This window comes from Lepisma saccharinum, chromosome 16 (genome assembly GCF_977018435.1).
Source record: "Lepisma saccharinum chromosome 16, izLepSacc3.1, whole genome shotgun sequence".
Lineage (NCBI taxonomy): Eukaryota > Metazoa > Arthropoda > Insecta > Zygentoma > Lepismatidae > Lepisma > Lepisma saccharinum.
In genome coordinates this window covers 67855417-67927505 of record NC_139244.1, presented here as the reverse complement: position 1 = coordinate 67927505, position 72089 = coordinate 67855417, and positions in this window count along the sequence as shown.

Sequence of the window (72089 nt, the reverse complement as noted above, 5' to 3'; positions counted from 1 at the left end):
TCTCCGGGACGCGGGACTTGCACACGGTTCCTTTGTGGCGAAATTGTTCTCCGAGGTCGACCGCGACGAAGAATAATTGCGACGATATGGCGTACTTGCACCTCCTCAGTACTTCGGGCGTTCCTCTTGTCACTAGCGTCGGGTGTACGTGGTCACGCGCCGGTCCGGAATATCACTAGTGTCGGGTATCAATTGGGCGTCGATCTGCAATCATCTCTCTCTGGTAACGGGTTTCGATTGGGCGTCGACCTGGAGTCGTCCTTCTCTCTGTCTCTCTCTCTCTCTCGTAACGGGCTTCACTTGGAACGTCGATCTGGAAACGTCCTTCGGGCTTTGGTTGGAACGTCGATCTGGAAACGTCCTTCTCTCTCTCTCTCTGGTAACGGGCTTTGGGCAGTGTTTGGTTTTGGCGTCGTCTGGCTGGCTTCTGCGTCGTTGCAGGCGTCAGGGTAGTCGACGGTTTCCCTTCTCTATCTTCTTTAGCCGCCCATAATTATGTAGTCCACGCTTGGCAAAAACAAATCACCGCGTAATCTTCACCAAAATAAAGCGCACACTGGTAACTCTCTATCTGCGATTCGCTCACGGTACGTAAGAAAACGAAGTTCACGGACACAAAACAATAATCACGCGAGAGTGTAGCGCGGAGATGCTCTCTCTATGAAATCCGGGTAAAAACTGTCTCTGGAATCGTAGTACCGTATATTTATAAGCGATTCAAATTCGTCCGTTGAAAGGCACGCTCAAGTAGCGTGGCTTCTCTTTCTGAGGGGGTGAAAATGACCTTTCTCCATTGTCTTGAAACGCGGTCACCGAGGCGTCTTCGATCCTTGCAGGCTTGGGCTCCAGCTGGTTTTCCTGGTTATCCGTGAAACATTGGATCGACCGCCCGCTGCGACTCAAGCCCGGTATCGACGAAAATAATCTTTCCAATTCTCCGTGTTGGTGCAAATATGTCATGTTCTAAGGCGAAATGACAGTTCGGCTGTCACGCAAGAAAAATCCCGTCCCCCAACTCCGACGTCAGGCTCGGATACAAATTTACGCACAAAATAAAGAACCTCACACTTTTATATTTGAACATAACCTGAATCAATAAACAAAAATATAATTTATATCGTACTGAGTTTCACATGTCACTAGATACCGTGACAGCAAGGCTAATTATATAATTGGAAAGCAACATTTAAACCAAGGATCGCAAGCACACACTTAAATATTTTTCAGAGGTGATGTATGTGTGACTAAAATTTACCTGCTATCAGACAAAATGTTTTTGAACGACCACGCACATTATTCAATAATCTTCAAAATAGTTCAATAGTAACAGAGTGGACAAAACAATTTATTGTGAAAAAAATATTTTCAAGAATTTAATTTATCCTCCAGTGTTCACACATTTTGTGTTCTCGTGTGTAACAATCAAGTGAAAAAAATATAAAATTGGTACTTCTTCAAGATTCGTCTAAGTAACTAACTTTCTTACCATATGGCTGCTGAAACCCAAGCCCTCAATCTGTCCCTAGCATGGTCAAGATCAATTTAATCTTTTCCATCTTTACCGATATCCTTTAGGTCCCATCGTTGCCTTGTAATCAAGGGGTCCAGGGTTCGATACCCGGTGGAGGCACATAGTAGTTCAGATCCCACTTCAAACTGTAGGTCCAGTCCCGATTAGCCTTACTGTACATAAAGTGGACTCAAAACACCAATTCATTCAATCAATCAATCAATGAATCCATCAATTCTTTAGGTTCATCTTAATATTATCCCTCCATCTTTGTCTTGGACATCCTACAGGTCTCTTACCATCAGGTTTCCCAAAAAGAATCCTGTAAAATTTTCTTTCCTCTCCCATTCGTGCCACATGGACTTCCCACCTACGTCTTCTTGATTTAATCAGTCTAATAATATCTGGAAAGGAATAGAAATTGTGCAGTTCTAAGTTACAAGGGTCGTTCTAGGTTGACCGGGACTTTTATTTCTGCAGAGGAAATAGGTAGCAGAAGAAACACCAAACTTTGTCAGTTTTTCAAAGTATTCTCCGTGCGCGCCGAGGCACCGTTGCCTTATTCTGGCAGCTCCCGAATTCCTTTGGCGTAGAAAGAACTTGGTTGTTGTCGTAGCCACTGGAGGACATCGCTCCGCAGTGCTTCGTCTGTCGTGAAATTCTTCCCTCCCAGATGGTCTTTAAGGGGTGCAAACAAACGATAATCACTGGGGGCTAAATCCGGACTGTAGGGGGGTGGGGCAAAACTTCCCAGCGCATGTCGGCCAGAGTTGTTGTTGTCACATTGGCCGTGTGAGGGCGGGCATTGTGATGGAGAAGAATGACATTTCCAGACAACATCCCAGGTCTTTTCTTGCGAATGGACTTTCGTACAGCACAACTCAACAATGTGGAGTAATACTGGGCATCAATCGTGCTCCCTTTGTCCAGAAAATCCACATGGATAACGCCCTTCATGTCCCAGAAGACACTTGCCATGATCTTTCCAGCGGACGGTTGCGTTTTGCTTTTCTTGGGGGGCGGGGAACCTTTATGCCGCCACTCCATGCTGCGTCTTTTGGTCTCTGGGGTTGAATTGTGCAACCATGTTTCATCACACGTGATGATGGATTGCAACAATTCATCACCTTCTGCTCGAAACCGATTCAGAAGCTGTTCACAGACCGTCCTGCGTGTCCACTTCTGATCGAATGTCAGCTGGCGGGGAACCCACCTTGCACAGATTTTGCGGAAGCGTAAGTGGTCATGAATGATTGTCTCAACACTCCCGACACTGATATTCACCTCGGCAGCAATATCCCGCACTGTTACTCGCCGGTTCTCAAGAATCATTTGCTCAACACGTGCGATATTCACTGGTGTGACTGCAGTCGGGCGAATGTGTCCATGCGCTTCATTTGTCACCAGCTCCCGTCCTTCGCGAAACTGCTCACACCATTCGTACACTCTTGTCCGCGACATCGTTTGTTCACCATAATGTGCTTGCAATCGTCTGAAAATCTCAGCTGGTTTCACTTTCTCCTTCACGAGAAATTTGATTACATACCGCTGCCCCACAGCTACAGACACACTGCTTGCCGCCATGTTCGCTGCAACTGCTGCGCATGCCCGAAATACGTCATGCCGGGCGCTATTTACTCGCGAAGGAATACATTACGTCACCCGCACGTTTCATCATGATCCGGCTATTCATCGATTTTTTACGTACGAAAATCCCGGTCAACCTTGAACGACCCTGTAACCTTCTCCACTCACCTGTCTTCTCATCCCTTTCAGATCAAAATTTTTTTTCTAAGAATTTTCAAGATTTGTCTGAATTGATATTTTTTTAATAATGCCAGCTTATATTTTCTTACAGCGAACATCAGTCAAACTAGTGCAACGATCTTACACCCCTGTATTAGGACGCAAATTACAAAATGGCGATGTTGCACGAAGTGCCTTGCACTCGTCGGTCAAAACGATCGACAGATTGTCGCAAAGGGAAGAAAGAGGTATAAACGAGTTGTTTTTTTTATCTCATTTCCTGGGCTTCTAAAAATACAGCTTCCGGTTTCACCACTAGGAATTAAATATCACTTATGCTCTTGGGGTATAATTCCAAGTAATTATACCTTTTTTGGCTATTTTTTTCTGCCTTCTCTTACATGATTAAGTGGAAGAAAAGGTAAAATAACCTTATCTTTGACATGTATATATAGCCGAAAAACAAATAACTACATACATTTCTTACCGTCTTGTAATATTATTAAGAATTAAGAATTCTGTAAGAAAGTCGTTTCGATTTGTATAAATTTGTTTAACTTTCTGTGGTGGTGTCCAGAAATAAAAGAATAAACTATCACTTAACTCGGTGTATTTTATTGAATATAAAATTAATATTATGTACAAGTAATGGTTTAAAATTGAGGACTAAAAGTGGTAAACGTTGTAAGTGACAAAGCGAAAGTGTTGGGAAATCGCATGGTTCCGCACATCAGCCCGTAAGAACGTGGACACTAGTGACCTCTTTACACGCCCTTTGAACTACATAGAGGGCTACCAGCCACATTTCACGTTGACCATATTATAAAGCATGGCACATTTCACATTTTAAAGTGGAAAACTGTGTTTGAATTATTGTGGCACTTACAGCGTTTACCAATTTTAGTCTTCATTTGCTCACACAGATATGAGAAAACAATTATAGTGCCAAAAATGACATTGACCATGTGCTCAAACACCCAGAAGTATTGAAATGGTAAATGAGAAAGTATTATATTCTGAATAATCCAAGCTGTTTTTCACCTGTAAAGTTTAATAGTAGGTATACTGGCGTGAAATAATCTTGTTATATTGAAATCATTAATATAATTTAATTGACACTGGGTATAGGAAATTTTCCACTCTACATTTTTTTATAGCCTCCTCAGTCCCGAGGTATCATATTTGAGTCATTCCATTCCAAATCAACACAGATATGTGCAATTTCCAACCTGACCAACTCCGATCACATTTCTGAATGAAGATAAATGCATCTTTGGACATATTTGGCCACCAAAAGTGTGAGGTGAGCATCTCTTTCATTGCATTTACTCCAGGATGATGGTTGTGGAATAGCTGTAATATATTTTTTCTAAGAGAACACGGAATTACTGATTTGCCCATCCACATCACACAATTGGATTCATAGGAAAGAAACTGTCTTCTTTCACAAAAGGGTGCCAATCCATCCTGTGTCAGAACTAACGTTAAGTGTTGAGGTCATCCATTCTGAATAAATGTAATTACTTGGTTGAGTAGAGGATCTTTGCTCGTGTGTTTACACATTGCAATATTTGTTTCTTAAATTTCTGACTTGTACATGTACCTTATATTAATGTAAAACTATGACTGCAATAATTGTAACATGTTAACGATATTACAAGAAACATTATTGTAAATAAAAACATCATCATTTTCATATTTTTTCTTCTTTTTTACATTTCTTCATTGAAACCCAGTAAATCAACATTTTCCTCATTAAGTCCCGAGGTATCATATATGATACCTCTTGTAAAAATTATTGTAAATGTAATGTATAAAAAACATTATGATATTATCTTTATGTAAGTGAATGTAAGTGTAACTCGAATTTCAAATTTTGTTAACTTTGTTTTAAAAATACGGCTTCGGGACTCAAGGGGCTAGATTTAAAATGCACCGGTTGCACCCATTTTTAACCTTGCTATGCAGAAAACGTAATCCAAATTGTATACAACCTGGGTAGTTGCATGTTAAGTAAGCAAAAGTAGGATTAACTCACTCTGGTGTTTCATTTTAATAATACAATTTTTCAGACACTGGAACATGCCAAATTCCCACCCTGCCTTTCAGGATAAACTTTTATTATAATTTCTGGACTTGTTTTGTCCCTTACTATGCAGGAAACGTAATTTTAGTAATTTTCTATCTGAATAGGACAGGCATGTAGTCAGAATTTTATTTCGGGTTGGGGGACTCATTCCTTATCAGTAGCCGTCAAGTACAGGTAAAAAAGTGATCTGATAGAAGCCATGAATATGAATTTAGCACTTGTAAATTCCAGATTCCAATCATGGTAAGTGTGCCTCTTCATAAAAATGTATACAGCTTGAAATGTCTTTCCGAGAGCGTTAATAAGAATACGACATAACTTGCTGATAAACAAGAGTCCTCTATACCCTGTCCCAGATATCTCTGGAGCAAGGCAGAGAAAGGTTTGAGGGGAATAGAGTGGGCAGAGCAAAGCAGTACACGCTGCTGCGAGGGCTGGTAACAGCAGTTGCCGGCCCCCTTCCCCCCAACACACGAAATCCTGTTCGATCACACGTGTTCATTGGTGGAGCCGTCTCACGTCCCTACTTGCGGAAGGACTTACTTTCCTTCTCCCGCTCCAGAGATAGCTCGGATAGAGTGTAATAGTAGGTGCAAAATACGAAATTCTACAATATTGTGCGATTTAAGGCATTATCTACTCAAACGCTCCCAAAAATTAAAAAAAAGGTGTCATAGCTTAGGACTATGCATAACAAATGTGCAATCGAAGTGCATAGATGAAGTCACATACCTTGGATGAAATTGGACACCCGACTGACTCTTTCGACTTGTAATCGAGGGGTCCCGGGTTCGATACACGGTGGAGGCACGTAGTGCTTCGGATATCACTTTAAAATGTAGGAATAATCCCGATTAGCCTTTCTGTGCATAAAGTGGAATTAAAAACTAAATCAACAACAACAACAACAACAACTGGCTCTCGGACTACGTGCTCAATCAGACATTTCCTCTCGCAGTACTGTGAATATTCTTAGCTTATCTTTGTCTCTGTGCTTGTGTTACCTTTTATTGAATGATTTTTATCATTCACTAAAATCTAGAGAGTTTACTGTAATCATTAGCAAGCCTTTACATATTGTCTCGTTGCTAATTTGTACTCACTTGCCTCTACAAGGAAGTGTTTAACAACATAAAGAGTATGAGTTGTCAGGTAATAGGAATACTTCAAAATACAAATAGAAGAAAAGTAAGTATTCGAAATTGCACTCAGGCATCTACCTTCTTCGTGATTAACATCACAGAATAACATAATGGTTTTGAATGATTGAGTTTATTTTACGTTTATGTATCGAGTAATCTGGATGTTGAAGATGAATGATGATAAGATGAAGGGAGAATCAGAAATACATGTGGCCAACGCAGTACTAGTACAAGACTCACACAGAATATTTCTGGCTTATGTTCAAGCGCCTAAACCTCGTCAGCTTACAAAAGATGGAGCCCAGTATGTACTATGTAGAAGAGAAGTTGACATCTGAGAATTACACCCCCTACATTACTATTCATTTACGGCAAAGACTAGATAAAGCTGTATTTTTTTATTTATTCAGGTAGAATGTTTCAAAGCCGGCGAGAGCGTTTAACGCACAGAAAACTGTTCTGATTGATTGATTTATTAATTGTCTTTATTTTACTACGCTTTTTGTGTCACTTTTGGCTAATTTACGATGATGGGGATGAGTGATGACAGAATGAAATTGATTAATAGACACTCACAAACCTCCATGTCCAGGCCAGGATTCGAACCTTGGACCCCTGTCATCGTAGCGCGATGTACTAACCCCTCCACAACGGGGACCGGAAACTGTTCTGAATGTATGATTATGTGGTTTGTAGAGGTGAGATGATGTTTGATCATAATTCCAAATTTAATTCAGTTGAGAAGTGTTAATGCCAAACAGTATCTGTGATTTTAGGCGGCATCATATATCTTTTGTGTCAAGTAAATTAGTGTAATTTACAAGAACAGTTATTATTTGGGCTGGTTGACGTGCAAAGGATTATCCACAGACTGCTTGCACAGTTTTTTCCGGTCGTAGATCATATATCTAATTCCATAATACATATTCTTTGTGGGGCGGGGGGATCTTTATGGAACGTATAAATGATTCAAGGCCTAAAACCCATGGGGAGATCCGGACCCTTAAATCCTAGAGATAAAGGCCTCAAAAGAATAGTCTACTTACAAAGTTACTTTTGATAATATACGATGGGGGGAAACTCATTCATATATTGGAAGTCGAAAAGAGTAGACTACACTGTAAATGCAGATAGTCGATTGCTTTTCTCGTGACTGAAAATAATGGCGATAACAAAATATATTGAAACTATATGGATAGAACGAAGAAAAGGTGTAAAGACGTGATACAGTGTTTTATTACCAATGAAAGGTCTGATACATCCGATAATAGATTTCCCGTCAGGTTTCCTGTAGCATGTGTCTGTGACCGTTCCGATGTCTGTGAATGTTCCATAGTTCTCAGTTTGATTGAATACACTGGTCATCCTCCGTGAGACTCGTGGGGTGCATGTAGAAATGTACCAAGAGTACTAAAAATGTACTAAATGTACTAATTACTGCTTTGCGCACAGAAACGTTATGACTATATATAGGTCTATGCATTGATGTATAATTCATTTTAATACATCAAATACAAGTGGAGTTACAGACAGTTTCCATTAGGGCGCTTTCAATTCGGACAGCCCGTATTTTTAAAAAAACAACGGAGAATCATCGAGTGTTGACTGACGATATGGCTTTAAACAATTCAGTAGTTTTACAGAATACTGAATACCGATTCGTTTGTTTTCTTACAGGTTGCAATATTGACATAAAACAATGGCTGGCTGTTTGCGGAGGCATTATAGTTATCGGAACCCTGGGCATTAGTGTTGGGTTGCCTCTTGCCATGGAGCTGAGGTCATTGAGGCTACTGGAAGCAAAACTCGATGTCATCGAAAGATTACTGGAGGAAGTGTCGCTTTGGAACACAATTTAGATTATATCTTGGAGGAATATTTAGAGTACTCATGTCAAATATGCACATGTTTGAAATCTAAGAAGTAATGTAAAGTAGAAATTAGGAGACGACAAAGATCATTCTGCTATACGTGTACATTTCATTGAAATGTTAGGCCAGGAGGAACAGTTTTTAAATCCCAAGCCAGCACACATCGCTAATCCTCTTGCTTTCACTACATACTGCTCATAAGCTCGCTGCTTACACACCAGCAGTCAGCTGGATATGTTCCGAATATGATCTGACACTAGTGGCAACACTTGGGAAAAAAATAAGCCTTTTCAAATAATACAGATGTGTAATTTCTGATTAAGCTTCAAAGTACAGAATATTACAGCGTTGCGATTTCTGTCCACGAACTGGTCCACCCGACTGTTACTGTCCCCTCAGTTGCTGTGCTGTAAGTCTAGGAACTGGTCCGACTTCGATGAGTTCCGGCTGTTCAGTTCCTCACAGTTTATACGCTGTATTGAAGGTGCGTTTTATCTCGTGAAATGCAGAAAAAAAATGTAATTAGGAAATTGATGCATTAATATCATCCAAAGTAAAATTCTATTTACCTCACATAAAGTTCAACCCATGTGTGGCCGTACAGGCTAGCTCTTTCCCCCCTGGGCCGCTTGGTTGAGGCCGAACAATAGGCGGTTGGGGACCAAGCCGTCCAGGGTTCGATGCCCAGCTGTACCTGCACGGTGAACATAAACAATGGAAAAATACTATTGAGATGGGGTTGCATATGAAATTATAGCGATTTGATTGATGGACTGTGGTATGTGAATATGTATTATGTTAAGAATATCTACATGATATGAGAATTGCAAGTCCACACCTCAATTTCAATTCCGGTCACACTTACTCCGATGTCCTGGCGCTGTGTATTGATGTCTCCATTGTCTGTCGTTAGGGCCCCTGGTTGTCCCAACTGTCCGTAGTGCCAAGCACACTGCCCTCCGGTGACGATTCCTACATATATATCAAGCCGCGCAAGCACACGTCACAGTTCACGTCGGTCTTCTGTACACTGACCAGTTAGTACATATATACTTTTATATGTAAAAAAGATATAGTTTATCTTGTGACGAAAACTATCCAGTTCATCTTAACTCAAATGTTATGTGCAATACTCTGGGCACTGACGGACACTGGCTTCTTAACCCAGACTCTTCATGACACCGACTTTTCTGTACTATTCCTAGACACAGATTTGTTACCGTAAATTCTAAACACAGACTTGTCACCTGAAGTCTTAACAACGACTCTTCTGTCTATCTTATAGACGCACACTGAACCGCCAAAATTCACCGTTGGGTTAGGGTTTTTTGTCCATGTCCACTTTCTATTGGCTGGAGGAGGGGGTTGGTTGCAGGGAAGAGTGGAAATATTTCACGTTGGGGAGACAAAGGGGCTTCTGGGAGAGAAAGCGTAAATACAGCCGTCGCCTTTTGTGAGCAAGGCAAATGACCTTTGCTTGGCTTCTCTGAAACTGACGGGGATTTGGAGACTTGCTGGATGTTCGATAATAATAATAAATGTAGAAGAAAAATGATAATGTAAGTATTGATAATAGTGTGCACGTATGGAAATACGGGTACACCTGTCCATTGTACCGTTTCATGATGCACGTAAGAGATGAAAAACTCAATATCCTGTCGAAGGCAGACATTTATTTTATTATAAAACATAAACTAAACGTAACGTTTCAACCTTCTAGCAAGGTCTTCTTTATATCATGGAAACAAGACTTAATGGTGTTACTGGTATAATGGGTGGTGGTGTAATCATTGCAGTGAAATTTAACGTCAAGAGTGTATTAATAGATTGCAGTGTTTACATCCAAATATAGACTGCATTTTGATTAAACTATGGTTAAATGGATTAGGAACTTTATATAGTTGCGCTGTGTTCATAGCACCTGGTAGTAACAAAGAGACATACACTTTATTCTTTAGGTTCATAGAAAAGCATTGTGAACCTGGTGACGCTAAACTCCTGATAGGTGGGGACTTTTATCTGACAGATATAACTGGTAGCAATTACAATCTAACTAGTTAATCAGCAACAACGTATTTCGATTTAAACAACTTTATTAATGTATATCAACTAAAAAGCTTGAACGACATTAAAAAAGCAATGGGAAAACACTCGATTTGTTTTTGATAAATGTGCAGGGAACAACAGTAACACGAAACACACAGCCACTAGTTCCTGAAGACACACAACATCCCTCGCTGCTAGTAGATATTAATCATGTCAAAGAAACCCGCGACAAAACTTGTCATAAGCTACAGTACAAATTCAGTAAGGCCGACTTTCCATCCATCTATCACAAGCTGCTTAACACGAACTGGGATGTATTGAAAACAAAGAATGACGTTGATCAAGCTACAGACGTGTTTTATGAAATTATATATAAAATATTCGATGAACGTGTCCCCTTAAGGAAAAGCCACAAAAGACAGTACCCGTGTTGGTTTTCAAAATATAAGTAGGAAACATTATCACCACAAGAAGTGAAAAAAAAAACAGGCGGGAGACTTTTCATACCACTACAATAAATTTAGCGAATTTCGAACATTAGTTAGTAAGGAAATTATTGATGCATACAACAGTTATGTTGCCAATTCGGAAATAAATATTGCAAAAGATAGCAACCAGTTTTGGTCGTTTGTTGCAAATAAACGTAAGAAAAGCAACAGAGATCCTGTACTGTTCAAGGATAAAGTGTTGTCAGACCGACGTTCAGTAGTCGAAGCTTTTGCACAGCATTTTCAGTCGGTGTATATAAAAGATCCCCCTAGATATGACATGAAAGTATTGCCTAACCATAAACAATATGAAACTTTGCATAATCTTAATATTACAGAGATAGGAATTGAAGACGTAGAAAAAGCAATTAAAAACTTAAAACCTAAAAAATCAGCCGGACCGGACAAGATACCGCCCTATGTAGTCAAAGGTTGCGGTAATATATTGAAATACCCATTATGTCTAATTTTCAACTTAATTCTTGCAAAACACAAATTTCCTGAAAAATGGAAAGCCACTGCAATTTGTTCGCTTCCCAAAAGCAATAACTCTAATGACGTCCAAAACTACCGACCAATAAGTATATTATCAGCCCCAGCAAACATATTCGAAAAAATCATGCACTGTTACATATTTACCCACTTAAAACCTGTAATATCATCGTTTCAGCATGGTTTTGTACCACTTAGATCGGTGTTGACCAATCTCTCCGATATTCCCAATTTTATTAGTTCAACATTGGACGAAGGAGGTCAGGTTGATGTAATATATACCGACTTTTGCAAAGCGTTCGACTTGGTTAACCACGATATTCTATTAAGTAAATTAGCATGCTTCAATATTTCTGAACCACTGCGTCTACTGTTCGCTTCATATTTGCAGAACCGTAAGCAGTACGTAACGTATAAAGGCCAGACATCCGACGAGATAAGAGTCACCTCAGGAGTACCTCAGGGGTCTAACCTTGTGCCACTTCTTTTCCCATTACTTCTTAATGATTTGCCGGATTCATTTGAAAACTCACACAAATTGCTGTTTGCAGATGACCTGAAATTTTACAGGAAAATAAGCAAACAAGATGACGGTGTGCAACTTCAAAATTATGTTACAAAGTTAGAAACGTGGACGAAAATCAATGATTTAACTCTAAATATCAGTAAGTGCCAATATGTAATATACGTATACTCGAAAGAAAAACCCAGTTGAATTTCAGTATCAAATATATAACAATACTCTATCAAGAAATTTTACAGTCAAGGATTTATAGGTTATTTTTTATTCAAATCATACTTTTAATAAACACGTAGAACAAATAATTAGTGAAGCGTTCAAGAACCTTGGGTTTATTCTTAGAATGGGGAGGGATTTCAAGACTATAGAGACACTAAAAGTTTTGTATTATTCATATGTAATACCAAAACTCCAATATGCATCTGTTATATGGAAAACAGACACAGCAAAGTACAGTGTAGCAATTGAAAGAGTCCAATCGAGATTTCTTAGATTTTTAAAATACAAATTTCAGAAAGTTTACCCCACATGTGAACACTACGACAACCTAATATATGAATGTCGGTTTACAAAGCTGTGTCACAGAAGGAGGTTACATGAAATAGTATTCTTGTGGAAGTTGTTAAATAACGAAGTAGATGCTGAACATCTACTCTGCCAGATTAATTTTCGAATCCCGTCGTCGAAAACTAGACTAAAGAATGAAGTTTTTCTTATAAAGAAGGCTAGATCCGAAATTAAAAAGAAATCTCCATTGTGGAGAATGTGCACCAGTTACAATATCTTACAAATCAAGAATAACACCATTGACATCTTTTCTACGAACCTTAGGGACTTCAGTAAAGCCACTATTAACACAATGGCCTAAGCTTAAACACATCTTTATATTACAGAAATATATGTATTGACTATGTATCCTTCATATGGGCTCTGTAATTAGGTATGTACCTGTTGAGTTCAATAAATAAATAAAATAAAAAGAGCAGAGACTTCGCCAGCACTGAGAAATAACGATGATGTGTGTGTATGTGCATTTTGTAATGTCAGTTATTGCAGTGTTACCTCAGAATCTAAAGTAGACTGGATACGGTGTCAGAGCTGCAATCGTTGGCATCACGAGTTGCGTGTTGGAGCTAAAGGAAAGAAGCAATTCACCTGCGGGAAATGCCTGTAATGGCTGTGGACACAACGGACTTCCTTTCATCATAGTAGCAGCAAATCAAGGAACACACGTTAAATCCTTGTGACTTTTTTCATGTTAGAAATATACCAATCTATAAATATTACGTAAAGATCTTCTTCTGTTTAAAATCTTTCTGCTTTCGTATATTTTTAAACCATAGTATGTTTAAAATATGATAGTTACACAAAATATTGTAATGTAGCAAAAAATAATAAAAGAAATGTCTCCCTAGTATTACGAGTAGTACTTACAAGGTAGCGTAATATTAAGAGAACGAAAAAAATACTTTAGGCATAGCTATACATACTTTTCCTGCTATTTTGAATCATGTAACAATGGGTAGTGTTACACTTGTATAGCTCTTTTCAGTTCTTACATGCGGGCGCTCTAGAAGCTGGCAGGGGAAGTGGGGAGCGGGGAAGCGACCAATCCAGCGCGATAAGAAACGTAGCGGCCAGTAGAATGAGGTTCAAGTAGTACTTGTTAATGCCACGTCGTGTCACTCGGCGCCACTGCTGTTGTCTGGTTGGTCTGTTGCGTAATCCCCGCTCCCCACTACCCCTGCCAGCTTCTTGAGCGCCCGCCGTAAGAACTGAAAAGATCTATAGTATATATTAAGGATACTGATCCTTCACTCAATGTTGATCGAAATAGTACCGCACGGTGATCAGATTTGTACCTATCTAGGTACAATTCTGATCAAATTTTATCCGACGGAAATTTCGTTCTGCTGTCTGCAGCAGCAGAACTGAAAATGTCATGTTATGCCAGGGTCTTTAGTAAAAGGTAAGAATTTCATTGGCACAAAACTGTAATTTTGCTACCTATATTTTTCAAGTTATGTTGATTTTAATTTTTTGTGATCGAAAATATACCACATTGCTCTACATCATAGCGTAATAAAACGTTCGAAGTCGGCTATGGATTGCTACTTTCCCTGTATATTGTAACGGTGACATAGCCTCTAAGCAAGCGGAACCTCGTGTATCTAAACAACACATTACTTTATTTGCACACTACTGTTTTCACTGTCTGCCCTGAACATTAGATTCGTGTATTTTCTAGAACTCTTGACACTGTTGTTAAAAGCTGCTTACGAAACAGTTAGACGCATTTAACAGATGTTACAGCAAGTGGTAAAAGGGCCTCCTCGATGGCGCAGTGGTAGCGTCGTCACATTGTAATCAAGGGGTGCCGGGTTCGATACCCTATGGAGGCACAAAGTGGTTCAGATTCCACCTACAACTGTAAGTCCATTCCCGATTAGCCTTACTGTGCATAGAGTGGATATAAAACACCAAATCAATCAATGAACCAAAATATTAAAGAAGGTCAGATTATAAATAATGTCCTTTCCTGTACCTGATTAACATTAGGGTGTACAAGGCAGTCGGTTGTTTTATGTTAGTTTCAGTGGCGTAGCATGGGCATTTCGGGTGGGAACGCCAAGTCCGTAGGAAGGGTCGGACCTTTCTAGCTTAATAATTTACTTATGGTATTAGTCTCCACTGGTATTGTTTATTTGCCTGAAGTCAGCTGCGTTTTCAATAAAACATCATCTAAGCATGTTTTACCTAGACAATTAGATGCCTCACTATGCCACAAATGTTTTGAAGTCTGGTGTTTTATACCTTTTTTATACCTTTCTGCATGACGCAAGTCATTAAAAAACCTACCTGAATCACAAGCGCCTCTGCACAACAGTAGACGCGATTGTTGTGTGTGATCCAAGTACTGATTGATTTGGTTTATTTTACTTCGCTTTTCTACCACTTTTGGTTAATCGCGAGTATGAATATGAGTGATGATATTGATGAACTCGATGAAGAGACACTCACAAAGAACACCCGTGCTCACGCCGGGATTCGTATCAGGTTCCTCTGTCATCTTGGCGCGCTGTGCAAAACACTGACACTGAAGTGGGTGGATGATCCAACTATCGTACACGCAACTGACGTAACAGAGCCGGTTAGTAATTCAGACCACTGTTTATTACATCTTGAGAATTTTGATAAACATTTTAAAATAATTTTGTCCAGAGATCATTCGATGTTAAGAGTTTTCAAATGAATGCTAAACATTTCCATTGACAGATACTAACGAAATAATAATAATAATAATAAAATAATAGTTTTGCGGGTTAAGTGGTAGAGCAGCCACAGGCTGAACGTCTACCACGAGGACTTCACCAACTTATTTGACAAGAACTGTGTTGATCTTTTAGTTTTTAATGCACATCGCTGTTCGTGCGATAAATTATAAGATGCAGTGGCCATTAAGAAGTGGTATATTTAAGTTTGGTAAAGTTACGTCAGTCAATATTGCGTATTGTAGCATCACATAGCACGAGTGGCAAGAGCGCCAAGAACTGGGTAGGAATTCTACCGCCGTCGTCTGCTTCAGAACGCAGGAAGGGTTTACATGAACTAATCACCGTAGCCCTCTGCTCCGTACGCTTGCATACGAGAGAGCATTTGCCCGCGTCCTGTAGAGATCCAACCTTTCTCTACAGAAAGGCAGCAAGGAATATAGTCCTTTACGACGAACCTGCCCGGCGTCCGGCCAGGAAAGGCATTGGAAAAAATGCTAGAACGAGTGTTGTTAGTTGAGCGTTGCAACCGGATCACGAAAAATAGCTATTATAATGCCATGAAGGTCAAACATATATGAAATTAGTCAAGTTTTACTTTACATTTACAGCATTTACGCATTTTTTAAATTTTAAATCTGGGAACGCCGGGCGTACGGGCGTACTATAACGCTACGCCACTGGTTAGTTTATCCTTGCATTGATACATGTGTATTAAGTAGAATGAGTTTCAGATGCGGAATAACACACACTTTTTACATCTTTTCATTCTCCTACATCAGAATTTCCTACACTATGATACGCGTACCACTATTGCTGCACGTACCTTCAGATACTGGTAGGCGAGCTTTGTAAGAAAAAATATACAAATTTATTGTAGTAAAATCCCCTGTACCCTTATTAGTACTAAATTATGTCTATTTCATACTTATTGCCAATAAAAGAAGGTAGTCTATCATTTTAGCAATGTAAGAATTAATTTAATTATTATAATCACGCAATTTTTAAGGTTAGGACTGAAAACTTCTATAAACTTGGTGATACAGCGTATAAAATTTGCATTTCCTTTTAGTCGTAAATCAATCTTAAAGTTTAAGAATCCTTGTCCTAAATTAAACGTATTACACAAATTCTTCAAGAGCGGCTAGGAACTGCATTTGCACCTTGGGAAATACATGCTAACAGCGCGAAATCTGACATGCCCAACCTATCCACGTATGCATATAATAGTTTTAAAAAACAAAGATATAACTTGCCAAACTTATTTACAATGCATATTTCTACTATTATATGCTTACGTGGATAGGTTAGGCAAGCCAGGTTTGGAGCTGTTAGCATGTATTTCCCAAGGAACTAATGCTGTTTCTAGCCACTCGTTCCCACAACATTTGTTATTTTCTTGTCACTAGATGGCAGTGGAATCTTTTAAATATTGATTAGTTTTACATGAAAAACTCAAACATTCATAATTCCTTCAAAGATGAAATATTAAATAAAAATTAAGGTGTATCTTACTCTGTAAATATATGTATAGAAATATGGTAAAAGTAATAACTAGAAAGATAATAAAGCAAAATTCTTTAGGACAGTTCCTTTGCAAATGGCTTCTTAGACAGAATGCAAGCGATTTGCAACTACTTTTTGTGTAGCTGTAAAATCCTTTTGTATACTATAGATAAATCGAACCGCAATTAACAGATATTAACAGAATATAACAAAACGAAATATCTTACAATGCGTTCATCAAGTGTTCTTGAACTTTACTGAAAATCCCAAAGATTTACCATCCTGCAAATATCTGCCATTTTGAAAAACACGTCAACCATATTTATATGAATGCACCAGATTTGTTATTTCGACCATAATTCTTACGCTACATAACATAGAAACTTAATCCCTTTTAGAATTGTTCCTTACCTTAGCCCACATAATCCAGTCGCAGAAATATTCTTATAATTTAGAACAAATTAAAATAAATATCATAAGAATAAATAATTTTGAGAGTAACTTCTTGAAGAAACAAAACACGAAACATGAAAAATTGTCGAAGTAAAAGTTAAAAAATTACAAGTGATAGGAAGTCATGACTAATATGTGGGTAAATTTTAGCGTTCCTGTTTCAAATGTTCAGTTAGGCTAATCGGGACTAAATGGGATCCAAACCACTACGTGCCTCACCAGGGTATCGTACTTGGGTTCCCTTGATTACAAGCTGGGAGACGTTACTACCAAGCCATCGGGCACGCCCTGCCAAGAAGTTTAGGCTTGTGGTTAATTTTGCCCAGGTGTATCCAGATCACTTGTAAGTGCTCCTTGGTAGTTTTATGGAACATTTATGTGAAAAATAGATTTTCGAAAAATGACATGGCGCTTGTATCTCTCTAGTGAGCTAGTTGAGATGCGAAACCTCCACCGGGATCCAACCCGGGAATCCTTGAATGTATTCAAGGCGACAACCTTAACCACTAGGTTATTGAGTAGGATTTCAGTGTGGTGTTTCTTCTTACTGAAACGGTAGAGCGTTGCCTAGAGAATTCAGCAATTATTTCTATAATAATGTAAAATGTTTTGCGTACCTTTCCGTATGTATACTCACGCATTCGGTGCATTATGAATGACAAGGATAAATGTGAAGTCATCTCTCTTTCGTGGCTTAACCCTTCAACGATTGTAACTCCTCCTGGGTGTTGGGACAATTTGTAAATACCTAGAAAAAGTAATGATCATGTGGTGTCTCTGGGTGTGCCTGCACAGACACTGCTTACTTTACTATCTACGAGTGGCATATGCAGGATGGCACAATAAAAGTTTACCTACTCCGAGCCCTCTGGAGCCCATTGGGTGCACAACTTCGTATACAAGCTATGGAGACCACGGGGAAGTGAATGCTGATAAAAAAAATAGTTCAAATTTTTACCACCAGGTTGAAATGTAGAACTGAAGTGACTTGAAGAAGCTAGCATAATGTTGCTAATATGAAATGCCTTTTTATAACAGAATCATGCTTGTCTAATCAAAATTAAGTTTTAGGCGCTACTCAAGGGCAACACCTGTTTGACTGCCTGCCCTTAACCCTGCGATGCGCGCGTTGGGGGACTTTGTTACCCCACAATAGTTATTTTTTGCGGTGTCTATATATTACTGGCGCCACCATACCGTCCATTCTGCTGTTTTCCACTGGAGTTTCTGCTGCCGATGGAGAAAGGCGCCGTTATTCGTCTACCTTTGTTTACATACTAGAGGAGTGCTTCCATTTTTTTCTCGGGGTAAGTGAGTATTCCCAAGCGGCATCTGGTGCAAGTAAATTTTAATTTTAATATTATTTTTTGATTGCTTTCGTAATTATTATGAGTTTTTTACCGATTATTATTATAGTAATGATGTTTCACATTTATTTAATATTTCATATTTCTATCTATTCATCATGCCATTTATCAGATTAACAACAACTTATGTTTGCATGAATGAAAATAAATAAAAACTAAACATTTGTAAACATTTACACACTCAAACACACAAATGAAGTTCTCAAGAACTTTATTATTTAACTAGCGAATATAAATAAATGTCATAAATAGGTTTAAAATCAAAGATTTGTAAGAACAACAACTTATCATTGTATGTGATACGGTCTAGGTATTAAGCATATGGCTACAAGGTATGGTCACAGATTAATAAGATCGCTTACTCAGGCCTCCCGCACTGGTGCAAAAATCCGAATAAGGTTAATTTCGGAATTCATTTGTTCGTGCATGAATTAACCAGCTACCAGTCGGCATCACCATCGATGCTAAATCCTAATTTTCTCATTACAAATTTAGTTTATGAATCTATTAATCAATGATGATCACTTGTACGTGATTTTGTATTTTATTAAATGCCTTTCCCTTCTTAAACATGTATAAGAAAAATCGTATTTTTAAAGTCACTACTTCTACATGACGTAACATCGTTCCATATGATCTGTCATGGACGTACACTAACTATTTTAATAAGGATGTAGAAGAACAAAAAATAAAAACAATGGCTTATTGTGCAGATTTTTATTGTAAAAACTGTCAGAAGAGGAATCCAGAGCTGTGTTCGTGTTCTGTCATATCCTGAAAGGTTAGTTATTTATGAATTCTGTTCGCTCTTTATGTAAAAATAATTTCCATAAAGATAGTTTCCACGGAGAATAATTCCTAGCATGTCTTCGTATTCTGTATTTTGCTTCATTTAAGTAAAAGGACATGTGTTAAAAAACGTCTGAAAGATTAAAGGTTCGATTTTGTAACTTAATGTTATTTATAAGTTACACAGGAGGATAGGAAGCCAACGAGAATAGTAGGAATGACTTGAAGTTTGTTTGAAGTTCGGAAAAGCTCATTTGTGCATGTTATAATGCAGAAAGTTGCAAGTTATCACGCTCCTATTCGCTTCTGCATGAAGTTTATTTCTTCTAGCATTTAAAACTTTGTCAACATGTACAGGAGATGAAAAAAGCGTGTAAATATTAAAGCAATGAAACCTAAGGTAACGGTTCCTATCGTTCTATGATTTTTTTAAAAATTCTCTTAGCAGGAAGACTAATTATCGTAGAATTTTAGCAATCATTGTCACACGAAATTTGAACCTTTCTTAAAGTAATTAGCACTCTTTGGATTTTTTTTTAAAAAAATATTTATGTTGAAAAAACAACTTAAAAATTACCTTACGCAAGCTTGCACGCTTCCCAAGGACAATGTATTTTCCATTGACAAGGGACTGTAAGTATCGTAGACTAGTGGGAATTAATGTAGAAGTAAATCGGAACCTTAGTAAAATGAATTTAGGTAATTTATTTATAATGCTAAGAGAACCAAACCTGGCCTGCCTAACCTAACTACGAAAGCATACATTGAACCAAATCATAAGTAATCACTAGTTTTGGAAACGAAATGAGTGTAACTAACCTACATGTGCAATATATGCAAAATATTTTACGAACATTTACACATGTGTTACTGTAAAGAAAAATCCTTTCTCACTGGTGCCACGGGAGGAAGATTTTGTGTTTCAAATCGCATTTTAATCTATGTGCTTTAATCCAACCCTACAGAATTATGGATGTTACTTCTATTATTAATAATAATATATTTTGTTGATGGAATCATCTAATTATACCTGTAGTTAATATTATTGCTGTAATAGCTCTTGTTGTTGGTCATTGGCTTTGATCTACTAGATGGTATGGGTGATTTTGATTTGTTGACATATTTCCTGTTCTGGTATCTTCTTCAGAAATATGTTGTGTCATAACATTTTTCTTGAAAGCACTCCCGGGAATAGATTCCATCATCCATTTAATGACAAAAATTGCATTGTTAGCCAGTTGTAGGTTAGGCAGTAAGCTTCAGGGAGGTTAGGCAGTAAGCTTCAGGGACTCTTTCTAAAAGATAATGTGGTAAAACTTTGCTTCATATGTTAGGAAGTTTAGTGCAATATCTATAATATTTTTTTTTATTTGCATTACCACACACTGTATGGTGCCATAAGAATTAGTTACGATGAGAAATAATGTGAAAATTAAGTAAAAATAAATCAATTGAATGGTGACAAGCTCATAAGATTTTGCGCAGGAGGAGCTATCATAGAATGGACCCTTATACATTTGACACTACTTTTTTCAACAGATACAGATAGTGATCTAATGCATATTCATTTTCAGTAACTTTTCTTTGTGTTGACACGCTTTGACCTTAGCTCACTAACAACTCTTGCATCTTGGAATTTATCTTTTTTGAGTGACATAAAATGCAGAATGCTTTGTCTTGCATAGTTATATGTTTCTAAAATAATTTTTCGTCTTTTATTTTTCTCGTAGAGCTGAGATATAGTTGGAGAAAATATGGCGAAAGGACTTGAGGCACAAAACATACAAAAGTTACAGAGTTTGTGGAGACAATTTTTCAGAGAAAATGTTTATGAATTCTAATAGAAATAAGTTAGTGCATGATGCATACCCAGATGTAGAACCAAGTAAGTATATTGCATTTCTTATGGAATAACATTGTCATCAGTTATGTGGCTCATGCATAAGAAATTGTATTTTCCCTTTTCTGCATTAAAAAAATATATGCTTTAGAGATAAATTTTGCTTAAAGTACATAACACCTAACAACACGATACATTGCTTGAGGATGTTAGAAACAAATGTATTTAATGTTTCACTAAATATTCCAAGCAGGATGGATGAAAAAGATATGATTTTCAGCTAAACAGTCCTGTAAAATATTTGAAAAGTTTGATTAAAGGAAATAAAATGCACATATTTTTCTGTTTGAGACTGTACATATGTGAACCTACTATGGAAATGTTTGTTGAGTGTGTTAATGATGCTTTAATAATTTCAGTAACTTTTATTCCAGTGAAAGTCTGTAGGACCTCAAAGAGATTATCATACCTTATGCAAAATATATTAATTACTAGTGATTCAATAAATATATGTATATACCTGAATAACAACGTGTTTTTTTTTCCCTTACATTTGTTATTAGCAATAGAATATAATGTTTTACATTTGAACAGTATGAGTATTAAATCATTAAGTGTAATGTACTTACTCTGAAACTGTTCTCTTCTTCTGGAGTATTTCAACATGTAAATTCATTCTTGGTGAAGTATAACATGTCACCATAGTGAGTGTCCGACCAAGAAACCTATCAGTATGACACAATGGTTTGTCTAATGGAATTTCATTAACAATATTATGATAATATTCAATACAGTGGAAATTATTTGATGTAGGGTTTTAAGGATTTCTTATAGTCTTTAACTTTATATTCCATATGTTTAATGCTAACAATATAATTTATATGTGTAATTGGAAGTAAGATGCTTGAAATAAATTTTGGGACTTGTAGGCATAATGACCATATTGGGCCATTCAATGTATGTGAGGAAGAATCCTCCTATCTAATATCCTTACTTGAGTTTGAACTGTTCTTTTAGGTCTACTTTATGCACAGAAAGGCTTATTTGGTTGAAACTACCGTTTAAAGTGGGATCCGAAACACTATGGGTCTCCACCGGGTATCGAACCCATACCTGAGTTAAAAAATGGGTGTGAAGAGCCCCTTGAGAAAGGTTGAAAGTGAAATGTTATAAAGACTTGCAAAGGATATACACAAAACTACGAACTTCCTCAGAGACAGTATAAGAGCCCAGCTCTTCTCAAAAAGGTAATGACATTTCTTAAAGTGCTTTCATTATCTCCCAACCTGGTCAATAATTGGTAAGATCAAAAGTTTGAGGAAAGTATAATCTACGCATTAGGTAGGAATAAGCCAATCACTTAACATTTAGACATGACACATTGGATGGACTAGCCCTTGCAGCAAATCATCATGAGTGAGACACCTATGTTCAATACGAGGCCAAGTTAAATTTACTTCTTGATGGAAGGGATGATATGAGAAACATGCACCAATGATCAACTTGATAGTGTGAAGCTTGAAAGAATGATTATTTATTAACTCTTTATGTTCACTTTCTTTTAGACTGACTAGAAACATGTGTGATATTATTTAGAAGTAGCAGGGATTTTGTCAATATGGCATCCACTATGAGTGAAATGTTGCTGTTCATTGGTTCATTTCCAAGTGGCATATGTCACATGTCACTTTGGTGTGAAATCTCTCTAAATTGCAAAAAATACTGTTGGTTTCTTTGTCATCAGCTGGAAATTTGCACATTTCTTTTGTTTTTTAATTAGCTTTAAAAAATTCATGTGCAATATTTATTCTGAATGCATGGATTGTATCATCTTCAGTACTGTATTAAGTATATGAATATATAAAATACATATCTGTGCAGGATAAGATCTTTCAGTGGTGTATTTTTAATTCCATTGTGTGTGTGTTTAGGAATGGGGGGCTGGGAGTGTGCTTATCTAGCTTGATCCTACATACTCAATGACTGCTTTGTTTTTTTATTCTAAGACATTCGTATTTCGAGTCCAGATTTTTGTGTAACTATGAAATATGTAATGCCATATGATGAAATTGTAGTCAATATGTAGAGTGGTTCCAGTAAGTAACTTCGAACAAAACTCGCTTGTATGACATACTCCTACCCCCATTCTAGATTAAAAATTAGGGATTTTTGACATACTAAAATGAATAAGCATGCAGTGATTAGTTAATAATATATCTTACAAACATTCACACGTTTTTAGAAATGGGTTGAAATTACTCTCATGCAAACCAGAAAAGTGAAATTTCATACAACTTCGATTGATTGATTGATTTGGTGTTTTAAGTCAACTTTATTCACAGTAAGGCCAATCGGGACTGGAACTACAGTTTAAAGTGGGATCCGAACCACTATGCGTCTCCATATACATCTTCGAGATGAGGTGGTTGCTATATAGGCATTCTAGGTTAACTTGTGTAAGGTGTGACCTTTTCTTACTCTATTTTCCTATAACTATTTATTATCACCATCATAGTAGTTTTTACAGAGAAATAGACTGATAGAATTAAAACAATTACAATTTTATTCCAGAAATTATTCTGTTTGTTAACTTCCCTATTATTTTATTCTATTCTCTCATGGCAGATGGCACTGAACTAGTTTCTATGTCGTATTGTCCAAAATACTATTTCATCTACAGAACACTGAATGTAAGTTGTGATAGAAATTAACTGTAGTGTAAAATATTTACTTTCATCTACAGCGTAACATAACCCATGGTTCTACAGAATAGTTTCTCAACCTATAGGGTGCGACCAACTCCTGGATCCTGAGGGGACATTTGGTGGGTCGGGATGTTGGGTTCGAAACTTTGTTAACTGGGCCTTAAAAACCTATTACCTTAAATTACTTAGATATATTGTTTTAACAATTTAAATTCAGGCCGTGTTGTTGTAAAAGAGCAAATATATGATTATAGGCTAGGTGCACACCCTACAAAGTAATTCCGGTGGTTCCCATCTTATGGGTCCCATGAAGTGTAATATCCTTCAAGGTGGGTCCCCAACTGAAAAAGGTTGAGATCCACTGCTCTACATATTTCCTGAGACAAAACCTTCGAATCCTGTATTTTGTTTCCCTGGCATTTTCAGCATCAAATCCCCCCCCCCTTCCTCAGGGTACTCCACTGATATCAATTGCAGAGAAAGTGGATGCATTTGTCTTTCGTTTTATGAGGCCATAGACAGATGAATGGAATTTTCTACGTTGGTAAATCAGAAGTGTCTACATCTTGCGATTGAATATGGTAGGCCTACACAAGGGAGAAAATTACAGTGACGGCACCAGAAACAGTTGCTGGTATTAAGTATGCTGTATCCTGCAGATTGCCACCCACGTTAAACTGTGCAGCAATTGTTATGAAGAGAAAGAGACAATTTGGGAAATGTTGCAACATGGCTCGAGCGCCCTTTAGAACACTTTGGGTAGCGCAATGATCCGCTCACCCCACCCTTCCATTCCTGCTTTTATTTTCTACTAATAATTCGGGACATATCTCGTAAGGTCGTATTAATTATTTTATATAAGTGCATAAAAATGTTCTACAAGGATAAATACCATTGTTCGGTTAATGCAGGGGTCCTGGGTTTTATCCCTGTTAGAGCTTTCTTTGTGTCATCAATTTTTCATAGCATCGTCGCGATTAGCCTAAAATTGAAAAAATGCGATGCTAAATAAACAACTTCGAGGGAGGGGTAAAACGCATTGATCTACGAACAAAGTAATCGCCGTAGAGTTTACACAAGATAAAATCGCGATTTGCCCAAAATGTCAGAAAAGCAACGCATAATAGGGAGAATACGACATAAAAATGCTTATTACCACAGATAATACACGGACCATTTTTCATGCACAACGGAATGATTTACGTGCTGGAATTTCAGGAACTTGAAATTATTTGTATGTTGTGCTTCTGGGCTACTTATTCTGTATATCTCGTAACTTAGATGTAGAAATCATTCAAACGTAACGTGCATTAACTGAACAATGGTATTTATCCTTGTAGAACATTTTTATGCACTTATATAAAATAATTAATACGACCTTACGAGATATGTCCCGAATTATTAGCAGAAAATAAAAGCAGGAATGGAAGGGTGGGGTGAGCGGATCATTGCGCTGAGACGCATTCAACTGTCACTGCCAAGAGTAAGATATGATTGTCGGAGAGGTTGCTATGACAACGCTTTACGTTTCGAAACAGCCGTAGGGTGGCTCCACATGTCCGGTTTGGTATACGCACAGATTACAAAGGAGAGATAGGAAGTAAGCCACAGATTAATAAGATCAATATTCTGATTGGGCCTCACCACTTGTCGTTGTTACCAAGAAAGATGGCTCACTTCGTCTCTGCACTGACTTCTCAGGAACGGTGAATAAAATGTCTGAAAATGTCAAGTTTCCCATTGCTAGAGTCGAGGATATTTTCTCTAAGTTGGCCAGGTGTAAATACTTTACGGTAATTGACGTTCAAATGGCTTACGGACAGTTGGAACTTTCTGAAGCTGCGAAACGCATCACTGTCGTCAACACACCTTGGGGCTTATATAAACCTCACAGACTACCTTTTGGCATAAACATAAGAGGAGATCTGTTTCAAATGGTCCTAGCGAAGATTCTAGATGACATTCCCGGAGTTTCTTTCTACTTTGATGACGTCATCATCGGAGGTGAAACATTGCAAGGATGCTTCACACGCACGTGTGATGTCCTGAATCGTCTGGCCAAACACAATGTGAAAGAGCGCCAGCAAAAGCCAATTCCTAACCTCATTTATCGAATACCTAGGATACAAGATTGACGTCACTGGTATACGGCCGTCAGACAAGAACTTGGAGGCCGTTCTAAATTCTCCACCACCTCAAGACAAATCACAATTACGTTCTTTCATCGGGATGATAACTTTCATCGAAAGTTTGTACCCAACTTAGCTTCAAAACTTCACTTTTTGCTTTCTTTACTCAAGAAAAACGTCTCTTGGAACTGGGACGATAACTGTCAACACGAGTTCGACAGCATCATGGCGGAACTTCGACAGGTAAATCCTATTGTGCCTTTCGACCCAACAAAGCCAGTTGTACTTATCACTGATGGCTCCCCTTTCGGCTGTGGCGCGCAATTGTGTCATCGAGTTGAAAGCGGTCTACAGACCATCGCCTGCTCTTCTACCACCTTCAGTGAGACGGAGCGGAGATACTCCCAGGTAGAGAGAGAATCTCTAGCCATAGCTCACGGTATCAAGCGATTTCACAAATTTTTACTCGGATCCAAGTTCGAGATTGTTACAGACGCACGTGCTGTAAAGTTTATATTTTCTCCGGATCGAGCCATTTCAAAACATTCATCCAATAGATTGATGAGATGGGCTCTACTTTTATCTTCATACCAATATAATATAATTCATTCCAGCAAAGTAGAAGTAGCTGACATGCTAAGCAGGTTGCCTAATCAAACACGTGACACAATACCAGCTGGGGAAGAAGAACTTCATGCATATTTCGGGTCCATTGAAGACGTTGTAGCTCCTCTTTCTCGAGACTCAATACAGAACGCCACTTCAGAAGACCCACTGTTCTCATTAGTTGTGTCCTGTGTAGTAAATGGTTGGCCAGATCAACTCGACACGTCTACCGAACGGAAGAAGCTCGCACCTTTCTTCGAAAGAAGAGCTCACCTAACGTACGAGCAGGGAACGCTCATGTGGTCGGGTAGACTTATTATTCCCACAGTTAAACGGAATGAAGTTCTTAGAGCTTTACACGATGGACACATAGGTTCAGCTCGTATGAAAGAGTTGTGTCTTTCCCGATTTTGGTGGCCAGGCATGTCAACAGAGATTACGGTTTTTTAGCGAGTTGCAATACATGCCGAGCTAATGCTCCTAAGGTCCGCAACGGACCCGATTCTTCATGGCCTCTCGCTTCGTACGTGAACGGGAGATGGCATATAGACCATTGTTTCTTTGCAGGGCGTAAGTTCCTACTGATAGTAGACGCCTTCAGCAAGTGGACAGAAGTATGGCCTGTACACACATTGGACACAAAGGAAACTATCCGCTGGCTTATGCACTCTTGCGCCACGCTAGGGATACCAAATACTATCGTATCCGACAACGGCCCAACGTTCACTTCTCTCGAATTTCGTAACTTTTGCCTTAAGAATGGTATCAAACATGTTACCTCACCGCCTTATCACAGCCTTAGCAACGGCTTAGCCGAACGATACGTTCGTACTATCAAAACCGCTCTTGTCAAGCTTATAACTGACAAACCCAATCTGAGCACGCTTGAACTTGATATGGGGATCGCCAACCTTCTTTTCATCCTTCGGAACACGCGACTGGGTGGAAAAGGAAGCCTGCCAGCACTTTCGGTCTTGAAACACCGACCCAGATTTTGGTGGGAACCAAACAATCTGCCTCTGTCGAGTGAATCTCCGTTCAAGCCGAGGAAGTCAGCAAAGTTTCAGAACGACTCTTCATCGAGATATGGTACTTTCGTCATCAACTCAGCAGTTTGGGTTCAATCACCTAAGCACGGTACTCCAAATTACATCCCAGGAGTTGTCATTCATCGAATTGGGGATAGTATCCTCTACGAGATAATGTTGGAAGATGGAATCAAACGAGTGGTACATCCCAGGTGGTTGAAGAGACGTGTTTCACGTGACACTGCAGATGACGACGACTTCAACGTTACAATACCAAATAGAAATTCAACAAATCCCGGTGGAACAGTACCAGAACCTACCCCAGGCAGAGCTGGATATCCAGGACCAGGTCCTAGCACACCTCACTCGTCTCCGAGAAGGTCTACCAGGATTCGCCGCCCACCAGATCGATACGGTCATCAGTATACCTGATTTGTTTTTTAATGGGACACCTGGAGGGATGATACGGTCTAGGTATTAAGCATATGGCTACAAGGTATGGTCTTCACGGCCAGAAGAAGATAAATCATAAGCAGATGTATTCTGTGTAATGCTTGATATATCATGGGTTCAATGTATTTGAATGTTTGGGACATAACGTCCAGTTTATATTAAATATGTTAATTGTTCACCGTCTGGTTTTTATCTTGTGCAACTTATATTAATCTACATTACCATGTCCTTCACTCCGAACCTATCTCAGTATGAGTGAAAATAAATAAATTATAAATATTTGAATATTCAAAGACACAAATAAAGAATGTAAGAACATGTCTAAATAAAGGTATTCAATTATAAATGTTAAACAATTTATTTTATAAGAAAAACTGCTGGGGTAAGAAAGTGCTCTTGTCAAATAAAAATGTCGCGCCCGCCGAAGGGTTAAGCAGCCCCTGACGGGAGGGGTAGAATTGAGCGTGCTTATACGTGGCCGAGCTGAGCAGATGGAGGGGAAGATGCGCGAAGACTTCTGGCCGAAGGTTCTTTGTTCGTTTACTTCTCTCCCAGTCATCGTAACTGAAAATGTTTCCCTTTGCATGTACCCGAGTGTACCTGCGTTGCCATATTTTCTCCCAACTTACCTCTCTTGCCTCTTTGTCAAAAACATTGTTATCACGTCTTGTGTTGTTTACCCCTTCATGACGAAGCAAATATTTTGCACTAAATACAGGTGCAGAATGTCTTGCCCTTTGACAACGCAGGAGCAGGATTACTTTCCAAATAGCTGCTTACATCATGCACGCTTATTGTTACGGTTGAAAACTCAGCACCAGAGAACATGTTTCTCTTCCTGGCAGGAGTTTATAGGTACTGTGCTGCCAGATAGGCTTAGTAAAAGAAGATTGCTTCACCATAATTTATTCCAACCTACATTTACTACACAATTCTTGTCGTTGCCACAAACCATCTGTCAAGCACAGCCCGATATATTGTCCGTTGAGAACTGCAATGTAAATTGGCTGTGGTCTACTTACGATGCAATTGTTTCATCTCTGCTATCGTCACAAGCAATATTGATATATTGAGAGCGCTTTTGGCCCATGTACAAAATTTGGAAGCAGGCACGAGAATGCAAACTCCAACAGCCAATAGAATCTTATGACAATTTCCTAATCTTACCGCAAGCTCAATTCGAATATTGAACGCCTCTTGCATTCTAACCTCAGTCACTTTTAGGAGCTGATTAGCAGTAGTAGTGGTCGTCGATTCTTACTTTTGTAGTTAACAGACAAAAATTTAGAATAATAGTGCAATCAAAGTGTTGATTGATTTCTCAAAATTACAATAATTTATTTTACTTTGTAACCGAATGACAAATTTATAATAAAATTGTGTCGTCTCCATTTCGTTTTCAGAATGCAGTGGTATATCTGGCCATCTCAAATCAAAGCTATGTTATATTTCTTGAACTGTATGAATGTCTCTTATTATAAAAGTGTAACCTAAATTGATTTTCGAATTAATTAGAACTTTTGTACAATAAACAACATGATAATTCTACTATATTCATGTCTAAATATTTTATAAATATTAAAAACCAACAATCAACATCAAATACGTTATAGAGCTGAAAATTGTATGACAGTTTGTAGCCCTTATAAAGGGTGTTCCATTAATTTGGAACGATTTGAAATGTGAAATAAGGTTAAGTTTGTAATGTTTTTTTTCTTTTTCTTTCAGATTTTAACAACTTCAGCCTTTGCCAATTGCAATCATGGAAAGATTAACAATCGAGCAACGTGTTAAAGTTATCGAAGCGTATTACGAAAATGGACGTTCAAACAGAAATGCATTTCGGGCACTTCGCGATTTTTTGGTGAACATAATCGACCAACTTAGAGTGCAATTGGCAAAATTGTTCGTAAATTCAAACAAACTGGGTCGGTGGCAGATGTGAAAACGCCAATGCGTGCTCGTTTACGCCGTTCAGCTGAAAACATTGCTGCAGTGCGCGAGAATGTAGCCACGAATCCAGACACCTCTATTCGTCATCGCGCGCAGGAATTGAACGTCTCCACAACAACGCTACATCGAATTTTGACAAAGGATCTGTCTCTACACGCTTACAAAATTCAATTGACACAAGAATTGAAGCCTGCTGACCATTTGAAGCGCCGTACATTCGTCAATTGGATGCACGAGCAAAAACAAGCCGATGATGATTTTTCGCAAAAAATCATCTTTAGTGATGAAGCCCATTTTGATCTTGGTGGTTCGTTAATAAGCAGAATTGTCGCATTTGGGCTGATGAAAATCCAAGGAACATTGTTGAAAAGCCACTGCATCCACAAAAGGTCACTGTTTGGTGTGCATTTTTTGCTAGCGGAATCATTGGCCCGTATTTCTTCGCAAATGATGCCGGGAATTCTGAAATGGTCACAGGCGAGCGATACCGTGACATGATAACCAACTTTTTATGGCCTGAATTGAATGCTATGGATGTCGAAGATTTGTGGTTCCAACAGGACGGCGCCACAAGCCACACAGCCAATTCAACAATGACTTTATTGAATGAGAAGTTCCCAGGTCGCATCATCTCTCGAAACAGCGATGTCAATTGGCCACCACGATCGTGCGACTTAACCCCATTAGATTTCTTCCTTTGGGGTTATCTCAAAAGTAAGGTCTATGCCAACAAGCCAACAACAATTTAACAGCTGAAGGATGAGATAATAAGGCATATTGGTGAGATCGACGAGCAACTATGCAGAGACGTCATCAAAAATTGTGACCATCGAGTGGACGTGTGCCGCCGAAGCCTTGGCGGACATTTGGCCGATATTGTTTTTCACACATAATTGTCATGCCTCTAATAACATGATCCAAAAGTGAAACCAATAAAGTTTCACCAATAACACCGTTTTATTTACTGCTAACTTTGATCCGTCTTAATGGAACACCCTTTATAAGCGTGTAGCCTATACTTACCTTATTTCAAGATGAATATTTAAACTGTACATATGTCAACAATAGTAATTCCAAAAGTGCACTCACCCTACGTTAGTTATTTCTGTTTAAATCTATTTGAAGTTCATTCATAACATTTAACTCTTCCAAATGTTGTCATTGCCAAGGATATTGATAACACAGTAAACGTCAATTTTATTGTTTGAGAGAATTGCCATTGCAACGTAAAATTGTCTATCTCTGACTTAAAAGAGGAAAGTACAGGTGTTGAATAAAAATGTAGATAAAATTAAAATCAATAAAAAATTATCGTGGGCCGATATAGTAGAATGAGAGAATATTTTTGTTTTGCTTGTTTTATGTTTATTATCCATGCATTATCTTCTGGAAAAGATAAAATGAACTGCAATAATTACCGTGGAATTTCTCTACTCTCAACAACATATAAAATATTATCTAACATTCTTTTAACAAGACTAACCCCATATGCTAATGAAATTATAGGTGATTATCAATGTGGATTTAAACGTAACAAATCAACTACAGATCAAATTTTTCACATCAGACAGACACTTGAAAAAAAGTGGGAATATAATCAAAATGTCCATCAGATATTCATTGATTTCAAGAAAGCATATGATTCGGTCAAAAGAGATAAATTATATAATATATTAGTAGAGTTTGGAATACCTAAGAAGCTTGTTCGTATGATAAAAGTATGCACCAGTGAAACAGAAAGTAAAATTCGTGTGGGTATTAATATGTCTGACAAATTTACAATTCATGATGGGTTAAAACAAGGAGATGCATTATCTCCATTGCTCTTTAATTTTGCCTTAGAATATGCTGTTAGGAACGTAAAAGAAACTAACGAAGGACTAAAATTAAATGGTGTGACTCAGTTGTTAGCATATGCAGATGATGTAGACTTACTGGGGGATGATGTAAATACAATTAAGAATAATGCTAAAATATTTTTCAAGAGTGCTAAAGAGATAGGTTTGGAAGTTAACAAAGAGAAAACTAAATATATGCTTACAGGCCAAAACCAAGTGTTAGGTAATAATCAAAATCTAATTATTGATAACAACTCGTTTGAACCAGTTTCCAAATTCAAATACTTAGAAGTAATATTATCAAATGAAAATTATATTAAAGAGGAAATAAAAAGTAGGCTTAATTCAGGAAATGCATGTTACTTCTCTCTTCATAAACTTTTGTCTTCTCGTTTAATATCTAAGAAACTAAAAGTTAAAATATACAAAACAGTAATTTTGCCTGTATTATATGGATGCGAAACTTGGTCCCTTACATTGAAAGAGGAACATAAATTGAGAGTATTTGAAAATAAGATCCTTAGGAAAATCTTTGGACCTAAAAGGGATGAGGAGACAGGTGAGTGGAGAAGATTGCATAATTTAGAAGTACATAATTTGTATTCATGTCCAGATATTATTAGAATAATTAAATCAGAAGACTTAGGTGGGCAGGCCATGTGGCACGAATGGGAGAGGAAAGAGGAGTTTACAGGATTCTTGTTGGGAAACCTGATGGTAAGAGACCTGTAGGAAGGCCAAGACGAAGATGGAGAGACAACGTTGAGATGGACCTAAGGGAAATCGGTAGGGATGGAAAAGAGTATATAGAACTTGCTCAAGGTAGGGAAAGATGGAAGGCCTGTGTTGCTGCAGCCATGAACCTTCGGGTTTAAGAAGGCTAGGGAGTTAGTTAGTTATCTTCTGGAAAACTCTCTGTCAATAAAGTTATCATACTGTAATTTTAAACTGCTTCATTAACATATTTTTCATAGCCGACCTCAGAGGTAGAGTGGTTACAAAGCGTCAGGGGTCCGGATTCAAATTCCATTCGAATGTTCCTTCATATATTTCATCACATCATCACTCATCCTCATCTTCGCGATTAGTCAAATGTGGCAGAAAAATGAAGTAAAATAAATCAAATTAATCATATTTCTTATCTCTCTAAATTTCACTATACTTATTGTTTATGTTAATCACTCATGCTTCCATTTAGGCTGTGTAAAGCTGATGGATTTTCATACCAATAGAATTATAACAAGCAGACATCAATCTCACTTTCGTCTGTCTATCTCGTATATCCTTCCTCTCCCCCCTCTCTAATCCACTTCTCACAATTTCTCTTTATAGCCTATTTATTATTTCCTTCTCTCAATTTCTCTCTCTCTACCTATTTTCGTTTCTATATAATTATATTACATGTTCATATCTCTTTCTCTCTCGATTTAATATTATATTTCTAACTCTCTTTAATATTCTATATTTTTCTCCAAATTTCTAATTCCCTCTCCATTATATATCCATTTCTCTCTTCTAACTACTTGTTTCTCGTTCTCAAATTCCATATAATGCATTAGCATGCTATTGAGAAGTGTTAACATTTCTTGTACGTAAAGCATAAGAAGTTGAATATTCCTAGAACATAGATATCTTACAATGATTTTGCACAAAATGTATTGCATTCTAACATGTACAGTGGGATCCATGAGTATTACCGCGCAAATTGTTGTTGTTGTTGAGTTGGTGTTTTAAGTCCAAATTATACACAGTAAGGCTAATCGCGACTCGACCTACAGTTTAAAATGGGATCCGAACCACTATGTACCTCCACAGGGTATAGAACCCGGGACCCCTTGATTACAAGGCAGCGACGCTACCACTGCGCCATCGGGGAGGCCCTCTCGCAAATGGTCCATGACTATTTTAATTATTTTTTTCCTACATACTATGTGTTTTAAGCGATGGATTTTTACGTATGCTGATACATAAGTTTTCAACAGCTTGTTTTGAGTTTTCTTTTAATTCTTGAAGCTCTTACTGGGTCAAGTGATACTCATGGATGCTACTCTGTACGAATACGTGTGTTTTCACTAGAGCATCTGTAGGAAAATGGTAAAATGAAAAACGTAAAGTCCAAAAATAATTCATGAAGTCTTGATAAACATTAGGACCATCTGCTCCATCATATCCTACTGTTTGTATGTAGATCGTACTGCGAGTTCACATGTGTCAGAGAGTCAAGCGAAGTTTCAGCAAGATGGACATTCCGAAACCTGAACCTTTTAAGAAGCGGAGAAGAGTAGGTAGTTCAAAAATTTAGACACGAATCATGCAGATCCACAGGACGTTTGTATGCAAATATTTGAGTGTGGATGAAATATTGGCCCTCCACTTCGACCCAGAAGCCAAACTATGCTCGATGCAGTGGAAGCACACGTTTTCCTTAACCCCAAATGAATTTTCGGATTCAACCTTCACGCAGAAAGGTTATGGAAACGGTATTATGTGATGCTAGGATGATACTGCTACTAGATCTTCTGAAACGTGGAGCCACCATTATGGCTGGTACTATGTTGAGGTAATTCCAAAATCTCGAGCTGCAGTCAAGAGCAAGAGGAGACAAATTTAACATGTTGGGTGCTGCTGCATCAGGACAACGTTCCCGTCCACAGGTCAGGTGTTGCGATGACTATTTTCCAAGCTGCGGAATCTAAATTGGTGTATCACCCTCCTTACTCACTCGACCTTGCTCCATGTGAATTACATCTGTTTCCGAAATCGAAGCAACATCTCAGTGGATAGACTTTTCCAGTTGACAATGCAGTCATGGATGCTGTAGATGAATCATTTGGCGAGCTTCTTGCAACAGGGCATAGAAGCTTTGGCGCTGCGATGGATAAAGTGCATTGCAACTGCAGCGGACTATGTTAAAAAATTAATATTTTCGTTTACATGAAATGTTGTTTTTCTGGTAAGCATCAGTCATTCTGAACGCCCCTCGTATGTACTATGCTCTATTTATTTTTTATTTACGTATTTATTAACGCCATGTTTTAAATGGCGGATTTAATGCCGTACAAAGCCTTTTCTTCAACTCAACCATACACATATATTAGACACAAACTACATTAAGTCATTTCACATACGTCCACACACACACACATTACATTCATACTCACAAGTCTTAACGCCCTGAATATAGCACACAAAATTCAAAACATATAATATACAAAATACAAAATATGGAATTCAAGAATACAAAATTTAAAATTGTATTTAAGTAACTGTAATGTCTGTAATATGGCGCTCTATTGTATTTTAAGAATTAATTCAGGTCATATGCCCTTTAGTCTGCTTCATAGGGGAATATATATTCAAAATCCTTACAGCGGATACGGAGAGTTCGAGAAGGAGTCTGTGGAGCAAGTGAACGAAAACAAGTCCTCTGCTCAAGAAGTGACAGAAGACTGTTAGACCAATGAACTCGCTTCGTCAAGGAAACGAATCTTCACAACAATTGCCAACAGTTAGGAACGAGTTCTATTCTTGATTTGAATTTTATATCAACAAACTGACAGCAATGATCATTAAAAGTTCATAATATCGGCAGTAATTATTGAGTATCTCATGTGTGAAGTAATTTCCTTCCTTACTGCAATTGACATCTGTTATAATAATAAGGACAATATGAAAACAATACTTTCAGAAGGTTGTTTTCTTTGCATACATTTTGTTCATGAACATTTTTGCTTCAATTCAGCCGTTTCGGTGGTCAAGCGCGTTAACTATAATAGTCGACTTTGGATTACTACGTGTCTCTAAGTAAACAGTAACATATCGTAAGTTATATGAAACGTACCACCACTCGTAACTCCAGGGTATGGAGATCCGAATTGGCAACACACCGCTCCTTGCTCCGGCTGGTCAGTTGGGAGCCAGTTCTCACCCAGGGATCGGGATTAAGACGATCCACCCTTCCTCCAGGAAGGAAATCACCGAATTGCGACACCTGACAGTAAATAAAATTAAAAATACTTTACAATTAAAATGTCCAAAATATTTAATCACGAATCGCGCGCGTACATACTGATTCGCACAAGTTAAAAATTGTAATTTGCACGCTCGTAGGCAGTGATAAACAATTTATTTAACACGAGAGTCCGCGCACCGCCTTCACAGTTAATAGCGAGACCTCAACTGCTACCTCAAGCGCGAGGCGCAGCATAACAGATTGTTCTAACTTACAATACAAACTCATAACATAAAATAACACAAGAAAAACTGATAATTTATATAACACATCAATGTTAATTAGCGATAGTAAGCTAAAGTTCAGGTTGGCAACAATTAAAAATGCCTACGTGGAAGTTTTTACATCGCCAAGCGTGGTTCCCCCACTACTAACATAAACAGCTAATAGGAATACGATATTTTATTGAAAACGAGGGAGAATACTTTGCTATAATATTACAATGTTAAACTATATAGAAATAACTAAACTGATTTTATCAAATAAATCATATTTGCCCTTAGTAGTTGTATTTACAATATAACCAGGACAACAAATGATGAGCCCCCTCAGATTGATTTGCCCATACTTAAAACAATGGCAAATCGGGCATATGCCCCAATCGGCCAAGTGTGGAATCTTGTCTAATCCAAGATTTTTGTAAAAATGCCCTGAAACTACAGTGTACAAATGATGAGCCCCCTCAGAGTGATTTGCCCATACTTACAAAAGTTGCATCAGCCAGATTTTTGTCCATAAACTTGTTAAAAATTGATATTTTTTTGGCTACACCTGAAATTAAGCCAAAAACCCACCCATACATATTTACTTCTGGTTTAAGTTCAATTGGATACCAGCTTCAATTTGTTTATCTAATATTAAAACAATGCAATTCTTCTAGAATTGCTCTGTGACCCTCTTATTTCTTACATCATATGTTTACATGTTTCATATTGATTAATGTGTGCAATTTCCGAGTATAGAAGCTTTGCGTGCAAACAAAATTGCATCAGCCAGGAAATTCCCGTGAAAAATATGCCCCCTCGGAATTTCCCGTGAAAAAGCCCTCGGGAAATTCTTGTAAAAACAAAATTCATGGGAAATTTCTGTTTTTTTCTTCTCGGCCCGGCTTAGGGTATATAAAGAGATTTTGCATTGCATCAGCCAGTATTGTGAGAGTGGCTGAGGAGTACAGATGTGTTGTTACAGTGCTTCTCATACTACAGGCCTGTTTGTTTTAATATAAAACATTTCTTATTGTTCAATTTCTGGTATATTGAACAATAAAAAATCTGATATTTGTTACATCTAGCTTGTTTGTTGTAATCCACTCTTATTTAGATTCAGGCTTATATCTGTCCCAGCCTGTTATACAAAAAATCAATACATAACAAGGTCATTGCCATTCTAGACATGCATGTCCGTGCAGGTATTTGTGCTAGGTCAGTGTGAATGAATATTTATTCTTTTTTTCCACTTGTAGGCTATTAGCTTTACAACCTGTCATAATAAGCATAGAGTTTTGATTTGAACCCCAAGAAATTTTATATAAATACCAAAGCCAAAAATATTAACACACATACACATATATACACACACACACACACACAAATCACACTGCTGAATCCAATTGATATTTTGTATTAAGCATATAATTTTGATTTGGACCCCAGGAAATCTTATATAATAAACAACAACAAAAATGCCAAGTCAAAAATATTGCAATCAGTGTAATAAGAATATATCCAGCCCCAATTGGGTTAAGCACCAAAAGAATTGTAATCCAGAAAAAAGCAGAATACTCACAATAATATGCCCCAAATGCCATAGAGAATATAGCATGAAATACTTCACATATAAACATATAGATACTTCTTCTGCACAGTCATCAATATTTCCAAACAAAATTGATTGGAAATATTTGTGTGATTGCCCTGTATAACTTAGATTGCAAGGCTAAGTTTTGCAATTTTCTAGACCAGGAACTTGACCCTGTGCACCAGAAACAGGCTCTCCACAAATTATGTGAACATCATGGAGCACACAATATATTTTACAATTTTGAGAATCTCAATTTAAATTCAGGAACAAGAGATTTGGATTTGATGTATCTGGAAATATCCTTTTTTTTTCAAAAAATGTTTGCATCTTGAATCAACCTGCAAACAACATTACATGTTAGGCTGGGCTATTTCAACAGCAGTAAATATTTACCAAATGTTTCAACGTTAAAAAATAATCAGAATAATATCTTCCAGGAAATATAGATACCTGAACATGCAAACATATTTTGAAAGAAGAAATATTGCAAGATATATAAAATCAGACCACCTGTTGGATTGTTTTAGGGAAAAATTTGAAAATCTATCAGAGTATGATTTTTTTAAAGTGCAAAATGAAACAGAGGCAAGATGGGTACTTGACAGTGATGTTGGGTTTGGGTATGTGAGCATAGAATTGGGTTCTGAATATGATGATTTTGAATCCAATACATACTGGCATAGAATTGATGCATACCTGTTGCATTGTTATTGGGGAAAATATGTTGCTTTTTTTACAAAAAGTACTTCAAGTTTAGAAAAATTTAGGTTTTACAAATTTTTCCATGATCATAGAATTTATACAAACAGCAGGTGGCCTGTTGATGACATAACATGGGACACAACAATTTCCATACTTGATGAGGCAGGAAAATTGGATGTAAATTCTGGTTTATATTTTAATGAGTTGATTATGTACCTGCTTAAAAACAATATCAATTCTGGCTCATTCAATACAAGATGGATTTAAATAATTAGAGTTTTTACACAAAATATTTTTTTTTGCTAACAATTTCAAGTTCCTTGAGTGGGAATATGTTGTTTTTAAGATCAGCATTGATTCTGTAGTATAGCATTGCTGTGGAACATGTTAAGTCCTTGGATTCTGTCACACCCATTCTAATACAATTAATATCACAAGTACCATTATAAGGCACGCATTGCATAAAATTATAATTCCAAGCGATGGCATGGAGTAATTATTTTTCCAAGATTCCATATCAAACAAAAAAATTATATTGCAATTGGAGCTTCAGCAGTTCGGGACTGTGAAATATATTGTCTATAAATGTAGGAAAAATAATATTGTACGGGTTGCAAACAAAACTCCCAAAGCTTATGTATTTCAGGTTTCTTAAATTTGAAACAGAATCCAAACTGTCTGGAAGTTCATAAAAGTGAAGCCATTCTACAAGCGGGTCTATCTCAGCTTCTGCATGATATATTTGAGCAAGAGGTGATGTGTTTATAATATTTGTTGGTATAGAGGTTTGTTCTGAGTACAATTATATCTTTTCAATTATGAACAGCTCTGCTGCATGTTGTGATGATGAATATCTAGTCCCTAAACCTAACAGAGCTGTGCAGTGATGTTGTTATTGGGAACAGGATTCAAATCCTACACAGATTTATGGATAGGAGTGATTGCCATGAAATTATATCTAGATCCCTGTGCAATAATGCTGTTATTGGGAACAGGATTCAAATCCTACACAGATACAGATTCTTGCTGAGCTTAATAGGTGATTGTCATGGAAGATACTCAATATTTCTGCTGTTATTAGGTACAAAATGCAATTACACAGACACAGATATAATATCTAGATAAATAATAATGCATACAGAACTGTGGTTTCTATAAATCTATACTCAGCTGTGCGGTGATGCTGTTATTGGGAACAAGATTCAAATCTCACACAGAAACATATTTTTGCTGGGATTTGAACTATTATGGATAGGTGATTGCCATGAAATAATATCCCTATGCCTGACAGAGCTGTGCAGTGATGCTGTTATTGGCAACAATTTTAACAGAGCTGTGGTTTCCATAAATCTATACTCAATATCCCTATACCTGACAGAGCTGTGCAGTGATGCTGTTATTGGAACAGGATTCAAATATACAGATTCTTGCTAAACTTAGAACTATGCCATGAACAAAACTGTGCGGTGATATAATTATTGGGAACAAGCTTCAAATCCTCGCACAAATACAGATTCTTGCTGAGCTTAGAGTAAAGATACCAGTGATATAATTATTGGGAACAGGATTCAAATCATGGATAGGTGATTACCGTGAAGATACTCAATATTTTTGTTATTAGGTACAAGATTCAATTATACAGATACAAAAATATTCATTAACAGAGCTGTGCGGTGATGTTGTTATTGGGAACAGGATTCAAATCCCACACAGATACAGAGCCTTGGAATTATTATGGATAGGTGACTGCCATGAAGATAGATACTCAATATTTTTTTACATGACAGAGCTGTGCAGTAATGTTATTATTGGGAATTGGAACTTAGGTACAAGATTCAATTACACAGATACAGACACGGAAATAATATCTAGATAACAGAGCTGTAGTTTCCATAAATTTATACTCAATATCCTATACCGTGCAGTGATGCTGTTATTGGGAACAAGCTTCAAATCTCACACAGATATAGAGCTTTGGAATTATTATAGATAAGTGATTGCCATGAAGATAGATATTCAATATCCTATTAGACACAAACACAGTATCAATAAATTTATAATATTTTTATATTTAATAGAACTGTGCTGTGATGCTGTTATTGAGAACAGGATTCAAATCATAGATAGGTGATTGCTATGAAGATAGATACTCAATATCCCTTTACATGACAGAGCTGTGCAATAATGTTATTATTGGGAGCATGAGGATAGATATTAGATACAGACACAGAAATAATATTTTCCATAAATCTATACTCAATATTCTTATACCTGACAGAGCTGTGCGGTGATGTTGTTATTGGGAACAGGATTCAAATCATGGATAGGTGATTGTCATGAGGATAGATATTAGATACACACACAGAAATAATATTTTCCATCAATCTATACTCAATATCCTTATACCTGACAGAACTATGTGGTTAATATTATTAGGAACAGGATTCAAATCATGGATAGGTGATTGCCATGAGGATAGATACTCAATATCTCTGCTGTTATTGGACACAAACACAGAGAATGAAATAATATTTAATAACATAAATCTATACTCAATATCCCTATACCTAACAGAGCTGTGTAGTGATACTGTTATTGGGAACAGAATTCAAATCATGGATAGGTGATTGCCATGAGGATAGATATTAGATATAGAAATAATATTTATCCATAAATCTATACTCGATTTAACAGAGCTCTGTAGTGATGCTGTTATTGGGAACAGGATTCAAATCATGGATAGGTGATTGCCCTATACCTAACAAAGCTGTGCGGTGATATAATTATTGGGAACAGGATTCAAATCTTACACAGATACAGAGCGGAATTATTATGGATAGGTGACTGTTCTCAATAACACACCTATCTATAATAATTCTAAGCTCAGCAAGGATTTGTATCTGTGTAGGATTTGAATCCTCTGAATAACAGCTTCACCGCACAGCTCTGTCAGGTATAGGGATATTGAGTATAGATTTATGGATAAATATTATTTACCTCTTCATGGCAATCACTTATCCATGATTTGAATCCTGTTCGAAATAACATTATGACCGCACAGCTCTGTCAAAAGGATATTGAGTATAGATTTACAAAAATTTATTTACTAGATATTATTTCATTCTCTGTGTTCTTTATGACAATTACCTATCTATAATAAGTCCAAGCTCAGCAAGGCTCTGTATCTGTTTGTGTTTGTGTCTAATATCTATCTTCATGACAATCACCTATCCATAATAATTCCGCTCTGTATCTGTGTAAGATTTGAATCCTGTTCCCAATAATTATATCACCGCACAGCTTTGTTAGGTATAGGGCAATCACCTATCCATGATTTGAATCCTGTTCCCAATAACAGCATCACTACACAGCTCTGTTAAATCGAGTATAGATTTATGGATAAATATTATTTCTATATCTAATATCTATCCTCATGGCAATCACCTATCCATGATTTGAATTCTGTTCCCAATAACAGTATCACTACACAGCTCTGTTAGGTATAGGGATATTGAGTATAGATTTATGTTATTAAATATTATTTCATTCTCTGTGTTTGTGTCCAATAACAGCAGAGATATTGAGTATCTATCCTCATGGCAATCACCTATCCATGATTTGAATCCTGTTCCTAATAATATTAACCACATAGTTCTGTCAGGTATAAGGATATTGAGTATAGATTGATGGAAAATATTATTTCTGTGTGTGTATCTAATATCTATCCTCATGACAATCACCTATCCATGATTTGAATCCTGTTCCCAATAACAACATCACCGCACAGCTCTGTCAGGTATAAGAATATTGAGTATAGATTTATGGAAAATATTATTTCTGTGTCTGTATCTAATATCTATCCTCATGCTCCCAATAATAACATTATTGCACAGCTCTGTCATGTAAAGGGATATTGAGTATCTATCTTCATAGCAATCACCTATCTATGATTTGAATCCTGTTCTCAATAACAGCATCACAGCACAGTTCTATTAAATATAAAAATATTATAAATTTATTGATACTGTGTTTGTGTCTAATAGGATATTGAATATCTATCTTCATGGCAATCACTTATCTATAATAATTCCAAAGCTCTATATCTGTGTGAGATTTGAAGCTTGTTCCCAATAACAGCATCACTGCACGGTATAGGATATTGAGTATAAATTTATGGAAACTACAGCTCTGTTATCTAGATATTATTTCCGTGTCTGTATCTGTGTAATTGAATCTTGTACCTAAGTTCCAATTCCCAATAATAACATTACTGCACAGCTCTGTCATGTAAAAAAATATTGAGTATCTATCTTCATGGCAGTCACCTATCCATAATAATTCCAAGGCTCTGTATCTGTGTGGGATTTGAATCCTGTTCCCAATAACAACATCACCGCACAGCTCTGTTAATGAATATTTTTGTATCTGTATAATTGAATCTTGTACCTAATAACAAAAATATTGAGTATCTTCATGGTAATCACCTATCCATGATTTGAATCCTGTTCCCAATAATTATATCACTGGTATCTTTACTCTAAGCTCAGCAAGAATCTGTATTTGTGCGAGGATTTGAAGCTTGTTCCCAATAATTATATCACCGCACAGTTTTGTTCATGGCATAGTTCTAAGTTTAGCAAGAATCTGTATATTTGAATCCTGTTCCAATAACAGCATCACTGCACAGCTCTGTCAGGTATAGGGATATTGAGTATAGATTTATGGAAACCACAGCTCTGTTAAAATTGTTGCCAATAACAGCATCACTGCACAGCTCTGTCAGGCATAGGGATATTATTTCATGGCAATCACCTATCCATAATAGTTCAAATCCCAGCAAAAATATGTTTCTGTGTGAGATTTGAATCTTGTTCCCAATAACAGCATCACCGCACAGCTGAGTATAGATTTATAGAAACCACAGTTCTGTATGCATTATTATTTATCTAGATATTATATCTGTGTCTGTGTAATTGCATTTTGTACCTAATAACAGCAGAAATATTGAGTATCTTCCATGACAATCACCTATTAAGCTCAGCAAGAATCTGTATCTGTGTAGGATTTGAATCCTGTTCCCAATAACAGCATTATTGCACAGGGATCTAGATATAATTTCATGGCAATCACTCCTATCCATAAATCTGTGTAGGATTTGAATCCTGTTCCCAATAACAACATCACTGCACAGCTCTGTTAGGTTTAGGGACTAGATATTCATCATCACAACATGCAGCAGAGCTGTTCATAATTGAAAAGATATAATTGTACTCAGAACAAACCTCTATACCAACAAATATTATAAACACATCACCTCTTGCTCAAATATATCATGCAGAAGCTGAGATAGACCCGCTTGTAGAATGGCTTCACTTTTATGAACTTCCAGACAGTTTGGATTCTGTTTCAAATTTAAGAAACCTGAAATACATAAGCTTTGGGAGTTTTGTTTGCAACCCGTACAATATTATTTTTCCTACATTTATAGACAATATATTTCACAGTCCCGAACTGCTGAAGCTCCAATTGCAATATAATTTTTTTGTTTGATATGGAATCTTGGAAAAATAATTACTCCATGCCATCGCTTGGAATTATAATTTTATGCAATGCGTGCCTTATAATGGTACTTGTGATATTAATTGTATTAGAATGGGTGTGACAGAATCCAAGGACTTAACATGTTCCACAGCAATGCTATACTACAGAATCAATGCTGATCTTAAAAACAACATATTCCCACTCAAGGAACTTGAAATTGTTAGCAAAAAAAAATATTTTGTGTAAAAACTCTAATTATTTAAATCCATCTTGTATTGAATGAGCCAGAATTGATATTGTTTTTAAGCAGGTACATAATCAACTCATTAAAATATAAACCAGAATTTACATCCAATTTTCCTGCCTCATCAAGTATGGAAATTGTTGTGTCCCATGTTATGTCATCAACAGGCCACCTGCTGTTTGTATAAATTCTATGATCATGGAAAAATTTGTAAAACCTAAATTTTTCTAAACTTGAAGTACTTTTTGTAAAAAAAGCAACATATTTTCCCCAATAACAATGCAACAGGTATGCATCAATTCTATGCCAGTATGTATTGGATTCAAAATCATCATATTCAGAACCCAATTCTATGCTCACATACCCAAACCCAACATCACTGTCAAGTACCCATCTTGCCTCTGTTTCATTTTGCACTTTAAAAAAATCATACTCTGATAGATTTTCAAATTTTTCCCTAAAACAATCCAACAGGTGGTCTGATTTTATATATCTTGCAATATTTCTTCTTTCAAAATATGTTTGCATGTTCAGGTATCTATATTTCCTGGAAGATATTATTCTGATTATTTTTTAACGTTGAAACATTTGGTAAATATTTACTGCTGTTGAAATAGCCCAGCCTAACATGTAATGTTGTTTGCAGGTTGATTCAAGATGCAAACATTTTTTGAAAAAAAAGGATATTTCCAGATACATCAAATCCAAATCTCTTGTTCCTGAATTTAAATTGAGATTCTCAAAATTGTAAAATATATTGTGTGCTCCATGATGTTCACATAATTTGTGGAGAGCCTGTTTCTGGTGCACAGGGTCAAGTTCCTGGTCTAGAAAATTGCAAAACTTAGCCTTGCAATCTAAGTTATACAGGGCAATCACACAAATATTTCCAATCAATTTTGTTTGGAAATATTGATGACTGTGCAGAAGAAGTATCTATATGTTTATATGTGAAGTATTTCATGCTATATTCTCTATGGCATTTGGGGCATATTATTGTGAGTATTCTGCTTTTTTCTGGATTACAATTCTTTTGGTGCTTAACCCAATTGGGGCTGGATATATTCTTATTACACTGATTGCAATATTTTTGACTTGGCATTTTTGTTGTTGTTTATTATATAAGATTTCCTGGGGTCCAAATCAAAATTATATGCTTAATACAAAATATCAATTGGATTCAGCAGTGTGATTTGTGTGTGTGTGTGTGTGTATATATGTGTATGTGTGTTAATATTTTTGGCTTTGGTATTTATATAAAATTTCTTGGGGTTCAAATCAAAACTCTATGCTTATTATGACAGGTTGTAAAGCTAATAGCCTACAAGTGGAAAAAAAGAATAAATATTCATTCACACTGACCTAGCACAAATACCTGCACGGACATGCATGTCTAGAATGGCAATGACCTTGTTATGTATTGATTTTTTGTATAACAGGCTGGGACAGATATAAGCCTGAATCTAAATAAGAGTGGATTACAACAAACAAGCTAGATGTAACAAATATCAGATTTTTTATTGTTCAATATACCAGAAATTGAACAATAAGAAATGTTTTATATTAAAACAAACAGGCCTGTAGTATGAGAAGCACTGTAACAACACATCTGTACTCCTCAGCCACTCTCACAATACTGGCTGATGCAATGCAAAATCTCTTTATATACCCTAAGCCGGGCCGAGAAGAAAAAAACAGAAATTTCCCATGAATTTTGTTTTTACAAGAATTTCCCGAGGGCTTTTTCACGGGAAATTCCGAGGGGGCATATTTTTCACGGGAATTTCCTGGCTGATGCAATTTTGTTTGCACGCAAAGCTTCTATACTCGGAAATTGCACACATTAATCAATATGAAACATGTAAACATAAGATGTAAGAAATAAGAGGGTCACAGAGCAATTCTAGAAGAATTGCATTGTTTTAATATTAGATAAACAAATTGAAGCTGGTATCCAATTGAACTTAAACCAGAAGTAAATATGTATGGGTGGGTTTTTGGCTTAATTTCAGGTGTAGCCAAAAAAATATCAATTTTTAACAAGTTTATGGACAAAAATCTGGCTGATGCAACTTTTGTAAGTATGGGCAAATCACTCTGAGGGGGCTCATCATTTGTACACTGTAGTTTCAGGGCATTTTTACAAAAATCTTGGATTAGACAAGATTCCACACTTGGCCGATTGGGGCATATGCCCGATTTGCCATTGTTTTAAGTATGGGCAAATCAATCTGAGGGGGCTCATCATTTGTTGTCCTGGTTATATTGTAAATACAACTACTGCCCTTGTACATAAAAATGATTAAATAAAGATTTAGTTTATAACGAAGACAAATTACTTTAATCTTGTACATTGTTGAACAAAAATCTATATTAAGAAGAAATGTATTTAACTTGTGCTTAAAAAACAATGAAAACGTTGCATATATTATTTGGGATAATTATTAGCCTATAAATTCTGAATAAATGTTGCAAAAATACGCGAATAATATTATAACATAATATGAGGAGACAGGTGAGTGGAGAAGGTTACATACTTTAGAACTACATAATTTGTATTCATGTCCAGATATTATTAGAATAATTAAATCAAGAAGACTTAGGTGGGCAGGCCATGTGGCACGAATGGGACAGGAAAGAGGAGTTTACAGGATTCTTGTTGGGAAACCAGATGGTAAGTGACCTGTAGGAAGGCCAAGACGAAGATGGAGGGACAACGTTGAGATGGACCTAAGGGAAATCGGTAGGGATGGAAAAGAGTATATAGATCTTGCTGAAGATAGGGACAGATGGAAGGCCTGTGTTGCTGCAGCCATGAACCTTTTGGTTTAAGAAGGCTAGAGAGTTAGTTAGTTAGTTAGTTAAAATAAAACGTAAATATATACATGAATTATAAAAACAATGAAGTATAAATAATTTAATACAAGTTCTTAACTTGAAAGTATACGAATAAGATAAATGTCAATGTACAACTGAAAGATGCCTAAAATGGCGGTCGTTACATATATTTGAAAAGAATTACAAATTAAGAATTTTATTTTATGCAAAATTAAATCATATCAGAATTGAAAGTCAAAATTTTAGCTTTACCTAGTTATCAACTCAATAATCATATTCACTTTAAGTGTAATAAAATAAAATACTATGAATTAAAACAAATGAACAATGTATTAAAAAAACAGAATTACATTAGCATTACATTCAAGCTTGTGTATCACATACTTTTCCATATATTGATATCATAAATTAAGATTTTGCATTTTAGATTTCACCCTTTTACATTTTTTCATGTTCTTCCCCAATTAAACGAGATACATGTTCACATGTAAAATCATTCAGTTTGTGAACATTCGATCGAGATAAGCAGTATCAATTATTTGATTTTGTCGACGAACAAAATTACCACATGAAATATCAAAGTTCTGTGGATTCGTCAAATTTAAAATAAAAGATTATTGTCCACTTAGTTGACTTATATCTTGCATATTTTTGGCAATTCAAGAATACTTATCAGAATGTTCCTTATGAAGATAAGATGGCGGACCATGTTCGTCTTTCTGACACGTCACTATTTTTATGTCCTTTGGACTTTAACGGTTCATCATGGTCTTTTCTAAGATCGAAAAACAAACACGATGCTTCTTTTCACAGGACTATCACGTTTTACGGATACATCTTGTTTCTGCAAGAAAAATAGACCCAATTTAAGTCTCTGTTTAAATTAACGACTCCATCCTATGAGTCCGCGATCTTTTAGATCATGCAGTGTATCAAAACGCACACTGTTACAACTATATGCACAGAATAGGTAATATTTTTTAAGTAATAATTATACAATTGTACAGTGTTAATACATGAAAATGAATGTAAAATAAAGTTGGTACAATAAAACAGATATTACAAATCTCTATTACGTGTTTTGTATTACCTTTTAATTATTAAAGGTAAATAAAGGTTTTATAATTTTTGTGGGAAAAATGTTTTTTACGCACATCTTAGATTTTTCCCTCTATGAGAGTTGGCAAGGTCTAACAAATTTATAGTAACTTTAGGATTACTGCTCAAGACGCTTATTGTAACAAATCTTAATTTTATAGTCGAAATTCCACCCAAAACATATTCCAATTGGTTTGTATGTATTGGTAATCCGTATGAAATGCTTGTTCGTACCCATATACTTATGAATGATAAAGTAAAATCTAGTGAAATCAAACTTATATGCGTTTTTGCATTAATTGGCAATTTACGGTAAGAACATTCCTGATCCATCATAAACCAAATTACATCGCTGAGTTATTAAAATATTTTTTAAATGCTTGAAGTTTAGAGATGTACTTCAATTAAAACAAAGCCAAATTGATGTAAATTTAATTTTGGGCAAATATAAACCTCCAAATACGAACTCAAATCGTAGATTTCAACTGATCGCAACATTTTATTTTTATTTTTATAATGGTACTCTTTAAGGTACCGTTATATTATCTCTTCAACGAAGTTTTCGGGTTCGAGTCGAACCCTGGTCATGGGCATCAGTGTACCTTCATCAATTTCACCTGATCATCACTTATCCGTATGGTAGCCATATGTCAAAATAGGCAGAACACGACTTAAGATAAAAGAAATACAAATATAGTTCTTTAGTATGTATGAAAGTTAATTCGCGAAGAGAATTCACATCTGATTTCCCGTGAAAATAGTTTCCGTATATTTGCACGAGGAAGTTTTCGAAGAATTCCCGGTCAGCATGTACTCTGTAACAATGATGATGTATATAATAATTTATTTCAGCATCTGCACACTCTCAACAGATATGACAAAGGTAGTGTTAATGAATGTTAATTTTCGCTCTTGCGGAATAGATCTTTCCTGCTGTAGAGAATTTATTGATACAATGCAAATTAAGTCTCGAAATCAATGGAGATTATCGCTTACTCTGTTAAGGGAGAAACATTGGCAGAACCATCCGGAAGTAATAAGTCACAATAACATAAATAGAACACGTTCCCTGCCACGGAGATTTCATCAATTCCTTCCTCCTTCGCCAAAGTGGTTATTGGACTTTATTTAGCAAATTGGCAAATTTCGATTTTTTATCCTGTAAAAAATAGAACAGCCAAAACACTTTCATGTTTACTCGACTACCCACGCCTTGTCGATCATTAATTATGGTCATGACCGACAGCGCCCTAGGGAAACAAAGTGTTACGTTCCTAGCAACTTTCCTCACCCTTTACTCCTATAGTCGGGAGCATGGAGTCTCTAAGGGTCTACACTGAAACCTATCTTCAGGGTAGGTGCAGAACAAATCCAACCAACGTCGTGAAGTTTTAATGAAAAGTTTATTTACTGCTTGAGTGTTTACAGCCAGAGGTTAGATAACTCGCAACTGGAACTTGGAGATTAATGGTTAATAGATAATTTCGAACTTACTAGAAAGGTCAGACTAAGGTGGCCCAAACCTAGGTTTTACAGAAGAGCGGCATACACCTATTCACTTCTTCCTAGACTTGGAGTTATCACCCAAGATTGCCAATTTAGGTTTTTACAGAAGAGCGGCTTGCACCTATTCACTTCTTCCTAAATTGGAACTTATATCCCATTCGGCTAACCTAGGTTTTACAGAAGAGCGGCATACACCTATTCACTTCTTCCTAGTTTAGACCGTTCCTATTTGGCCAGTCTAGGTCTTTAAAGAAGAGCGGCTTGCACCTATTCACTTCTACCTAGACTGACACCAGAACAGACCTCCTTACGGACCAAACTGCTTCGTATTTATACCCGAAGTTCCAGCCTCGAACACCTGTCTTTAGGTAATTTCTTATTACAATATTCCAAGTTACAACAGAAAGATATTTGAAAAATACATAGTTTGGCAATTAATAATTTACAAAGAAAGTTTACATATTCATTTGAGTTAACAATTATTTCTTTAACGTTGATAAAATCTTACATTTTGGAAATATACAAATTTAAATGTTCCGCCATTATTTAATTACAATTAGGTTAGTTCATCAAACATTGATAATCTTTGATTGGCAAATCTATATTCACATCATAATAAATGCTCGTTGTCTTAAGCGAGCTGTCGTCATTTGATAGTTACAGAAAGGTGAATACATTAGTTTAACAACGCCTTGATTGGCGCGTTCATATTTGCGTCACAACATGTAGTATCACAGACATTAACAATGACTTGAGGTAACACTATATCAATTTTTCTTTTTAACACGGCATTGCAAAGTTATAAAATAAGTAAGGTCGTAACAGGTTCCCCCCTCTGTAGTTTAAAGGAAAATTTGAGAAACGAAAGTGAAACAAATTTTTCTTTCTCTAAACTCTTTGCCTTTCTTATACATTTTTTAAATATATATACACCAATTGCATTTATTATTTCAAATTAAATGATTAGTTCAGTACAACTAATGATCATATTGTTTCCCAAATATTAATGCTTTATCAACATTTATAACACAACACTAGAAATTATATGGTTAGATTTCAATTAAGTACATGTCTTAAATACAATTTCATATTCAAATTTTAAACTGTTAAATCAACATATCATACAATTCTCAAACGATAATATTTGATCACAACTTTTTAAACGGCTTTCTTTTATATATATATATATATATATATATATATATATATATATATATATATATATATATATATATATATATTTTCAATTCAACACAACAGTTTTTTAAAGAATTAACAAACAAATACAACATATCAAGGTTACACACACTTAGTTAAACAAGAATTTGTTGCTTGATTAATTATTTCCTGTAAAGGTGATGTTCAGTTATAAGCTATTTCAGTAATCACCACATTTTCTTTAATTAGGTTTTCTTTAAAATAAACTGCATCCCGTTCCAACTAAACAATTTCTTCATTTCTCGCTTGGCACCATTCCGACTTAACTTTAGTTTCTTTGCCAAGAGTTGGAGGAAAATCTTCTTGTTCATTTTCACTTCCGGGCTTAGCTCCAGGAACCATCCTTGCCAATCAGGGACATCCTTTTTAGGAACCTTGTCTTCCTTCAGGGGACTAGTAACTAGCGGGGCAGGTTGATCGTCATAAAAATGGTCATTAATTAGTTCAGGGACGTTTACTAACTCCTTGCGCACTAGGGTTATCAAAGCTTCAACAGGAAGGTCGTCCACTAGCTCATCACAGGTTAGTTTGTTAACGTTTTTGTCGTTCCCAACTTCCTTAGAGACTGCCTCAATACTAGAGGAAAATTTGTTTAGTATGTCTCTTAGTTCAGCCCTATGCTGCTTCTGCTCAGCTTCGATCTTCCTAAAGGTATCCTGTAGTCGTTCGTTTTCCTTTCGCCTAGTTTGGATCAATATTGAGGTAAAACTTTTGGTAAGATCCTCTAATCTTTCATTGTCAGAAGTCCAAGCGTTGGATTGTTGAAACCACTGTTTGTAGGACTTGTCGAACTCCTCCACAATTTGTTGTTCTGTTAAGCTTAACTCTTTGGGTATCTGAATAGCAGAGCTCTGTCGTTCAGCCATGTTAGTTCTCTAACAATCTTGATACGTAATGCTTGACCGTTTATCATAATCTCGCTTTTTAAAGAATTTCGAGCCAGACCTAGACCTTTATGTAATAATTATTGATCTCTCTTTTTCTCAGTAGAACCTTTTAATTCTAGAGTTTCTCACTCTTCCTTATTATTTGACCTCTCGTATAAACGTTTACAATTTAAGCCATTTTTGCTAACGCTGTGAGGACTCAGCCTCTTAAAATAACAATTTCTTCCTTTAAATTGTTACAGCAATTTCTCTTCTATCCTCGAAGAGTAAGGGAATCAACCTTTTCCCTGGTAGCCCTTCCTTGGCTTACCAAGCAATAACGCTTACTCGGCTTATGGAAACATCCTCGGTTCCCTGTGATCAGTTTATAAGGTCTTTCTTTTCATTCAGTTTCTGCACTATTATTAAATTTCTGTTTTTCTAGGTTCCAGTCCTCCTAGGCTCGAGCTCCACTTCAACCAGCAATTCCTTTCTACGTTCGGCTGAACAATGAATTTTTTTAAGGTTGTGGAAATTCTCCTTTCCTAAAACTTCCTTCGTCCAGGGATCCCTTAGCAAAGCCACATTATTCCCTATTTCTATTATTTCATAGGGACCTAGGAAATATTCGAAAAATTTGGCGATTTCTTTGTTTGGTGCCGAACTCAGTTTACGATTTCTTTTTAACACTAAATCTCCGATGTTCAAAATATATCCGCTTTGCTCGCCTTTCTTTTTCTGAGTTCTTGGTTTATATGAGGCCAGGAACAATTTGGTTTCCCATTTGATCTTTCCTTCGTCTCCTTCTGGCCATTCTAAATACTTCAATAAATTAGAAGGTACTGGCTTGTTATAAAATAGTTCAGCTGGGGCGTATCCTGTAGCTTCGGATACCGAATAATTAATCAGCCAGCATACTTTATTTACGTATTTGTGCCAAGAATCATGTTGCTTCGAGCAGAAAGTCCTCAGCAACCTTACGATTTCTTGGTTTACCCTTTCTACGGGATTACTTGCAGGATGATAGGGAGTGGTGAACCACGGAATTATCCCATGTTTCTTCAAGAAATTAGCCCACTTATGGGAAGTAAATTGAGTTCCTCTGTCTGATAAAACATATTTGGGTTTAGGATAATGAGCCATATATCCTTGTTCACGTTCATTTTTTACTTCTTCAGTTTTAGCAGTCCTTAAAGGGTAAGCTATAGCGTATCGACTGCCTACATCCACCATGGTGAAGATAAAGTTAAAACTTACGGATCTAGGTAGCTTTCCCACTATGTCAATAGACAATACTTCATGGGGAAGTTTGTTCATAATGCTAAATTGTTGTCTACAGATTCCTTTCCTGTCTGGTTTGTTTCGTGAGCATACCAAACATTCCCGCACATATTGCGCAATCTTCTCTTTCATTTTCGGCCAAATGAAATGAAGTCTTAGTCTTTTATACGTTTTGGTGAACCCGAAATGTCCCGCTTCGTCGTGCTCGGCGACCATTACCTTAGGAACTAAAATGTCTGGAACTAGTAATCGGTAAGTTCCTCGTCCCTTCTGATCCTTGTAAAACAACAAGCCTTCATGTAGCAGGTAACCGGAATCAGGTTGCAATAGAACGTCTTCAGAGATGTTACGGCACCATTCATCTTGAAGTTGGGCGTTCCGCCACTCTCGCAGTTCTTCTCCTGCTAAACTGGGTGTTCTCGTCAATCCCACTGAGTAAGTGACTTCATTTTCAGGATCGTTATCCAGGAAATTTTCTGCTTGAGGATATCTACTTAGGACGTCGGCTATCCCATTTTGCTTTCCACTAATATGAAAAATGGAGAAGTTAAATTGCTGAAGTTTTAAGGCCCAACGGGTTAACCTAGCACTCCAGTCACGGCTATTCTCTAGCCATATCAAATTTTTATGGTCAGTATAAACGTAGAACTTGGTGCCATACAAGTAGACTTTGAAATGGTCTATTCCGAAAAGTACTGCTAAACATTCTAATTCTTGCACGGTATAGTTTCGTTCATATCCCTTTAGTTTCCGACTGGCATACTCTACAATGGCGATGTCTTCTAAGTCCGGAGTTTGTTCTACTTTCCCTTGGAACAACACCGCTCCTAATCCAGTCAGGGACGCGTCAAATAGCAGGCAGAAAGGCTTGGTGAAATCAGGCTGCGCTAGGGCAGGTAATTGGACTAACTCCTTCTTCAGAATTCGAAAACTAGTTTCATTTTCGTTAGTCCATTCCCATTTGACATTTTTTACTAATAATTTCTCCAAGTTTGCTGTCTTTCGAGACAGATCCTTTACGAACCTTCTTCTCCAGTTTAATAACCCTAAGAACTGTTGAAGATCCTTTTTACTTCGAGGTCTAGGAAATTTTAAGATAGCTTCATCCTTTTTAGGGTCGACTCGAACCCAACTTCCAGATATAATATGGCCAAGATACTTAATCTCTGATTTCACCCATTGGCATTTTTTCAGTTTTACTGTAAATCCTTCGGCCTTTAGCTTGGATAAAACCCACTTTATGTGCTGGAAATGATTTTCCAGAGTTTCATCAAAGATCAGCAGGTCATCTATGTAGATGGTTAGGAACTCTTCAGTGTGAGGTTCAAACAAAGATTGCATGGCATGCATAAATACAGCCACAGCGTTCGATAATCCAAAAGGCATTCTCGTAAAACACGAAGAACGTCCTTTATATGAGAAAGCTGTATATTCTTGATGTTTATCGTCTATAGGGATTTGCAGATATCCGGAAGCTAAGTCTAGGCAACTAAAATACTTTTTTCCTCTGAATTTTTGTAAGGCTTCCTGTAAAACTGGTACCGTGTTTTTTGGAGTTATTATCAACTTGTTCAACTTTCGGAAATCAATACACGGTCTCACCGAACCATCAGGTTTATTGACCACCAGCAAAGGGTTTAGATATGGAGACTGACATTGCCGAATTACACCCCACTCCTTCCAGAGTTCCAATTATTCTTCCAACTTCTCTCTTTTTGCCATCGGAATGGGATACGGACTAGAATATACTGGTTCCTGGGACGTCAGAGGTATTGTACATTTAGCATTTTTTGCAAGTCCCGGTTTGCAGGAAAAAATCTCCTGGTATTCCAATAATAACTGCATCAATTCTTCTCTCCTTTCAAAGCTGAGTATCTCAGAAGAATAGGCTTTCTGTCTTATTTCTACTTCATTGGCCATCCAGGCATCAATGATTACTTGACTAATACTGTTTTCAAAGTCCGACGTATTTTTTCCCGTCAAGGTATTTCTTCCTAATAATTCTTCTTCCACCAGCAGTCCTTCTTTCATTAAATACAGTCTTTGGTTTTTGTATCTAAATTTGCTTGATATTTCTCCAAAAATGGGTAGCCCATTAATAAGTCAGCATCTAAATTCCGACTTACATAGACCAAATCTTCAAATACACATCCCCCAATTTCAAAGTGAATTCTTCTACATCCTACTATTCTAGAAATTTCCTTTCCAGTAAAATCTCGTAGTTTCACACCGGGACATTTCTGAAGTCTAAGTCCGGGTAACCTGTCCCGTAACTTAAGCCAAATTTTATATTTCATTATAGTGCATTCACTCCCTGTATCTATAGTGCACTTAATTTTTAATCCTAAAATTTGGGCGATAATTTCTGGTTTCTTGGACAACAATATTCCCCTATGTTCAGGTTCTTCTATTTTTTCCCATTCCTCATTTTCGATTTCTAATTCTAAATGCAATAATTCTAAAAAATCTTCGGTGAGGAAATTGTCGGTACTCTCATTTTTCTCCGATGCAGTTTTCCCTTCCGTTGTAAATGAGAGAGCTTCATTTACAACGAGGGTTGGTTTAAATTTTGATTTGGGAGCATTGAACCTTCCCAAGCTGGAGCGACAGGATTTAACTCAGTCGTGACTTCTTCAGTTTGGCAGGAGATTTCCTTAGTATTAGAATTTCAATTGAAGTGGTTGTTGGGGAAACGGGATTGGTTCCATGGTCGTCTATATGGTTGACTTCTATTGCCGTTGCTATAGAAATTCCGCCCTTGGTAACCCCTCTGGTTTCTATTATAGTTCCTATTAGGATTCTGAGGTGTTCTGGTCGCTCCTTCACTTTCGTTGTTAAACCTAGACGAGACTATATTAGTCTGCCTAACTCTGGGTTGAAACTGCCTTCTGTCTTCCACCTTGGGGTTATCTCCCCTACTTATCTCCAGTTGTTCGGAAGCTTCATATCGACTAAGATAATTTGCTAGTTGTTCCATGGTTTTAGGATCTCGAGTCAATACTAGTTGTCGAACTTTCACCGGAAGTTGGCTGATTATCAAATGCAAGACTTCACCCTGATTTACTACTTCCACCAGATTGCAGTAGTTTCCATAGACTTCCCAGCAGTATTCTTCTAACGTTAATCCAAGGGACCTCTGAAATTTCTTATTCCTTAACAGCTGCATTTCTCGTTGTTTAGCCTCTAAGGAAGCATACTGCTTTCGAAATGCATAACAGAACTGATCAAAACTCTTCCACTTCCTTTCATTTGCTATAAACCAGGATTTGGCCTTTCCTGTCATTAAGGAAGGTAAAATTTTCAACCTGTAAAATTCTGAAACTTCCATTATATCTAGATAGGTCTTTAAACTTTCGATGTATCGTTCGGCCGAGACTGAATTTATTTCTCCAGAAAACTTCTCTAAGGCTTTTATATCTGCCAGTCTAAAATTTTGACACTTGCATTTCCTAACTCTGTTGTAAGTCTCTTCTTCTGAAAGGTGATTGAAGAATTCTTGTGACTTCTTCACTTTCGTCGAGCGTCGGCTTCTATTCAACTCCGAACCTTCGTCGGACGTAGCACTTGAGGATGAGAGGTCACTTCTTTCAGTATACCTCCTCTTAGATACACTAGCGATAGGAGTGGCCAAATTGGCAGAGTGAATCCTCTGACTTTGGTCTACTGAATTAGCACTCAAAGGTAGACGTTCTAATTTCATGGCCAAAGAATCTATTTCACTAGAAGTTTTGTGAAATTGCCATTGTACTTCCTTTATTTCGTCTTCCATTTCCTTTCTTCTTTGCAGTTTTTCCTCCATCAAGCTCTTGGTAGTTTCAAGCCTTAAACTTTCAAATAAGCTTGTTAATTCCGTTTCTTTTGTTTTCCTCTGAATTTTTTCTTCATCTATTTCTTCCAATAAGGCTTTCTGGGTTGCTTCCATCTGATCTTTCACTTCTTGACTCATTACTTGTTTAAATTCTTCCATTTCGGCCCTCATTCCCTTTTGGCATTCTTCTACAGTTTTTTGTAACTCATTCTTATTGATCTTACACTCTAATCTTACTTCCTCTATTAATTCTCTCATCTTTTTACTATCTTCTTCTCTTTCTTTTTGTCTCTTCTCTTCATCTTCTTGTCTTTCTTTCTGTCTCTTCTCTTCATCTTTCTGTCTTTTCTCTTCATCTTCTTGTCTTTCTTTCTGTCTCTTCTCTTCATCTTTCTGTCTTTTCTCTTCATCTTCTTGTCTCTCTTTCTGTCTCTTTTCTTCATCTTCTTGTCTCCACGTTTTCAATAAATCTATCATTTGGTTCGCAGATTCAGATTTGTTTTGACAACCTTGGCATTTAAAACTAGTTCTATCAACATCTTCATTCGTGGCATCCATATTCAAACAACTCAAGTGGAACAAACACTCGCATTCTTTACATATGACAGTTCCTTCTTCGGACTTGGAGTCATCAGTGCAGCACTTAAAGGTCGCCATGTTTAATTTTCTTTGTTCCCCCCTTAAATACCTTTTAGACATGACTAAATACTAATATTTGAGTTTTCACACTTTTAAAATGTAAGTCCTTTTTCTTGAAGAATATTTTCCAAACTAATGAAGTCTTTAAGTTATTGCTTCTTATAGTAATCTTCTACTCGTCGTTGGTCATCTTCTTCAACTGCAGCGGTCAGGATTCTTCAGCTTCTACGGCGCTACTGCAACTTCGATTCTAACGAGGACCTCTTCCGTAATAGTCGTCTGGCTGGATTCTTCAATTGTCGAGCCTCTACGTTGTATGCCCAGTATCCAACGTCGGTGGTTGAAGTTCTAAACTGTCGTGGCCATCACGATGGGCGCCAAAAAGGATCTGTTACGTTCCTAGCAACTTTCCTCACCCTTTACTCCTATAGTCGGGAGCATGGAGTCTCTAAGGGTCTACACTGAAACCTATCTTCAGGGTAGGTGCAGAACAAATCCAACCAACGTCGTGAAGTTTTAATGAAAAGTTTATTTACTGCTTGAGTGTTTACAGCCAGAGGTTAGGTAACTCGCAACTGGAACTTGGAGATTAATGGTTAATAGATAATTTCGAACTTACTAGAAAGGTCAGACTAAGGTGGCCCAAACCTAGGTTTTACAGAAGAGCAGCATACACCTATTCACTTCTTCCTAGACTTGGAGTTATCACCCGAGATTGCCAATTTAGGTTTTTACAGAAGAGCGGCTTGCACCTATTCACTTCTTCCTAAATTGGAACTTATATCCCATTCGGCTAACCTAGGTTTTACAGAAGAGCGGCATACACCTATTCACTTCTTCCTAGTTTAGACCGTTCCTATTTGGCCAGTCTAGGTCTTTAAAGAAGAGCGGCTTGCACCTATTCACTTCTACCTAGACTGACACCAGAACAGACCTCCTTACGGACCAAACTGCTTCGTATTTATACCCGAAGTTCCAGCCTCGAACACCTGTCTTTAGGTAATTTCTTATTACAATATTCCAAGTTACAACAGAAAGATATTTGAAAAATACATAGTTTGGCAATTAATAATTTACAAAGAAAGTTTACATATTCATTTGAGTTAACAATTATTTCTTTAACGTTGATAAAATCTTACATTTTGGAAATATACAAATTTAAATGTTCCGCCATTATTTAATTACAATTAGGTTAGTTCATCAAACATTGATAATCTTTGATTGGCAAATCTATATTCACATCATAATAAATGCTCGTTGTCTTAAGCGAGCTGTCTTCATTTGATAGTTACAGAAAGGTGAATACATTAGTTTAACAACGCCTTCATGGGCGCGTTCATATTTGCGTCACAACATGTAGTATGACGGACATTAACAATGACTTGAGGTAACACTATATCAATTTTTCTTTTTAACACGGCATTGCAAAGTTACAAAATAAGTAAGGTCGTAACAAAAGTGCAAGCCACATGTTTCGGTCAGCATGACCAACATGACGTGTTTGGTGTTCTCCAGTTTCGGTCATGATGACGAAAATTGCGAGATTGATGTACTGCAGTTTCGGTCATGATGACCAACATGGTGTGATTTGTGTGCCCCAGTTTCGGTCACCGACGTGGCAGACAACGTGTTAATGCATATCAAAATATAGTATACTTCTAGGATTATGTATAGCCTACCTTCTAAAGATGTATGTAATAGTTTACCGTAATGTTAAATTTTACACTTTAAGATATTTTTAAAATTTTGAATATCTACTAATGTATCATAATACGTTCTATGTTTTCAATATTTTACAATATATTTTATTTGTAATTAATATGTGAATAAGTAAATGTTGATTCATCTATGTGATAAAAAAGCAATTATTTTCATCACTAAATATTTCCTTTGTTTAGAATGATATTCCGCAAATGTAGAGAATTTTATCTTACGAAAAAATATTAAGGAAGATAAACTCAGAAAGAAAGATAAATGATCAGAAACGTGAGACAGAGGAAGAGGCAGATTGAAACCAGGAAGTGAGAGAACGAAAGACGAATATAAATAAAATAAGCAACCAAGTTAGAAAGGGAAATGTGAAAATAAAAAACGATAGAGAGAAGAAGAGAGAAACAGAAATAGCGGAGGCATAGATAGAGAGAGAACTACAGAGAGAAAGAGGCAAATGGAAACAGAAATAAAGAAGCGAGGGAAAGAGAAGAAGCGAGAGAGAGAGAGAGAGAAAGATAGAAAAAGGAGAAAATATATAAGTTACACAGAGAGAGAGAGATAGAGAGAGAGAGAGAGAGGGAGAGAGAGAGATAAAGGGAGAGAAATATAGAAGTTACACAGAGAGAGACGGAGACAGAGAGAGAGAGAGAGAGAGAAAGAGAGAGAAAGGCAGATAAGAAGCGAAAGCAAGAGATATGACAATGAAGAAATTTTTATAATGCGCATTAAGGAAAATATAGGTAAGCATAATTTTTTTTTAAATACAGAGGATTGTCCAGAAATTTCCGTGGGAAGCTTTTTTGCACAACAATTATCTGCAGTGTTTCTGTTGTTACTTCCACAAACACAACTTGAATACATTTTTTCTTAATTCGTTTTGCGAAACATGAACTTGTTCAGAATAAATCAGTCGAATCAATCTCTCTGTCATCTCGAGTCCCGAAACAAAAGCAACATATACAAATTCTTACTTTTTGCACATTTGTCCACTGTGTTAATTTTAAAATACCAACGTTTTGGAGACTGAATCTGTTTCCGTCTTCAGGGTAGTGTGTAGTCTGTTAAATCATATGGTGTCTATATAGATTGTGCAAATAAATGGTTGCCCTGGAGGATTATTCTCGGTGGCAAAGGCTCCACCTCGTCTGTCGGTCAGAAGGACCTAAATGTACAGTGTCTCTCAAAAGTTTTAGGACAACTACATTTTAAACTAGGCAACCCAATATGCACAAGGCGTTGATGGGTTGCGTATAGAGTTAGGCTCAATTTCAGGTTTGCCACATGCACAACAAATATTTATAAAATACGCGAAAGATATAAAACAAGTATTAGCCTATAAAATAATTAAAAATGTATATTATATCGCAAGTGACAAAATTCTTTCCGAAAGAAATTTTCTAATATTTCATCGCTGATGAGTCTACAGAAAGGAAAGGAGGTGAGAGAAAACGAGAGGCGACAAAGGGCAGGAGAAAGAGAAAGCGAAAGGAGAAGAGGAAAAGTAGAAGAGAGAAGGAAGAGAGGATAGACGAGGAGATGAGATGTAGTGAGGAGAATGGAAAAATATTCTAGGAGAGATGAGGAAAAATGGAGCAAAGAAGAGAAAAGAGGAGGAAAACGAGATGACAGAAGAGGAGAAGAGGAGACGAGAAGAGGGAAGTGGAGAGTATAGGAGAGAAAAAAAGAACGAAAAGAAGAGGAGAAAAGTTCGTGGAGTCGGAAATTTAAGACAGGAAAGGAGATACGAGAAGTGGAGATGTTTGGGATGGAGATAAGATGCGAGAAAAGTAGGGAAGGCGATATGAGATAAAAGCAGAGCAGAAGGAGGGGTGAGAAGAAGGAGAAGGTGAAGAAAAGAAAAGAAGGGACTGAAGAGAAGAGGTAGTTGCAGAAAATATCGTCTCAGCATGAAGAATTGATGCATTGGTCAAATTATCGACATGAAACATTCAATAACATTTTGAAATGTATTGGAGAATGTATTAGATCGGTGCGAAATACCTTTTGGCTGAGTTCAGAGCAAGTTAAAATCTTCCATGTAAGATCTTTCATTTTATCTCCGATTATACCACTAAAAAAATGAACGTAATTTTATTATTTATAAGAATTATCCAATTTTTCCCCACTTCTCAGTTGTTTGACATGGAGATTTTGTAATTCATTATTTCCCCTCACCCAAACTAAATCATTCCGTTTCACACAGCGTGGACAATGAACACAATGGGATAGGTCTATAACTTACGAAAATTTTCTGCCACCCGAAGGGTTTGAACCTACGACCATCAGATTGACAGTCCTGAACGGTAAACACTACCCTATAAGCTTTCGCTCCTGAAAGTGAGTAGAAGGAGCTGACTAATGTGAAATGTAGATGCAACTCTTTTCCTACATGTAATGTGCAAACAATACTTGTTTGTAACAAAGAAAACGAAGGTAGTACGACTCGCCGAAAACATTTAATGGAGAGTTGCACATGATGAGAACTTTTCATTCGATATTTGCGGAGGATATATCCTTGAGTGGGAAAAGGGGTAAAATTAGTATGTCCTGAATTGCCACAAATGTAAATAGTTATTTCGTTAATATTTGTCAATGTCTTTGAAGCAGTACACAAGTATCGTTAGAGTATCATAATTCACGATCTTATACATGAAAATATCCCTTTGAACGTGTGTCAATTCATTTATTTGTTTATTTTTTATAAATTCCATATGCAGAACAATGTAGCCACTATACACTGCTATTACAAATAATGTTACCATGCTCTTGTTTATAATAAAAGGAGAATTAAAAAAAGAACACCTCCTAAGGAGGATCGAACCTGGGACCACAATCAATGCTTTCAAGAACCCTAACGAATACACCACGCCCTTACCTTCGATTGAAACAACAATTTTTAAGTATTCTGTCTCTCCAATATTGTAAATGACGTTGGGTATACATATACTTGAACCTTTACTTTAATTTTGGATTGGTTTCTTGTAGTATAGCAGATATCGTCGAGAAATAGTTTTCGAGGTGAAAAAGAAAAACGAGAATATTGGTAGTTGTGAAAATGCGAGAGAGATAGAGAGAGAGATATTACAAAATAGTTCAAATAGTTCGAAAGCCTTTGAAAAGTCATGATAATTCTATGTTTAGAAAATAATATATTTATAAATTAAATGTTGCGTACTAGGAATTATTATTACAATAAAGAACATGTCTAATTGTGAGTTAAGAAAAAAACAATAATAAAGAGACTTTCTCGCGTCACGATTGCAGTTCGAAAACGTCGGGACAGGGATTGAAAGTAACGCACTGTCCTGACTAAATCGGTGAATAGGACGTCTTCTAGCCTTGCATTATAAACCTAAAATCATCCAATATTGCAGTCTGAAGACTTTTGCGCAAGAAACAGATTCATTTATGTAAGAACAAAATTGAAATTTTTACACATTTCTAAAATCGACAATGTTATTTTCGTAGTTATTGATAGGTTCACATTTAAATATTTCAGGGTTCGAGGGGGACATGGCCCCCATGCACCTCCTGGGTATTGGCCTGACGTAGACAGTGGAGAGAAATTTTGGAGAATCTTTGTATTGAATGTATTATTTATATCCACCTTATGCTCAGATAGGTTTATTGACAATCATGAACTTTTCGTTTAATAGATAAAGTTTTTGTTTTAAACGAACGGAAGGACATTGGTCTAATTTCCTTTCTTGCTCTTTTGAGAGAATATGTACTTCTACAATAGCAATCGCATTCGGAAACGGTGAAAAAAAATTACTTGGTTTTTAAAGGCAGACCACCTTGGTAGCGTAGCTTGCTCGCGTTCAAAGTGACTCACGCTATTCAAGGCCGCTTCTTATCGCAAAACACTGTGCGTCGATGCACAATGTCTGCACCCAGCAAGTTACAAGTAACCAGAGGCGAATTTTGAAGAGAATCTGAAGAGTGATAGATTTCATCAGAGGCGACTAGGTGGGCAATAGATCAACAGGCAATAGTTTAAGTGATCATTTCTGACAACCAAGAAACCTTATTGAATAAGTATTGGTATAGTAATACATGTATCCGCTCATTTTTAACAATGTAAGCTCGAAGACAATCTGTATTCCATTTGCTTATATTGGCAACTTGGCCAAACGGAGGTTATTATAAGGAACTATTTCGTGGATGTCCATGTAACCGTTATAAAATTACAAATAAAATATATTCATAAGCTTAGATATACTAACAACGAATAAATAAATTCAGAGTTAAATTTCAAATCCATGTGTATAGAGTAATTGTAGAAGTACAGAGCTATATCAGAGTATTGAACTTCTTTTTGCAGGATAATATTGACGCGACAGAATAATTAAGAACTGTTGTTTCAATCGAAGGTAAGGGCGTGGTGTATTGGTTAGAGTTCTTGAAAGCATTGATTGTCCCAGGTTCGATCCTCCTTAGGATGTGTTCTTTTTTAATTCTCCTTTTATTATAAACAAGAGCATGGTAACATTATTTGTAATAGCAGTGTATAGTGGCTACATTGTTCTGCAAATGGAATTTATAAAAAAAATAAACAAATAAATGAATTGACACACGTTCAAAGGGATATTTTTATGTATAAGATCGTGAATTATGATACTCTAACGATACTTGTGTACTGCTTCAAAGACATTGACAAATATTAATGAAATAACTATTTACCTTTGTGGCAATTCAGGACATACTAATTTTACCCCTTTTCCCACTCAAGGATATATCCTCCGCAAATATCGAATGAAAAGTTCTCATCATGTGCAATTCTCCGTTAAATGTTTTCGCCGAGTCGTACTACCTTCGTTTTCTTTGTTACAAACAAGTTTTGTTTGCACATTACATGTAGGAGAGAGAGTTGCATCTACATTTCACATTAGTCAGCTCCTTCTACTCACTTTCAGGAGCGAAAGCTTATAGGGTAGTGTTTACCGTTCAGGACTGTCAATCTGATGGTCGTAGGTTCAAACCCTTCGGGTGGCAGAAAATTTTCGTAAGTTATAGACCTATCCCATTGTGTTCATTGTCCACGCTGTGTGAAACGGAATGATTTAGTTTGGGTGAGGGGAAATAATGAATTACAAAATCTCCATGTCAAACAACTGAGAAGTGGGGAAAAATTGGATAATTCTTATAAATAATAAAATTACGTTCATTTTTTTAGTGGTATAATCGGAGATAAAATGAAAGATCTTACATGGAAGATTTTAACTTGCTCTGAACTCAGCCAAAAGGTATTTCGCACCGATCTAATACATTCTCCAATACATTTCAAAATGTTATTGAATGTTTCATGTCGATAGTTTGACCAATGCATCAATTCTTCATGCTGAGACGATATTTTCTGCAACTACCTCTTCTATCCAGTTCCATCTGTTCTTTTCTTCTCCTTCTCCTTCTTCTCTCCCCTCCTTCTGCTCTGCTTTTATCTCATATCGTCTTCCCTACTTTCCTCGCATCTTATCTCCATCCCACTCATCTCCACTCCTCGTATCTCCTTTCCTGTCTTACATTTCCGACTCCACGCGCTTTTCTCCTCTTCTTTTCGTTCTTCTCTTTTTCTCTCCTTTACTCTACTCTCCACTCTTCTCTCATCTCGTTTTCCTTCTCTTTGCTCTTCTTTGCTCCATTTTCCACATCTCTCCTAGAATATTTTCCATTCTCCTCACCACATCTCCTCTCCTCGTCTATCCTCTCTTCCTTCTCTCCTCTACTTTTGCTCTTCTCCTTTCGCTTTCTCTTTCTCCTGTCCTTTGTCACCTCTCGTTTTCTCTCACCTCTTTTCCTTTCTGTAGATTCATCAGCGATGAAGTACTAGAAAACCTATTATTTTTCTTTCTGAAAGAATTTTGTCACTTGCGATATAATAGTGATATTTTTAATTATTTTATAGGCTAATACTTGTTTTTATTTATTTCGCGTATTTTATAAATACTTATTGTGCATGTGGCAACCCTGAAATTGAGCCTAACTTTATACGCAACCCACCAACGCCTTGAGTATATTGGGTTGCCTAGTTTAAAATGTCGTTGTCCTAACACTTTTGAGAGACACTGTACATGAAGTTGCCAAGGAGGATTATCAGTGATAATCTGAATACAAAGTATCATGGTGCACACCTTCACAACCTATAGAGGTCATTAGGTAAAACAAATCGTGTCTCAATAACATTTTGTTCTTTAACGCATCTTTTTGAAGCTACGAACGGTAGAGAATTGGAAGTTTATTTTAAATTCATGTGCTAAACTGGACTGAAACTACAGATTATATTGGGAATCGTTACACTATGTACCCCCACAGGGTTCAGCGAACGTCATCAATGAAGCCCATTTTTTTGATAATTCTCTGTCACTTATCATTTTTTATGTCAGAATGAGATCATACTCTTTGTGCAAGACAGTCTGCGTTTGAGCTTCACCCTTGTGTACTTTTTTTTTCTGTAAGAAGTAGTTCAAATGCCATGTCGAGCTCGTCCATCAGACTTCTTACGTAAAACAAATTTCACTGACAGATTGGAACCTATTCTGTTCTTTGATTAAGAAACATTTCATTTGTAAACCTGTTCTTTTCTGTGTATCTTGAATGATTGAATCCGTTCGTGTGACAATTTTTTTACTTCATATTATGTAAGCAACTGTTTCTTTCACATGATGGACTTTCCCTTCAGTTTGTAGATCTGGCTCATTTTCTAAGAATGAAACTGAGAAGTTAAAAATTAATCCCTTAAAATATTATTCGTATAAAATGCCTCGTTGGTTAATAATAATAATAAATATTAATATTAGTAATGGCAGAGTTATAGATAAAGCCACTTGCCTAGACCCAATAGATAGTTTCTGTTTACAGGGGCATATTTATTTTTCCTATGTGCCGGCTCGTTTTCTGAAGCATTACTTAGTTGTTATTACTGAGAATAATATCCGATCCTAACTAATAAATAACTGAAGGGATTGGGCGAAATATTGCCAGGCCATATTTATTTCTATCATAGCGTTTCATAGACGTTTTGTATTCAACAGAAGAGTTGCCTGTTTTTACGAGACAAAGTTTCCAAACCCAATAATTGCAACCTTACACATTAAAATTTTTTAAAAAAAACATGCACAGACACCTTCAGGTCTTCAATATTATGTCTGGCAGGTGACCGAACACCTTGTTCACACTCAAACTTCCTAAGAAGAAATCAGTGAGATGGATTCGTATTGTAACTGTATTTACTGTGAAACCACGAGATGGCCGCTAATCAGAACAATAACATATTCAAAACTTATGGATTGCAGATTTGGCACAAAATACATGTCGTTCTCAGGATTATATAGATACATTTTTAAGCTATTAGTATTTCACTCCACAATGTACAATGATTGCTGCAAAGCTTTCAGTTAACTCTCTTAGTCAGTGCACGGTACTGGAAAAAATTCTTTCTTTCTTTCTTATTGGATTTAGCTGTTGAAGCAGCAACTGGAAATCGTTATGATACTGATTGATAATATAATCTTTAACGTTTTCACACAGGTAAACTGACGAATCAAACAATAATATTTTGTTGAATGATATGTACGTACAATTTATGAATCTTTAGGTGCACCAAAATTTATAAAACATAGTCAAGTGACACATTTACAGAATATGAAGAAAATAACAGAAAGACATCACAGGTTTCAAAATTAACAGATTGATAGCTTACTCTCATCGAGGATCGAACCCAGAGCAACTTGATTACAAAATTACGACGTTATCACTATACAATCGGAGACGCCCTTTCATTGGATTGTGATTTTTGTTATTTAGCGCACCTTTTGTTCCACTTTTGATAAATCGCGACGACGAGGATGAGTGATGATATGATGAAATTGATGAAGGACACTTAAAAATAACACCTATGCCCAAGCCGAGATTAAAAGTCTCCTTGCATTGCTAGTCTATGCTATCGGTATAATTTACCTTTGTATTACAATTTGGTGTACAGACATATGGAATTAAAACTTTTTTTTGGAATTTAGCCAAAGATAATTTTTTTATCACATGTTGCGTTTGTAAGATGCTAGTTTAGAATGACAGAAGCTGTGGTGGCGTTCAGTGTTGAATAACCTTCATAATGTTAACTTATGAACTGACGACGTAATCAATTATAGGAAGGTGGATGGATGGGAGATGCCATGTGTCAGACAATATCTTAATAGGCAAATAATTATTTCAATTACAAGGTGATGAATAATACGTTGCTGGTTTTCGAGGAAGCAAACCCGAATAGGCATTTTAATGCTGACTGCAATTTGTTCCTCGAGCGTGAGCTTAAAAATCAATATGGTATCTGATATTGAAGTTGATCTTTGATTTTTTTACTGAGTATTCAGCCAGTATGTACTTAAGAAGCTTGTGCCTGTAGAAAAGGGGTTCTGCGGTTCACTCAGCCTCTAATAAATATATACCTGATGCCAGGGGTGCCCACAGGGGGGATTCATGACACGCCTGCGTCATGGGAATCTTTTGGGGGAACAAAATTTTATAGTTTAACTACCAATTCTATGTATCTTCACACCAAAATGAGGGGATCGTTTAGTTTGATTTATTTGTTACTGATTTTTAGTTATTGTAATTAGTTTTTCTACATACCTGTGTGTGATCGCGGTGATGGGTTGAAATGAAACAACACCTCTTATACCTTTGGAATCTGTTGGAAAGGGAGGGACGTGCTGTTTGCAATAATAACACAAGGTTAGTCAAGCAGACAAACTGTAAGAATAAGGTTCAGTACACTAACAATGGCATTGATCCTGGGTAGTTTTGTATGTTTTATGTTAGCAAACATGAAAGTGAGCCGTGCTATTTCTTTGTTTAGTCTTTGAAATTCAACAGCAACGAAAGGTTTCGAATGTCAAGCGCCTTTCGATTCTTGGCATCTATCTCAGTCAGCTGTAAACAATGTCTGTTGTTTTCTTTGTGGTATTTCCGAATCTGTTCGGAACTTCCGACATGCGGACTTCTGTTTATTTTTTGGATGATTTCAGACACGGTTTGTTTCGCTTGTATGTGTTCCTGTACTACGACTGATTGGATAATTGTAACATACTGTCAGTTTTCATTGTCTAAATCTTCCGTGTTTCGAAAATTTAATTTTAAAGGAACTCAAATTATCGATCAAACAATAATAAGTTACTGCATGTTTATCAAAACTATATTTGTGCGCGTGTGTTGGGGAGGAGGTGGGGGTTATGATGAACAATTATGTTGGGGTTTTTTGATGAACAATTTGGCCTCGTGGGGTATGTGCGAGTGGTGCAAATCACATCGCCTTCAAGAATTGACCGAGATCGTGGGTGTATTAGGAATCTTGAATCATGGAACGGACAGCTTCACTTTTGACTATACTCTATCCCGAGTGTCTGTGGAGGGAGCGAACGAAAGCAAGTCTCTGCGCAAGTGGTGACTACAGAGATCTCCGCCAATAAACTCGTGAGAGGTCAGGTGAGCCATTTTCAGAAGCGTCCACTGCTTCGCTCCGCCAACTCGCAGTCTCCCACTCTCTACCCTTCTTGCGCGACATTGCTCCACAGGGTCCTGGGACAGAGTATTTTAGACTAACAATCGTTGTTACACCCACACCTCACACACATCGCTAACACCCTAAAAATATCCTATCCCCCCCCCAAGGCTCAATTCAGTGTCATTTTGGCTAAAAAAATTCACACATCCACCCCGCCCAGGACCCAGGTTTGTTCCCGGCGGTTAGAAACGGTATTTTTTCCACCTGTTCAAGCCGGTCACCCAGCGTCTTATACAGTGGTTCATTGATTGATTGATTTGGTGTTTTAAGTCCACTTTATGCACAGTAAGGCTAATCGGGACTGCACCTACAGTTTAGAGTGGGATCCGAACCACTATGTGCCTCTACCAGGTATAGAACCCGGGTCCCCTTGATTACAAGACGACGACGCTATCACTGCGCTATCGGAGTGGCTCGTATAAAGTGGAAACTGGGGGGAAAGGCGGCGAGGGGCGTGGTGCTAATCACATCATCCCCAACCTTCGGTCGTGATCAAGAAAGTATGGAGTGCTAATTGCACACACATTATACGCCTTCATGGCGTGGCGCAAAGCACAGGGCGCAGTGATAGCGTCGCCACCTTGTAATAAAGGGATCCCGGTTCGATACCCGGTGGAGGCACAAGTGGTTCGGATTCCACTTTAAACTGTAGGTGCAGTCCCGATTAGCCTTACTGTACATAAACTGGACTTAAAACACCTAATAAAACAATCAATCAAGCGAGCAAAGCACGGGGGACCATTTTACTTTACTTTTACCCCTCTCAGATGGAAAATTCTTTACGAACACGTGCTAAGGATGTTTAAGAATGGAAGTGATGCAAATCTCCCTTGTAGTGAATACATAAATCAACTGAAGTTTGGGGGTGAACAAGAGTTTGTGTTCAATCAAGCTACTTTGACAACTAAAATATACGGAAGGCCAAGAGAATAGAAATACCAGGTTAAAACTTTGAGGTTTTCTGGGATTGGATCATGGTCGGATCAAGCAGCCACGGAAAGGGAACATTTTGCACAGGCCGAGAGTTTTTTTTTCTCGCGCTGTGATTAATTTAGTTTTTCTGCCACCAGAAAGGAAACATAAGTATTTCCGAAGCAGCGTGGCCATCGAAAGGCAGGAGAGAAATAATATCCAAGGAGATTGAGATAATATTGAGTCAAGCTGCTCGCCTTGAAATATATGTTTTCCGCTTCACCTGAGTGTTCTAATCCGATTCCAACACACGATAGCGTCATATCATACCTTTTTCCCTCCAGTCTCCAGACTTTTGAGAGAATGGACTGGAAGCAATGTTGTGAAACCAGATCCGCATAAAAGAGCTAAGTGGCACATTAATTTTAGATATGAAGGGTTGCGGAGTTAACTTTAACCAATAACTACAGTCGGGCAGCGATAAGAAGCGGTGTGCAATCAGAACGCAGAACGGCAGAACGTGACCAAATTCTGTCTTCTCGTTGGCTGCCATGTGGCTGGGGGTTTTCTGCGTTTCCACGTTCGCTCAAACAGACGGGGCCTCCCCGATGGCGCAGTGGTTGCGTCGTCGCCTTGTAATCAAGGGGTCCCGGGTTCGATACCCGGTGGAGGTACAAGTGGTTCGGATCCCACTTTAAACTGTAGGTCCAGTCCCGATTAGCCTTACTGTGCATAAAGTGGACTTAAAACACCAAATCAACCAACCAATCAAACAGACGGACAGGTTAATCAGTTGTTGGCAAGCTCGTGAAAAAATAAAACGTCACGCGAAATTAAGCACGTACGTATCAGTATGCTAATATATGTTATTTCCGTCGTAAAGTGATAAGTTAACGAATCTAGAAGTTTGAATCTGAAGTTCCTTGCAGGTTAACGTTAACTTCCCGTGTGAATTTTACTTTCTGGCAAGCATGAAACATTTGCTGCTCTACACAGCAACCGAAAAGCTTCACTGAAAGAACATCTGTTGTGTTTTTATTATGGTACATTGCAAGCATCAGCTACTGGCATCTTTTTACTTGTGTTGTATCGTATCACAATTACCTACAAAAGAAAATGCGTCTTGTGTTATGAACAACTGTGGCAAATCGTTCTCCTTTGATTTCATGCCGCCTCTATTTGCTTTATTTGTCACACCGCGGAGTTAATTTTTTTCGCAACTCTATACCGACTGCAGCTATGCCCGCCTATTGTTTTTGTATATGAAACTCGCCCTTTGTTTTGTATTGACATGGAATTTATACTTCTGTGACATTGTTGAAGCTTCAGAACGTACAAATGAAATGCATTTCTTGAAAATTATGGCGAATTACTTATAAACAAATTACGTAGAACTTCGTTTCGTTAACACTTTTTTAAATTATATTTTGTGGAACATACAAAAATTTACCTCTAAAACAGAATTTCACAGAACTGAGTTACTGTCTTACGGAGAAGAATTTATCAAGAACAAATCAATTGTGTGTGAATTGATTGATTGAGTTGGTGTTTTAAAGTCCACTTTATGCACACTACGGCAAATCTGGAATGGACCTTCAGTTGGAAGTGGGATCCGAACCACTACGTGCCTCGACAGGGTATCGAACCCAGGACTACTTGATTACAAGGCGACAACGCTTACCCTACCACTGTACCATCGGGGAACCGCTTGTGGGTGTGTGAAGTGAGATCTTTTGGGATGCTACATGAGAACACTGGCTCTGGCAATACAGAGTTCAACGAAACGCTTGGCAATTGCTCGATTGCCTTAACATTAATGATACATTTGGTACATGTGTTATTAATGCTTCGAGCTACCTGTATGTAAAAACATAAAAAATGAATGAAAGGTCAGAAGTAGCATCAAAATAATTTCTCTTCCCTGTGTACCAATTACTTTCTTTCTTCTTTCAGACATTGCAGTACAATTTCTCCAAACAACTCTTACAAACACACACACGAACGCCCGCTCAGGCACAAAAGTATTCAATACAGAAATCGGCCTGAATATTAAAAAATACACACTTCATTTAGCCAAAAGCTCTCCTCCGCCTATTAACGTTGTTCCTTCAAATATGAACAGAGTCGGAATGAGAACAATTGGAAGTTTCCCGTTGTTGGCAGTTTAACCAGATGTTTAATCCTACACGTTTCTGTGTGCTCGCGAAAATCCTGAAGTAGGTCAATCTGGCAACAACGTGTCGCTACCTGAGCAGGTGGTTCCACGCCGATTGCTAGCGCGTCCCGACTGTATAGTGATGGGTCGTTCGTGAACGAACCGTTCCTTTTGAACTACTCCCTCTTGGGAACTGTGAAGTGCTCGCTCCTTCGGAGTGAACGAGCAGTTCCTCTGTGGTAGTTCCTTGTTCCAGGAGTCGTGAGCTTTGCGTGTATTGTTACTGCTGTGTATGTTCTCTGGTTTTCTTCTTCACTCAAGCTAACTCCAGCAAGTCCTCCCCCACCCCCTTCA